Source organism: Electrophorus electricus, chromosome 9 (genome assembly GCF_041902795.1).
Source record: "Electrophorus electricus isolate QZ-2024a chromosome 9, ASM4190279v1, whole genome shotgun sequence".
NCBI lineage: Eukaryota > Metazoa > Chordata > Actinopteri > Gymnotiformes > Gymnotidae > Electrophorus > Electrophorus electricus.
Genome location: NC_137505.1, coordinates 2,243,076 through 2,315,164, shown reverse-complemented (window position 1 = coordinate 2,315,164; position 72,089 = coordinate 2,243,076).

The following is a 72,089-nucleotide window of genomic DNA, read 5'->3' as shown; positions in this document are numbered from 1 at the left end:
GGTAGCCTGCAAATTTAAAACCGACGTGCATTTTATTCTTTTCCCCTTTTATCCTTTCATATCTCTCCGCTACCTTGGAGAAGAGAGACGCACGCGGGTAAATAAAATGTAAATATCTGTATAATATGTAAATAAAAGGAAGAAGTGGTTGTGTAGTGTAGTCGTTTGATTATAAATAATCTCATAATAATTTTATCCACAAATTCTTATACATTTATACATGTTTATCTCTCTGTGTGTGTGTGTGTGTGTGTGTGTGTGTGTGTCTGTGTGTGTGTGTGGTTCTGTGTCACTAGTGGGGCCTGTGACCCGATTGGAGTGTTTGCGGTGTGATAAGGAGGAGTTGGAGAACAATTTGTTGGAGCAGCTGAAGGAGTTGAGGTTGCAGAAGCAGAAGGAGCTGCAGGTTCTTCAGGAGATGCTGAAACACAAGCAGCAGGAGGAGACAGAGCTCCTGCAGAAACAGCAGGAGGAGGAGGAGCATAACAGGTCCATCAAGAGTAAGTACTATGGAAATGCAATAATACTAACATAACTAATAATGAATGTTAGCCTTTAGGCTCCAATAAAAGTGATACTAATATATGTATAGTACTATATATATTATATTTTATATATTCAGTAGTAATTATGTAGTATATACAATCTATGTTATATCCAGCAGTAATGATACTTGCTCTGGCAGATATGAAAATGGCCTGTGAACAGGAGAAGAAATCTCTGGAGGAAGAACTTGAGAAGCTCAGACTGTCACTGCAGGTAGAGATCCCTTATAGTGTCAGTACACATCCACCAGTACCTCCACCTTTCACTTATAACATCAGTACACATTCAGTACACATTCCCACCTTTCCATTGTACTGGCTGTAGTGATGATTCGTGTGTGTGGGTTATACCAGCCCATAGAGGAGGACATTATGAGTCTGAAAGTGGCGCTGGAGATGAAGAACCAGGAGATCAAAGATCAGCACGATCTTTTGGTCAAACTATATACTCTGTATGTATACTATATCGAACCCACGGTTTTCACGCTACGATTTTTTTAAATGTGGTGAGCTGCGGAGAAAATGCGCGTAATATCTCTTGTCTCCTTGGGAGTAGGAAGTCTGTTCATGGCTCTTTGGAAAGGGCTGCATCTCCCCTCTAATCGCCTTCGAGCTTCAAGCGGATTGGACCCACGGTTATCACGCTACGATTTTTTAAAGCCGCCAGGGACGGGCCGAAAGCGTGGCAGGTGGCGTTCGTTAGGGACAGTCATGGAGGTGATGCGCACCGAGTTGCACGCCATTTGGACTTGGCCAGACCTAGATGAGAGCGTTCAAAGTCAGCGCGTTTGTTTAAACTTTCTCCTCCAATTCGTTGCAACTGCTCAAGCGTTTCTCGCTCATCCGACTGGAGCGTAACGCTTTATATGTTAATATCTCTTGTCTCCTTGGGAGTAGGAAGTCTGTTCATGGATCTTTGGAAAGGGCTGCATCTCCCCTGTAATCGCCTTCGCGCGGCACGTGCATCGGAACCATCGTTATCACGCTACGATTTTTTAATGCCGCCAGGGACGGGCCGAAAGCGTGGCAGGTGGCGTTCGTTAGGGACCGTCATGGAGGTGATGCGCACCGAGTTGCAGGCCATTTGGACCTGGCCCGGCCTAGATGTGAGCGTTCAAAGTCAGCGCGTTTGTTTAAACTTTCTCCTCCAATTCGTTGCAATTGTACAAGCGTTTCTCGCTCATCCGACTGGAGCGTAACGCTTTATCTGTTAATATCTCTGGTCTCCTTGGGAGTAGAAAGTCTGTTCATGGCTCTTTGGAAAGGGCTGCATCTCCCCTGTAATCGCCTTCGAGCGGCACGAGGATCGAACCCACGGTTTTCACGCTATGATTTTTTTAAATGTGGTGCGCGGCGGAGAAAATGCGCGCGTCGGACGTCATTGCGGCTTAATATCTCTTGTCTCCTTGGGAGTAGAAAGTCTGTTCATGGCTCTTTGGAAAGGGCTGCATCTCCCCTGTAATCGCCTTCGAGCGGCACGCGGATGGAACCCACGGTTTTCACGCTATAATTTTTTTAAATGTGGTGCGCGACGGAGAAAATGCGCGCGTCGGACGTCATTGCGGCTTAATATCTCTTGTCTCCTTGGGAGTAGAAAGTCTGTTCATGGCTCTTTGGAAAGGGCTGCATCTCCCCTGTAATCGCCTTTAAGCGGCACGCGGATCGGACCCACCGTTCTCACGCTACGATTTTTTAAATGTGGTGCGCGGCGCAATAAATGCGCGCGTCGGACGTCATTGCGGCTTAATATCTCTTGTCTCGTTGGGAGTAGGAAGTCTGTTCATGGCTCTTTGGAAAGGGCTGCATCTCCCCTGTAATCGCCTTCGAGCGGCACGCGGATCGAACCCACGGTTTTCACGCTATGATTTTTTAAAATGTGTTGCGCGGCGGAGAAAATGCGCGCGTCGGACGTCATTGCGGCTTAATATCTCTTGTCTCCTTGGGAGTAGAAAGTCTGTTCATGGCTCTTTGGAAAGGGCTGCATCTCCCCTGTAATCGCCTTTAAGCGGCACGCGGATCGGACCCACCGTTCTCACGCTACGATTTTTTAAATGTGGTGCGCGGCGCAATAAATGCGCGCGTCGGACGTCATTGCGGCTTAATATCTCTTGTCTCGTTGGGAGTAGAAAGTCTTTTCATGGCTCTTTGGAAAGGGCTGCATCTCCCCTGTAATCGCCTTCGCGCGGCACGCAGATCGGAACCATCGTTATCACGCTACGATTTTTTAATGCCGACAGGGACGGGCCGAAAGCGTGGCAGGTGGCGTTCGTTAGGAAAAGTCATGGAGGTGATGCGCGCCGAGTTGCAGGCCATTTGGACCTGGCCCGGCCTAGATGTGAGCGTTCAAAGTCAGCGCGTTTGTTTAAACTTTCTCCTCCAATTCGTTGCAATTGTACAAGCGTTTCTCGCTCATCCGACTGGAGCGTAACGCTTTATCTGTTAATATCTCTGGTCTCCTTGGGAGCAGAAAGTCTGTTCATGGCTCTTTGGAAAGGGATGCATCTCCCCTGTAATCGCCTTTAAGCGGCACGCGGATCGGACCCACCGTTCTCACGCTACGATTTTTTAAACGTGGTGCGCGTCGGAGAAAATGCGCGCGTCGGACGTCATTGCGGCTTAATATCTATTGTCTCCTTGGGAGTAGAAAGTCTTTTCATGGCTCCTTGGAAAGGGTTGCATCTCCCTTGTAATCGCCTTTAAGCGGCACGCGGATTGGACCCACCGTTCTTACGATACGATTTTTTAAATGTGGTGCGCGTCGTAGAAAATACGCGCGTAGGACGTATTTGCGGCTTAATATCTTTGGGCTCCTTGGGAGTAGGAAGTCTGTTCATGCCTCTTTGGAAAGGGCTGCATCTCCCCTGTAATCGCCTTCGAGCGGCACGCGGATCGAACCCACGGTTTTCACGCTACGATTTTTTTTAAATGTGTTGCGCGGCGGAGAATAGACGCGCGCCGGACGTATTTGCGGCTTAATATCTCTTGTCTCATTGGGAGTAGAAAGTCTGTTCATGGCTCTTTGGAAAGGGCTGTATCTCCCCTGTAATCGCCTTCGAGCGGCACGCGCATCGGAACCATCGTTATCACGCTACGATTTTTTAATGCCGCCAGGGATAGGCCGAAAGCGTGGCAGGTGGCGTTCGTTAGGGACAGTCATGGAGGTGATGCGCACCGAGTTGCACGCCATTTGGAGTTGGCCCGGCCTAGATGTGAGCGTTCAAAGTCAGCGCGTTTGTTTAAACTTTCTCCTCCAATTCGTTGCAATTGTACAAGCGTTTCTCGTTCATCCGACTGGAGCGTAACGCTTTATATGTTAATATTTCTGGTCTCCTTGGGAGTAGAAAGTCTGTTCATGGCTCTTTTGAAAGGGATGCATCTCCCCTGTAATCGCCTTCGAGCGGCACGCGGATCGAACCCACGTTTTTCACGCTACGATTTTTTTTAAATGTGTTGCGCGGCGGAGAAAAGACGCGCGCCGGACGTATTTGCGGCTTAATATCTCTTGTCTCATTGGGTGTAGAAAGTCTGTTCATGGCTCTTTGGAAAGGGCTGCATCTCCCCTGTAATCGCCTTCGAGCGGCACGCGGATCGAACCCACGGTTTTCACGCTATGATTTTTTTAAATGTGGTGCGCGGCGGAGGAAATGCGCGCGTCGGACGTCATTTCGGCTTAATATCTCTTGTCTCCTTGGGAGTAGAAAGTCTTTTCATGGCTCTTTGGAAAGGGCTGCATCTCCGCTGTAATCGACTTCGAGCGGCACGCGGATCGAACCCACGGTTTTCACGCTATGATTTTTTTAAATGTGGTGCGCGGCGGAGAAAATGCGCGCGTCGGACGTCATTTCGACTTAATATCTATTGTCTCCTTGGGAGTAGAAAGTCTTTTCATGGCTCTTTGGAAAGGTTTGCATCTCCCTTGTAATCGCCTTTAAGCGGCACGCGGATTGGACCCACCGTTCTTCCGATACGATTTTTTAAATGTGGTGCGCGGCGTAGAAAAGACGCGCGTAGGACGTATTTGCGGCTTAATATCTTTGGGCTCCTTGGGAGTAGAAAGTCTGTTCATGGCTCTTTGGAAAGGGCTGCATCTCCCCTGTAATCGCCTTCGCGCGGCACGCGGATCGGAACCATCGTTATCACGCTACGATTTTTTAATGCCGACAGGGACGGGCCGAAAGCGTGGCAGGTGGCGTTCGTTAGGGACAGTCATGGAGGTGATGCGCGCCGAGTTGCAGGCCATTTGGACCTGGCCCGGCCTAGATGTGAGCGTTCAAAGTCAGCGCGTTTGTTTAAACTTTCTCCTCCAATTCGTTGCAATTGTACAAGCGTTTCTCGCTCATCCGACTGGAGCGTAACGCTTTATCTGTTAATATTTCTGGTCTCCTTGGGAGTAGAAAGTCTGTTCATGGCTCTTTTGAAAGGGCTGCATCTCCCCTGTAATCGCCTTTAAGCGGCACGCGGATCGGACCCACCGTTCTCACGCTACGATTTTTTAAACGTGGTGCGCGTCGGAGAAAATGCGCGTAATATCTCTTGTCTCCTTGGGAGTAGAAAGTCTGTTCATGGCTCTTTTGAAAGGGATGCATCTCCCCTGTAATCGCCTTCGAGCGGCACGCGGATCGAACCCACGTTTTTCACGCTACGATTTTTTTTAAATGTGTTGCGCGGCGGAGAAAAGACGCGAGCCGGACGTATTTGCGGCTTAATATCTCTTGTCTCATTGGGTGTAGAAAGTCTGTTCATGGCTCTTTGGAAAGGTTTGCATCTCCCTTGTAATCGCCTTTAAGCGGCACGCGGATTGGACCCACCGTTCTTCCGATACGATTTTTTTAATGTGGTGCGCGGCGTAGGAAAGACGCGCGTAGGACGTATTTGCGGCTTAATATCTTTGGGCTCCTTGGGAGTAGGAAGTCTATTCATGCCTCTTTGGAAAGGGCTGCATCTCCCCTGTAATCGCCTTCGAGCGGCACGCGGATCGAACCCACGGTTTTCACGCTATGATTTTTTTAAATGTGGTGCGCGGCGGAGGAAATGCGCGCGTCGGACGTCATTTCGGTTTAATATCTCTTGTCTCCTTGGGAGTAGAAAGTCTTTTCATGGCTCTTTGGAAAGGGCTGCATCTCCCCTGTAATCGCCTTTAAGCGGCACGCGGATCGAACCCCCGGTTTTCACGCTACGATTTTTTTTAAATGTGTTGCGCGGCGGAGAATAGACGCGCGCCGGACGTATTTGCGGCTTGATATCTCTTGTCTCATTGGGAGTAGAAAGTCTGTTCATGGCTCTTTGGAAAGGGCTGCATCTCCCCTGTAATCGCCTTCGAGCGGTACGCGGATCGAACCCACGGTTTTCACGCCATGATTTTTTTAAATGTGTTGCGCGTCGGAGAAAATGCGCGCGTCGGACGTCATTGCGGCGTAATATCTCTTGTCTCCTTGGGAGTAGAAAGTCTTTTCATGGCTCTTTGGAAAGGTTTGCATCTCCCCTGTAATCGCCTTTAAGCGGCACGCGGATCGGACCCACCGTTCTTACGCTACGATTTTTTTAAATGTGGTGCGCGGCGTAGAAAAGACTCGCGTAGGACGTATTTGCGGCTTAATATCTTTGGGCTCCTTGGGAGTAGGAAGTCTGTTCATGCCTCTTTGGAAAGGGCTGCATCTCCCCTGTAATCGCCTTCGAGCGGCACGCGGATCGAACCCACGGTTTTCACGCTATGATTTTTTTAAATGTGCTGCGCGGCGGAGAAAATGAGCGCGTCGGACGTCATTGCGGCTTAATATCTCTTGTCTCCTTGGGAGTAGTAAGTCTTTTCATGGCTCTTTGGAAAGGTTTGCATCTCCCTTGTAATCGCCTTTAAGCGGCACGCGGATTGGACCCACCGTTCTTCCGATACGATTTTTTTTAATGTGGTGCGCGGCGTAGGAAAGACGCGCGTAGGACGTATTTGCGGCTTAATATCTTTGGGCTCCTTGGGAGTAGGAAGTCTGTTCATGCCTCTTTGGAAAGGGCTGCATCTCCCCTGTAATCGCCTTCGAGCGGCACGCGGATCGAACCCACGGTTTTCACGCTATGATTTTTTTAAATGTGGTGCGCGGCGGAGGAAATGCGCGCGTCGGACGTCATTTCGGCGTAATATCTCTTGTCTCCTTGGGAGTAGAAAGTCTTTTCATGGCTCTTTGGAAAGGGCTGCATCTCCCCTGTAATCGCCTTTAAGCGGCACGCGGATCGAACCCACGGTTTTCACGCTACGATTTTTTTTTAAATGTGTTGCGCGGCGGAGAATAGACGCGCGCCGGACGTATTTGCGGCTTGATATCTCTTGTCTCATTGGGAGTAGAAAGTCTGTTCATGGCTCTTTGGAAAGGGCTGCATCTCCCCTGTAATCGCCTTCGCGCGGCACGCGGATCGGAACCATCGTTATCACGCTACGATTTTTTAATGCCGACAGGGACGGGCCGAATGCTTGGCAGGTGGCGTTCGTTAGGAAAAGTCATGGACGTGATGCGGACCGAGTTGCAGGCCATTTGGACCTGGCCCGGCCTAGATGTGAGCCTTCAAAGTCAGCGCGTTTGTTTAAACTTTCTCCTCCAATTCGTTGCAATTGTACAAGCGTTTCTCGCTCATCCGACTGGAGCGTAACGCTTTATCTGTTAATATCTCTGGTCTCCTTGGGAGTAGAAAGTCTGTTCATGGCTCTTTGGAAAGGGATGCATCTCCCCTGTAATCGCCTTTAAGCGGCACGCGGATCGGACCCACCGTTCTCACGCTATGATTTTTTTAAACGTGGTGCTCGTCGGAGAAAATGCGCGCGTCGGACGTCATTGCGGCTTAATATCTCTTGTCTCCTTGGGAGTAGAAAGTCTGTTCATGGCTCTTTTGAAAGGGATGCATCTCCCCTGTAATCGCCTTTAAGCGGCACGCGGATCGGACCCACCGTTCTCACGCTACGATTTTTTAAACGTGGTGCGCGTCGGAGAAAATGCGCGTAATATCTCTTGTCTCCTTGGGAGTAGAAAGTCTGTTCATGGCTCTTTGGAAAGGGCTGTATCTCCCCTGTAATCGCCTTCGAGCGGCACGCGCATCGGAAGCATCGTTATCACGCTACGATTTTTTAATGCCGCCAGGGACGGGCCGAAAGCGTGGCAGGTGGCGTTCGTTAGCGACAGTCATGGAGGTGATGCGCACCGAGTTGCACGCCATTTGGAGTTGGCCCGGCCTAGATGTGAGCGTTCAAAGTCAGCGCGTTTGTTTAAACTTTCTCCTCCAATTCGTTGCAATTGTACAAGCGTTTCTCGTTCATCCGACTGGAGCGTAACGATTTATATGTTAATATTTCTGGTCTCCTTGGGAGTAGAAAGTCTGTTCATGGCTCTTTTGAAAGGGATGCATCTCCCCTGTAATCGCCTTCGAGCGGCACGCGGATCGAACCCACGTTTTTCACGCTACGATTTTTTTTAAATGTGTTGCGCGGCGGAGAAAAGACGCGCGACGGACGTATTTGCGGCTTAATATCTCTTGTCTCATTGGGTGTAGAAAGTCTGTTCATGGCTCTTTGCAAAGGGCTGCATCTCCCCTGTAATCGCCTTCGAGCGGCACGCGGATCGAACCCACGGTTTTCACGCTATGATTTTTTTAAATGTGGTGCGCGGCGGAGGAAATGCGCGCGTCGGACGTCATTTCGGCTTAATATCTCTTGTCTCCTTGGGAGTAGAAAGTCTTTTCATGGCTCTTTGGAAAGGGCTGCATCTCCGCTGTAATCGCCTTTAAGCGGCACGCGGATCGAACCCACGGTTTTCACGCTACGATTTTTTTTAAATGTGTTGCGCGGCGGAGAATAGACGCGCGCCGGACGTATTTGCGGCTTGATATCTCTTGTCTCATTGGGAGTAGAAAGTCTGTTCATGGCTCTTTGGAAAGGGCTGCATCTCCCCTGTAATCGCCTTCGAGCGGCACGCGGATCGAACCCACGGTTTTCACGCTACGATTTTTTTTAAATGTGTTGCGCGGCGGAGAATAGACGCGCGCCGGACGTATTTGCGGCTTGATATCTCTTGTCTCATTGGGAGTAGGAAGTCTGTTCATGGCTCTTTGGAAACGGCTGCATCTCCCCTGTAATCGCCTTCGAGCGGCACGCGGATCGAACCCACGGTTTTCACGCTATGATTTTTTTAAATGTGCTGCGCGGCGGAGAAAATGCGCGCGTCGGACGTCATTGCGGCTTAATATCTCTTGTCTCCTTGGGAGTAGGAAGTCTGTTCATGCCTCTTTGGAAAGGGTTGCATCTCCCCTGTAATCGCCTTTAAGCGGCACGCGGATCGGACCCACCGTTCTCACGCTACGATTTTTTAAACGTGGTGCGCGTCGGAGAAAATGCGCGTAATATCTCTTGTCTCCTTGGGAGTAGAAAGTCTGTTCATGGCTCTTTGGAAAGGGCTGTATCTCCCCTGTAATCGCCTTCGAGCGGCACGCGCATCGGAACCATCGTTATCACGCTACGAGTTTTTTAATGCCGCCAGGGATAGGCCGAAAGCGTGGCAGGTGGCGTTCGTTAGGGACAGTCATGGAGGTGATGCACACCGAGTTGCACGCCATTTGGAGTTGGCCCGGCCTAGATGTGAGCGTTCAAAGTCAGCGCGTTTGTTTAAACTTTCTCCTCCAATTCGTTGCAATTGTACAAGCGTTTCTCGTTCATCCGACTGGAGCGTAACGCTTTATAAGTTAATATTTCTGGTCTCCTTGGGAGTAGAAAGTCTGTTCATGGCTCTTTGGAAAGGGCTGCATCTCCCCTGTAATCGCCTTCGAGCGGCACGCGGATCGAACCCACGGTTTTCACGCTATGATTTTTTTAAATGTGGTGCGCGGCGGAGGAAATGCGCGCGTCGGACGTCATTTCGGCTTAATATCTCTTGTCTCCTTGGGAGTAGAAAGTCTTTTCATGGCTCTTTGGAAAGGGCTGCATCTCCGCTGTAATCGCCTTTAAGCGGCACGCGGATCGAACCCACGGTTTTCACGCTACGATTTTTTTTAAATGTGTTGCGCGGCGGAGAATAGACGCGCGCCGGACGTATTTGCGGCTTGATATCTCTTGTCTCATTGGGAGTAGAAAGTCTGTTCATGGCTCTTTGGAAAGGGCTGCATCTCCCCTGTAATCGCCTTCGAGCGGCACGCGGATCGAACCCACGGTTTTCACGCTACGATTTTTTTTAAATGTGTTGCGCGGCGGAGAATAGACGCGCGCCGGACGTATTTGCGGCTTGATATCTCTTGTCTCATTGGGAGTAGAAAGTCTGTTCATGGCTCTTTGGAAACGGCTGCATCTCCCCTGTAATCGCCTTCGAGCGGCACGAGGATCGATCCCACGGTTTTCACGCTATGATTTTTTTAAATGTGTTGCGCGTCGGAGAAAATGCGCGCGTCGGACGTCATTGCGGCTTAATATCTCTTGTCTCTTTGGGAGTAGAAAGTCTTTTCATGGCTCTTTGGAAAGGTTTGCATCTCCCCTGTAATCGCCTTTAAGCGGCACGCGGATCGGACCCACCGTTCTTACGCTACGATTTTTTAAATGTGGTGCGCGGCGTAGAAAAGACGCGCGTAGGACGTATTTGCGGCTTAATATCTTTGGGCTCCTTGGGAGTAGGAAGTCTATTCATGCCTATTTGGAAAGGGCTCCATCTCCCCTGTAATCGCCTTCGAGCGGCACGCGGATCGAACCCACGGTTTTCACGCTATGATTTTTTTAAATGAGCTGCGCGGCGGAGAAAATGCGCGCGTCGGACGTCATTGCGGCTTAATATCTCTTGTCTCCTTGGGAGTAGAAAGTCTTTTCATGGTTCTTTGGAAAGGGTTGCATCTCCCCTGTAATCGCCTTTAAGCGGCACGCGGATCGGACCCACCGTTCTCACGCTACGATTTTTTAAACGTGGTGCGCGTGGGAGAAAATGCGCGTAATATCTCTTGTCTCCTTGGGAGTAGAAAGTCTGTTCATGGCTCTTTGGAAAGGGCTGTATCTCCCCTGTAATCGCCTTCGAGCGGCACGCGCATCGGAACCATCGTTATCACGCTACGATTTTTTAATGCCGCCAGGGATAGGCCGAAAGCGTGGCAGGTGGCGTTCGTTAGGGACAGTCATGGAGGTGATGCACACCGAGTTGCACGCCATTTGGAGTTGGCCCGGCCTAGATGTGAGCGTTCAAAGTCAGCGCGTTTGTTTAAACTTTCTCCTCCAATTCGTTGCAGTTGTACAAGCGTTTCTCGTTCATCCGACTGGAGCGTAACGCTTTATATGTTAATATTTCTGGTCTCCTTGGGAGTAGAAAGTCTGTTCATGGCTCTTTTGAAAGGGATGCATCTCCCCTGTAATCGCCTTCGAGCGGCACGCGGATCGAACCCACGTTTTTCACGCTACGATTTTTTTTAAATGTGTTGCGCGGCGGAGAAAAGACGCGCGCCGGACGTATTTGCGGCTTAATATCTCTTGTCTCATTGGGTGTAGAAAGTCTGTTCATGGCTCTTTGGAAAGGGCTGCATCTCCCCTGTAATCGCCTTCGAGCGGCACGCGGATCGAACCCACGGTTTTCAAGCTATGATTTTTTTAAATGTGGTGCGCGGCGGAGGAAATGCGCGCGTCGGACGTCATTTCGGCTTAATATCGCTTGTCTCCTTGGGAGTAGAAAGTCTTTTCATGGCTCTTTGGAAAGGTTTGCATCTCCCTTGTAATCGCCTTTAAGCGGCACGCGGATTGGACCCACCGTTCTTCCGATACGATTTTTTAAATGTGGTGCGCGGCGTAGAAAAGACGCGCGTAGGACGTATTTGCGGCTTAATATCTTTGGGCTCCTTGGGAGTAGGAAGTCTGTTCATGCCTCTTTGGAAAGGGCTGCATCTCCCCTGTAATCGCCTTCGAGCGGCACGTGGATCGAACCCACGGTTTTCACGCTATGATTTTTTTAAATGTGCTGCGCGGCGGAGAAAATGCGCGCGTCGGACGTCATTGCGGCTTAATATCTCTTGTCTCCTTGGGAGTAGGAAGTCTGTTCATGCCTCTTTGGAAAGGGCTGCATCTCCCCTGTAATCGCCTTCGAGCGGCACGCGGATCGAACCCACGGTTTTCACGCTATGATTTTTTTAAATGTGCTGCGCGGCGGAGAAAATGCGCGCGTCGGATGTCATTGCGGCTTAATATCTCGTTTCCTTGGGAGTAGAAAGTCTTTTCATGGTTCTTTGGAAAGGGTTGCATCTCCCCTGTAATCGCCTTTAAGCGGCACGCGGATCGGACCCATCGTTCTCACGCTACGATTTTTTAAATTCCGCCAGGGACAGAAAGAACGCTTGGCAGGTGGCGTTCGTGACGGACAGTCAAGCAGTTAATGCGCACCGAGCTGCAGGCCATTTGGACCTGGCCCAGCCTAGATGTGAGTATTCAAAGTCAGCACGTTTGTTTCAAAGTTCTCCACCAATTCGTTGTAATTGCGTGTGTGCGCGTGAACACCAGGTTTGTGGAGGAGTTCGTCCTTGGACTGTACAAGGGGAGACAGTGTGTGGCCTGGCTGCGTGAGGTTGCAGTTTGCTGGGCATGAGAGATTGGCATGTGGTGCCCTGGAGGTGTGGTTGTTCCAGGACGGGCAAGGTGGGGTAGTGTGGCTGGGTGACGGTGCGCTTCACTGGGGATGTGGTTGTGAGTTGCAGGCCCATTCCTTTGAATGACAGAAAGGATCTGATTTGTTTGCAGGTTTAAACGTACTTTGCTGGGTATGACTGTTACCTCTTGGGCCAGGAAGTCTGTTTCTAGTTTTATTTAAACGGTCAAACTGCGTGAAGTGTGCCCAGGCCCAGAGCTACTTTGCTGGGCATGGCTGTGTGACCTCTTGGGCCTGGAAGTCTGGTTGTAGTATGATTTTAAAGGGTCAAATGCTCTCCATTGTGTGTCCAGGTTTAAGGCTACTTTGCTGGGCATGTGATTTGGACCCATCGGGTACGGAAGCCTTTCCGTCACGTGCTCGTTTTCCACGCCTTCAGCGCAGGTAGCCTGCGAATTTAAAACCGACGTGCATTTTATTCTTTTCCCCTTTTATCCTTTCATATCTCTCCGCTACCTTGGAGAAGAGAGACGCACGCGGGTAAATAAAATGTAAATATCTCTAAATATCTGTATAATATGTAAATAAAAGGAAGAAGTGGTTGTGTAGTGTAGTCGTTTGATTATAAATAATCTCATAATAATTTTATCCACAAATTCTTATACATTTATACATGTTTATCTCTCTCTTTGTGTGTGTGTGTGTGTGTGTGTGTGTGTGTGTGTGTGTGGTTCTGTGTCACTAGTGGGGCCTGTGGCCCGATTGGAGTGTTTGCGGTGTGAGAAGGAGGAGTTGGAGAACAGTTTGTTGGAGCAGCTGAAGGAGTTGAGGTTGCAGGAGCAGAAGGAGCTGCAGGTTCTTCAGGAGATGCTGAAACACAAGCAGCATGAGGAGACAGAGCTCCTGCAGAAACAGCAGGAGGAGGAGGAGCATAACAGGTCCATCAAGAGTAAGTACTATGGAAATGCAATAATACTAACATAACTAATAATGAATGCTAGCCTTTAGGCTCCAATAAAAGTGATACTAGTATATGTATAGTACTATATATATTATATTTTATATATTCAGTAGTAATTATGTAGTATATACAATCTATGTTATATCCAGCAGTAATGATACTTGCTCTGGCAGATATGAAAATGGCCTGTGAACAGGAGAAGAAATCTCTGGAGGAAGAACTTGAGAAGCTCAGACTGTCACTGCAGGTAGAGATCCCTTATAGTGTCAGTACACATCCACCAGTAGCTCCACCTTTCACTTATAAAGTCAGTACACATTCAGTACACATTCCCACCTTTCCATTGTACTGGCTGTAGTGATGATTCGTGTGTGTGTTATACCAGCCCATAGAGGAGGACATTATGAGTCTGAAAGTGGCGCTGGAGATGAAGAACCAGGAGATCAAAGATCAGCACGATCTTTTGGTGAAACTATATACTCTGTATGTATACTATATCGAACCCACGGTTTTCACGCTACGATTTTTTTAAATGTGGTGAGCTGCGGAGAAAAGACGCGGTCCGGACGTATTTGTGGCTTAATATCTCTTGTCTCCTTGGGAGTAGGAAGTCTGTTCATGGCTCTTTGGAAAGGGCTGCATCTCCCCTGTAATCGCCTTCGAGCGGCACGCGGATCGAACCCACGGTTTTCACGCTATGATTTTTTTAAATGTGGTGCGCGGCGGAGGAAATGCGCGCGTCGGACGTCATTTTGGCTTAATATCTCTTGTCTCCTTGGGAGTAGAAAGTCTTTTCATGGCTCTTTGGAAAGGGCTGCATCTCCGCTGTAATCGCCTTCGAGCGGCACGCGGATCGAACCCACGGTTTTCACGCTATGATTTTTTTAAATGTGGTGCGCGGCGGAGAAAATGCGCGCGTCGGACGTCATTTCGGCTTAATATCTATTGTCTCCTTGGGAGTAGAAAGTCTTTTCATGGCTCTTTGGAAAGGGTTGCATCTCCCCTGTAATCGCCTTTAAGCGGCACGCGGATCGGACCCACCGTTCTCACGCTACGATTTTTTAAACGTGGTGCGCGTCGGAGAAAATGCGCGTAATATCTCTTGTCTCCTTGGGAGTAGAAAGTCTGTTCATGGCTCTTTGGAAAGGGCTGTATCTCCCCTGTAATCGCCTTCGAGCGGCACGCGCATCGGAACCATCGTTATCACGCTACGATTTTTTAAAGCCGCCAGGGACGGGCCGAAAGAGTGGCAGGTGGCGTTCGTTAGCGACAGTCATGGAGGTGATGCACACCGAGTTGCACGCCATTTGGAGTTGGCCCGGCCTAGATGTGAGCGTTCAAAGTCAGCGCGTTTGTTTAAACTTTCTCCTCCAATTCGTTGCAATTGTAAAAGCGTTTCTCGTTCATCCGACTGGAGCGTAACGCTTTATATGTTAATATTTCTGGTCTCCTTGGGAGTAGAAAGTCTGTTCATGGCTCTTTTGAAAGGGATGCATCTCCCCTGTAATCGCCTTCGAGCGGCACGCGGATCGAACCCACGTTTTTCACGCTACGATTTTTTTTAAATGTGTTGCGCGGCGGAGGAAATGCGCGCGTCGGACGTCATTTCGGCTTAATATCTCTTGTCTCCTTGGGAGTAGAAAGTCTTTTCATGGCTCTTTGGAAAGGGCTGCATCTCCGCTGTAATCGCCTTTAAGCGGCACGCGGATTGGACCCACCGTTCTTCCGATACGATTTTTTAAATGTGGTGCGCGGCGTAGAAAAGACGCGCGTAGGACGTATTTGCGGCTTAATATCTTTGGGCTCCTTGGGAGTAGGAAGTCTGTTCATGCCTCTTTGGAAAGGGCTGCATCTCCCCTGTAATCGCCTTCGAGCGGCACGCAGATCGAACCCACGGTTTTCACGCTATGATTTTTTTAAATGTGGTGCGCGGCGGAGGAAATGCGCGCGTCGGACGTCATTTCGGCTTAATATCTCTTGTCTCCTTGGGAGTAGAAAGTCTTTTCATGGCTCTTTGGAAAGGGCTGCATCTCCCCTGTAATCGCCTTTAAGCGGCACGCGGATCGAACCCACGGTTTTCACGCTACGATTTTTTTTAAATGTGTTGCGCGGCGGAGAATAGACGCGCGCCGGACATATTTGCGGCTTGATATCTCTTGTCTCATTGGGAGTAGAAAGTCTGTTCATGGCTCTTTGGAAAGGGCTGCATCTCCCCTGTAATCGCCTTCGAGCGGCACGCGGATCGAACCCACGGTTTTCACGCTATGATTTTTTTAAATGTGTTGCGCGTCGGAGAAAATGCGCGCGTCGGACGTCATTGCGGCTTAATATCTCTTGTCTCCTTGGGAGTAGAAAGTCTTTTCATGGCTCTTTGGAAAGGTTTGCATCTCGCTTGTAATCGCCTTTAAGCGGCACGCGGATTGGACCCACCGTTCTTCCGATACGATCTTTTAAATGTGGTGCGCGGCGTAGAAAAGACGCGCGTAGGACGTATTTGCGGCTTAATATCTTTGGGCTCCTTGGGAGTAGGAAGTCTGTTCATGCCTCTTTGGAAAGGGCTGCATCTCCCCTGTAATCGCCTTCGAGCGGCACGTGGATCGAACCCACGGTTTTCACGCTATGATTTTTTTAAATGTGCTGCGCGGCGGAGAAAATGCGCGCGTCGGACGTCATTGCGGCTTAATATCTCTTGTCTCCTTGGGAGTAGAAAGTCTTTTCATGGTTCTTTGGAAAGGGCTGCATCTCCCCTGTAATCGCCTTCGCGCGGCACGCGGATCGGAACCATCCTTATCACGCTACGATTTTTTAATGCCGACAGGGACGGGCCGAAAGCTTGGCAGGTGGCGTTCGTTAGGAAAAGTCATGGACGTGATGCGGACCGAGTTTCAGGCCATTTGGACCTGGCCCGGCCTAGATGTGAGCCTTCAAAGTCAGCGCGTTTGTTTAAACTTTCTCCTCCAATTCGTTGCAATTGTACAAGCGTTTCTCGCTCATCCGACTGGAGCGTAACGCTTTATCTGTTAATATCTCTGGTCTCCTTGGGAGTAGAAAGTCTGTTCATGGCTCTTTGGAAAGGGCTGCATCTCCCCTGTAATCGCCTTCGAGCGGCACGCGGATCGAACCCACGGTTTTCAAGCTATGATTTTTTTAAATGTGGTGCGCGGCGGAGGAAATGCGCGCGTCGGACGTCATTTCGGCTTAATATCTCTTGTCTCCTTGGGAGTAGAAAGTCTTTTCATGGCTCTTTGGAAAGGGCTGCATCTCCGCTGTAATCGCCTTCGAGCGGCACGCGGATCGAACCTACGGTTTTCACGCTATGATTTTTTTAAATGTGGTGCGCGGCGGAGAAAATGCGCGCGTCGGACGTCATTTCGGCTTAATATCTATTGTCTCCTTGGGAGTAGAAAGTCTTTTCATGGCTCTTTGGAAAGGTTTGCATCTCCCTTGTAATCGCCTTTAAGCGGCACGCGGATTGGACCCACCGTTCTTCCGATACGATTTTTTAAATGTGGTGCGCGGCGTAGAAAAGACGCGCGTAGGACGTATTTGCGGCTTAATATCTTTGGGCTCCTTGGGAGTAGGAAGTCTGTTCATGCCTCTTTGGAAAGGGCTGCATCTCCCCTGTAATCGCCTTCGAGCGGCACGCGGATCGAACCCACGGTTTTCACGCTATGATTTTTTTAAATGTGGTGCGCGGCGGAGGAAATGCGCGCGTCGGACGTCATTTCGGCTTAATATCTCTTGTCTCCTTGGGAGTAGAAAGTCTTTTCATGGCTCTTTGGAAAGGGCTGCATCTCCCCTGTAATCGCCTTTAAGCGGCACGCGGATCGAACCCACGGTTTTCACGCTACGATTTTTTTTAAATGTGTTGCGCGGGCGAGAATAGACGCGCGCCGGACGTATTTGCGGCTTGATATCTCTTGTCTCATTGGGAGTAGAAAGTCTTTTCATGGCTCTTTGGAAAGGGCTGCATCTCCCCTGTAATCGCCTTCGAGCGGCACGCGGATCGAACCCACGGTTTTCACGCTATGATTTTTTTAAATGTGTTGCGCGTCGGAGAAAATGCGCGCGTCGGACGTCATTGCGGCTTAATATCTCTTGTCTCCTTGGGAGTAGAAAGTCTTTTCATGGCTCTTTGGAAAGGGCTGCATCTCCGCTGTAATCGCCTTCGAGCGGCACGCGGATCGAACCCACGGTTTTCACGCTATGATTTTTTTAAATGTGGTGCGCGTCGGAGAAAATGCGCGCGTCGGACGTCATTTCGGCTTAATATCTATTGTCTCCTTGGGAGTAGAAAGTCTTTTCATGGCTCTTTGGAAAGGTTTGCATCTCCCTTGTAATCGCCTTTAAGCGGCACGCGGATTGGACCCACCGTTCTTCCGATACGATTTTTTAAATGTGGTGCGCGGCGTAGAAAAGACGCGCGTAGGACGTATTTGCGGCTTAATATCTTTGGGCTCCTTGGGAGTAGGAAGTCTGTTCATGCCTCTTTGGAAAGGGCTGCATCTCCCCTGTAATCGCCTTCGAGCGGCACGTGGATCGAACCCACGGTTTTCACGCTATGATTTTTTTAAATGTGCTGCGCGGCGGAGAAAATGCGCGCGTCGGACGTCATTGCGGCTTAATATCTCTTGTCTCCTTGGGAGTAGAAAGTCTTTTCATGGTTCTTTGGAAAGGGCTGCATCTCCCCTTGTAATCGCCTTCGCGCGGCACGCGGATCGGAACTATCCTTATCACGCTACGATTTTTTAATGCCGACAGGGACGGGCCGAAAGCTTGGCAGGTGGCGTTCGTTAGGAAAAGTCATGGACGTGATGCGGACCGAGTTGCAGGCCATTTGGACCTGGCCCGGCCTAGATGTGAGCGTTCAAAGTCAGCGCGTTTGTTTAAACTTTCTCCTCCAATTCGTTGCAATTGTACAAGCGTTTCTCGTTCATCCGACTGGAGCGTAACGCTTTATATGTTAATATTTCTGGTCTCCTTGGGAGTAGAAAGTCTGTTCATGGCTCTTTTGAAAGGGATGCATCTCCCCTGTAATCGCCTTCGAGCGGCACGCGGATCGAACCCACGTTTTTCACGCTACGATTTTTTTTAAATGTGTTGCGCGGCGGAGAAAAGACGCGCGCCGGACGTATTTGTGGCTTAATATCTCTTGTCTCATTGGGTGTAGAAAGTCTGTTCATGGCTCTTTGGAAAGGGCTGCATCTCCCCTGTAATCGCCTTCGAGCGGCACGCGGATCGAACCCACGGTTTTCACGCTATGATTTTTTTAAATGTGGTGCGCGGCGGAGGAAATGCGCGCGTCGGACGTCATTTCGGCTTAATATCTCTTGTCTCCTTGGGAGTAGAAAGTCTTTTCATTGCTCTTTGGAAAGGTTTGCATCTCCCTTGTAATCGCCTTTAAGCGGCACGCGGATTGGACCCACCGTTCTTCCGATACGATTTTTTAAATGTGGTGCGCGGCGTAGAAAAGACGCGCGTAGGACGTATTTGCGGCTTAATATCTTTGGGCTCCTTGGGAGTAGGAAGTCTGTTCATGCCTCTTTGGAAAGGGCTGCATCTCCCCTGTAATCGCCTTCGAGCGGCACGCGGATCGAACCCACGGTTTTCACGCTATGATTTTTTTAAATGTGCTGCGCGGCGGAGAAAATGCGCGCGTCGGACGTCATTGCGGCTTAATATCTCTTGTCTCCTTGGGAGTAGAAAGTCTTTTCATGGTTCTTTGGAAAGGGTTGCATCTCCCCTGTAATCGCCTTTAAGCGGCACGCGGATCGGACCCATCGTTCTCACGCTACGATTTTTTAAAATCCGCCAGGGACGGAACGAACGCTTGGCAGGTGGCGTTCGTGACGGACAGTCAAGCAGTTAATGCGCACCGAGCTGCAGGCCATTTGGACCTGGCCCAGCCTAGATGTGAGTATTCAAAGTCAGCACGTTTGTTTCAAAGTTCTCCACCAATTCGTTGTAATTGCGTGTGTGCGCGTGAACACCAGGTTTGTGGAGGAGTTCGTCCTTGGACTGTACAAGGGGAGACAGTGTGTGGCCTGGCTGCGTGAGGTTGCAGTTTGCTGGGCATGAGAGATTGGCATGTGGTGCCCTGGAGGTGTGGTTGTTCCAGGACGGACAAGGTGGGGTAGTGTGGCTGGGTGACGGTGCGCTTCACTGGGGATGTGGTTGTGAGTTGCAGGCCCATTCCTTTGAATGATAGAAAGGATCTGATTTGTTTCCAGGTTTAAACGTACTTTGCTGGGTATGACTGTGACCTCTTGGGCCAGGAAGTCTGTTTCTAGTTTTATTTAAACGGTCAAACTGCGTGAAGTGTGCCCAGGCCCAGAGCTACTTTGCTGGGCATGGCTGTGTGACCTCTTGGGCCTGGAAGTCTGGTTGTAGTATGATTTTAAAGGGTCAAATGCTCTCCATTGTGTGTCCAGGTTTAAGGCTACTTTGCTGGGCATGTGATTTGGACCCATCGGGTACGGAAGCCTTTCCGTCACGTGCTCGTTTTCCACGCCTTCAGCGCAGGTAGCCTGCGAATTTAAAACCGACGTGCATTTTATTCTTTTCCCCTTTTATCCTTTCATATCTCTCCGCTACCTTGGAGAAGAGAGACGCACGCGGGTAAATAAAATGTAAATATCTCTAAATATCTGTATAATATGTAAATAAAAGGAAGATGTGGTTGTGTAGTGTAGTCGTTTGATTATAAATAATCTCATAATAATTTTATCCACAAATTCTTATACATTTATACATGTTTATCTCTCTCTTTGTGTGTGTGTGTGTGTGTGTGGTTCTGTGTCACTAGTGGGGCCTGTGGCCCGATTGGAGTGTTTGCGGTGTGAGAATGAGGAATGAGGAGTTGGAGAACAGTTTGTTGGAGCAGCTGAAGGAGTTGAGGTTGCAGAAGCAGAAGGAGCTGCAGGTTCTTCAGGAGATGCTGAAACACAAGCAGCAGGAGGAGACAGAGCTCCTGCAGAAACAGCAGGAGGAGGAGGAGCATAACAGGTCCATCAAGAGTAAGTACTATGGAAATGCAATAATACTAACATAACTAATAATGAATGCTAGCCTTTAGGCTCCAATAAAAGTGATACTAATATATGTATAGTACTATATATATTATATTTTATATATTCAGTAGTAATTATGTAGTATATACAATCTATGTTATATCCAGCAGTAATGATACTTGCTCTGGCAGATATGAAAATGGCCTGTGAACAGGAGAAGAAATCTCTGGAGGAAGAACTTGAGAAGCTCAGACTGTCACTGCAGGTAGAGATCCCTTATAGTGTCAGTACACATCCACCAGTACCTCCACCTTTCACTTATAACGTCAGTACACATTCAGTACACATTCCCACCTTTCCATTGTACTGGCTGTAGTGATGATTCGTGTGTGTGGGTTATACCAGCCCATAGAGGAGGACATTATGAGTCTGAAAGTGGCGCTGGAGATGAAGAACCAGGAGATCAAAGATCAGCACGATCTTTTGGTCAAACTATATACTCTGTATGTATACTATATACTCTGTATGTAGTACCTGGTTTAACACTATATCCTCTGTATATATACTATATACTGTTTATGTAGTTCCTGGTTTAACACTATACCCTCAGCTTACTCTAGTCTGCAGATGTGAAGAAATTTAAACAGAATGTGTATCTGTGTATATGTGCGCACCTGTATGTGTCTGGTTGTAGTATTATTTAAAGGGTCAAATGGTCTCCATTGTGTGTCCAGGTTTAAGGCTACTTTGCTGGGCATGTGATTTGGACCCATCGGGTACGGAAGCCTTTCCGTCACGTGCTCGTTTTCCACGCCTTCAGCGCAGGTAGCCTGCGAATTTAAAACCGACGTGCATTTTATTCTTTTCCCCTTTTATCCTTTCATATCTCTCCGCTACCTTGGAGAAGAGAGACGCACGCTGGGAAATAAAATGTAAATATCTGTAAATATCTGTATAATATGTAAATAAAAGGAAGAAGTGGTTGTGTAGTGTAGTCGTTTCATTATAAATAATCTCATAATAATTTTATCCACAAATTCTTATACATTTATACATGTTTATCTCTCTCTTTGTGTGTGTGTGTGTGTGTGTGTGTGTGTCTGTGTGTGCGTGTTTGTGGTTCTGTGTCACTAGTGGGGCCTGTGGCCCGATTGGAGTGTTTGCGGTGTGAGAAGGAGGAGTTGGAGAACAGTTTGTTGGAGCAGCTGAAGGAGTTGAGGTTGCAGAAGCAGAAGGAGCTGCAGGTTCTTCAGGAGATGCTGAAACACAAGCAGCAGGAGGAGACAGAGCTCCTGCAGAAACAGCAGGAGGAGGAGGAGCATAACAGGTCCCTCAAGGGTAAGTACTATGGAAATGCAATAATACTAACATAACTAATAATGAATGTTAGCCTTTAGGCTCCAATAAAAGTGATACTAATATATGTATAGTACTATATATATTATATTTTATATATTCAGTAGTAATTATGTAGTATATACAATCTGTGTTATATCCAGCAGTAATGATACTTGCTCTGGCAGATATGAAAATGGCCTGTGAACAGGAGAAGAAATCTCTGGAGGAAGAACTTGAGAAGCTCAGACTGTCACTGCAGGTAGAGATCCCTTATAGTGTCAGTACACATCCACCAGTAGCTCCACCTTTCACTTATAACGTCAGTACACATTCAGTACACATTCCCACCTTTCCATTGTACTGGCTGTAGTGATGATTCGAGTGTGTGTTATACCAGCCCATAGAGGAGGACATTATGAGTCTGAAAGTGGCGCTGGAGATGAAGAACCAGGAGATCAAAGATCAGCACGATCTTTTGGTCAAACTATATACTCTGTATGTATACTATATACTCTGTATGTAGTACCTGGTTTAACACTATATCCTCTGTATATATACTATATACTGTTTATGTAGTACCTGGTTTAACACTATACCCTCAGCTTACTCTAGTCTGCAGATGTGAAGAAATTAAACAGAATGTGTATCTGTGTATATGTGCGCACCTGTATGTGTCTGGTTGTAGTATTATTTAAAGGGTCAAACTGCGTGAAGTGTGCCCAGACCCAGGCATGACTGTGTGACCTCTTGGGCCAGGAAGTCTGTTTCTAGTTTTATTTAAACGGTCAAACTGCGTGAAGTGTGCCCAGGCCCAGAGCTACTTTGCTGGGCATGACTGTGTGACCTCTTGGGCCTGGAAGTCTGGTTGTAGTATGATTTTAAAGGGTCAAATGGTCTCCATTGTGTGTCCAGGTTTAAGGCTACTTTGCTGGGCATGTGATTTGGACCCATCGGGTACGGAAGCCTTTCCGTCACGTGCTCGTTTTCCACGCCTTCAGCGCAGGTAGCCTGCGAATTTAAAACCGACGTGCATTTTATTCTTTTCCCCTTTTATCCTTTCATATCTCTCCGCTACCTTGGAGAAGAGAGACGCACGCGGGTAAATAAAATGTAAATATCTCTAAATATCTGTATAATATGTAAATAAAAGGAAGATGTGGTTGTGTAGTGTAGTCGTTTGATTATAAATAATCTCATAATAATTTTATCCACAAATTCTTATACATTTATACATGTTTATCTCTCTCTCTGTGTGTGTGTGTGTGGTTCTGTGTCACTAGTGGGGCCTGTGGCCCGATTGGAGTGTTTGCGGTGTGAGAAGGAGGAGTTGGAGAACAATTTGTTGGAGCAGCTGAAGGAGTTGAGGTTGCAGAAGCAGAAGGAGCTGCAGGTTCTTCAGGAGATGCTGAAACACAAGCAGCAGGAGGAGACAGAGCTCCTGCAGAAACAGCAGGAGGAGGAGGAGCATAACAGGTCCATCAAGAGTAAGTACTATGGAAATGCAATAATACTAACATAACTAATAATGAATGTTAGCCTTTAGGCTCCAATAAAAGTGATACTAATATATGTATAGTACTATATATATTATATTTTATATATTCAGTAGTAATTATGTAGTATATACAATCTGTGTTATATCCAGCAGTAATGATACTTGCTCTGGCAGATATGAAAATGGCCTGTGAACAGGAGAAGAAATCTCTGGAGGAAGAACTTGAGAAGCTCAGACTGTCACTGCAGGTAGAGATCCCTTATAGTGTCAGTACACATCCACCAGTACCTCCACCTTTCACTTATAACGTCAGTACACATTCAGTACACATTCCCACCTTTCCATTGTACTGGCTGTAGTGATGATTCGTGTGTGTGGGTTATACCAGCCCATAGAGGAGGACATTATGAGTCTGAAAGTGGCGCTGGAGATGAAGAACCAGGAGATCAAAGATCAGCACGATCTTTTGGTCAAACTATATACTCTGTATGTATACTATATACTCTGTATGTAGTACCTGGTTTAACACTATATCCTCTGTATATATACTATATACTGTTTATGTAGTACCTGGTTTAACACTATACCCTCAGCTTACTCTAGTCTGCAGATGTGAAGAAATTAAACAGAATGTGTATCTGTGTATATGTGCGCACCTGTATGTGTCTGGTTGTAGTATTATTTAAAGGGTCAAACTGCGTGAAGTGTGCCCAGGCCCAGAGCTACTTTGATGGGCATGATTCTGTGACCTCTTGGGCCTTGAAATGTGGTGCTTTGAATGATTTAAAGAGTGAAACGGTCTGAAGTGTGCCCACGTTTAAAGCAACCTTGCTGGGCATGACTGTGTGACCTCTTGGGCCAGGAAGTCTGTTTCTAGTTTTATTTAAACGGTCAAACTGCGTGAAGTGTGCCCAGGCCCAGAGGTACTTTGCTGGGCATGACTGTGTGACCTCTTGGGCCTGGAAGTCTGCTTGTAGTATGATTTTAAAGGGTCAAATGGTCTCCATTGTGTGTCCAGGTTTAAGGCTACTTTGCTGGGCATGTGATTTGGACCCATCGGGTACGGAAGCCTTTCCGTCACGTGCTCGTTTTCCACGCCTTCAGCGCAGGTAGCCTGCGAATTTAAAACCGACGTGCATTTTATTCTTTTCCCCTTTTATCCTTTCATATCTCTCCGCTACCTTGGAGAAGAGAGACGCACGCGGGTAAATAAAATGTAAATATCTGTAAATATCTGTATAATATGTAAATAAAAGGAAGATGTGGTTGTGTAGTGTAGTCGTTTGATTATAAATAATCTCATAATAATTTTATCCACAAATTCTTATACATTTATACATGTTTATCTCTCTCTTTGTGTGTGTGTGTGTGTGTGTGTGTGTGTGTGTGTGTGTGTGTGTGTGTGTGTGTGTGTGTGTGTGTGTGTGTGTGTGGTTCTGTGTCACTAGTGGGGCCTGTGGCCCGATTGGAGTGTTTGCGGTGTGAGAATGAGGAATGAGGAGTTGGAGAACAGTTTGTTGGAGCAGCTGAAGGAGTTGAGGTTGCAGAAGCAGAAGGAGCTGCAGGTTCTTCAGGAGATGCTGAAACACAAGCAGCAGGAGGAGACAGAGCTCCTGCAGAAACAGCAGGAGGAGGAGGAGCATAACAGGTCCATCAAGAGTAAGTACTATGGAAATGCAATAATACTAACATAACTAATAATGAATGTTAGCCTTTAGGCTCCAATAAAAGTGATACTAATATATGTATAGTACTATATATATTATATTTTATATATTCAGTAGTAATTATGTAGTATATACAATCTGTGTTATATCCAGCAGTAATGATACTTGCTCTGGCAGATATGAAAATGGCCTGTGAACAGGAGAAGAAATCTTTGGAGGAAGAACTTGAGAAGCTCAGACTGTCACTGCAGGTAGAGATCCCTTATAGTGTCAGTACACATCCACCAGTACCTCCACCTCTCACTTATAACGTCAGTACACATTCAGTACACATTCCCACCTTTCCATTGTACTGGCTGTAGTGATGATTCGTGTGTGTGTTATACCAGCCCATAGAGGAGGACTTTATGAGTCTGAAAGTGGCGCTGGAGATGAAGAACCAGGAGATCAAAGATCAGCACGATCTTTTGGTCAAACTATATACTCTGTATGTATACTATATACTCTGTATGTAGTACCTGGTTTAACACTATATCCTCTGTATATATACTATATACTGTTTATGTAGTACCTGGTTTAACACTATACCCTCAGCTTACTCTAGTCTTCAGATGTGAAGAAATTTAAACAGAATGTGTATCTGTGTATATGTGCGCACCTGTATGTGTCTGGTTGTAGTATTATTTAAAGGGTCAAACTGCGTGAAGTGTGCCCAGGCCCAGAGCTACTTTGATGGGCATGATTCTGTGACCTCTTGGGCCTTGAAATGTGGTGCTTTGAATGATTTAAAGAGTGAAACGGTCTGAAGTGTGCCCACGTTTAAAGCAACCTTGCTGGGCATGACTGTGTGACCTCTTGGGCCAGGAAGTCTGTTTCTAGTTTTATTTAAACGGTCAAACTGCGTGAAGTGTGCCCAGGCCCAGAGGTACTTTGCTGGGCATGACTGTGTGACCTCTTGGGCCTGGAAGTCTGCTTGTAGTATGATTTTAAAGGGTCAAATGGTCTCCATTGTGTGTCCAGGTTTAAGGCTACTTTGCTGGGCATGTGATTTGGACCCATCGGGTACGGAAGCCTTTCCGTCACGTGCTCGTTTTCCACGCCTTCAGCGCAGGTAGCCTGCGAATTTAAAACCGACGTGCATTTTATTCTTTTCCCCTTTTATCCTTTCATATCTCTCCGCTACCTTGGAGAAAAGAGACGCACGCGGGTAAATAAAATGTAAATATCTGTAAATATCTGTATAATATGTAAATAAAAGGAAGAAGTGGTTGTTTAGTGTAGTCGTTTGATTATAAATAATCTCATAATAATTTTATCCACAAATTATTACACATTTATACATGTTTATCTCTCTCTGTGTGTGTGTGTGTGTGTGTGTGTGTGTGTGTGTGTGTGTGTGTGTGTCACTAGTGGGGCCTGTGGCCCGATTGGAGTGTTTGCGGTGTGAGAAGGAGGAGTTGGAGAACAGTTTGTTGGAGCAGCTGAAGGAGTTGAGGTTGCAGAAGCAGAAGGAGCTGCAGGTTCTTCAGGAGATGCTGAAACACAAGCAGCAGGAGGAGACAGAGCTCCTGCAGAAACAGCAGGAGGAGGAGGAGCATAACAGGTCCATCAAGAGTAAGTACTATGGAAATGCAATAATACTAACATAACTAATAATGAATGTTAGCCTTTAGGCTCCAATAAAAGTGATACTAATATATGTATAGTACTATATATATTATATTTTATATATTCAGTAGTAATTATGTAGTATATACAATCTGTGTTATATCCAGCAGTAATGATACATGCTCTGGCAGATATGAAAATGGCCTGTGAACAGGAGAAGAAATCTCTGGAGGAAGAACTTGAGAAGCTCAGACTGTCACTGCAGGTAGAGATCCCTTATAGTGTCAGTACACATCCACCAGTAGCTCCACCTTTCACTTATAACGTCAGTACACATTCAGTACACATTCCCACCTTTCCATTGTACTGGCTGTAGTGATGATTCGTGTGTGTGTTATACCAGCCCATAGAGGAGGACATTATGAGTCTGAAAGTGGCGCTGGAGATGAAGAACCAGGAGATCAAAGATCAGCACGATCTTTTGGTCAAACTATATACTCTGTATGTAGTACCTGGTTTAACATTATATCCTCTGTATATATACTATATACTGTTTATGTAGTACCTGGTTTAACACTATACCCTCAGCTTACTCTAGTCTGCAGATGTGAAGAAATTAAACAGAATGTGTATCTGTGTATATGTGCGCACCTGTATGTGTCTGGTTGTAGTATTATTTAAAGGGTCAAACTGCGTGAAGTGTGCCCAGGCGCAGAGCTACTTTGATGGGCATGATTCTGTGACCTCTTGGGTCTTGAAATGTGGTGCTTTGAATGATTTAAAGAGTGAAACGGTCTGATGTGTGCCCACGTTTAAAGCATCCTTGCTGGGCATGACTGTGTGACCTCTTGGGCCTGGAAGTCTGCTTGTAGTATGATTTTAAAGGGTCAAATGGTCTCCATTGTGTGTCCAGGTTTAAGGCTACTTTGCTGGGCATGTGATTTGGACCCATCGGGTACGGAAGCCTTTCCGTCACGTGCTCGTTTTCCACGCCTTCAGTGCAGGTAGCCTGCGAATTTAAAACCGACATGCATTTTATTCTTTTCCCCTTTTATCCTTTCATATCTCTCCGCTACCTTGGAGAAGAGAGACGCATGCGGGTAAATAAAATGTAAATATCTCTAAATATCTGTATAATATGTAAATAAAAGGAAGAAGTGGTTGTGTAGTGTAGTCGTTTGATTATGAATAATCTCATAATAATTTTATCCACAAATTCTTATACATTTATACATGTTTATCTCTCTCTTTGTGTGTGTGTGTGTGTGTGTTTGTGGTTCTGTGTCACTAGTGGGGCCTGTGGCCCGATTGGAGTGTTTGCGGTGTGAGAAGGAGGAGTTGGAGAACAGTTTGTTGGAGCAGCTGAAGGAGTTGAGGTTGCAGAAGCAGAAGGAGCTGCAGGTTCTTCACGAGATGCTGAAACACAAGCAGCAGGAGGAGACAGAGCTCCTGCAGAAACAGCAGGAGGAGGAGGAGCATAACAGGTCCATCAAGAGTAAGTACTATGGAAATGCAATAATACTAACATAATTAATAATGAATGTTAGCCTTTAGGCTCCAATAAAACTGATACTAATAGATGTATAGTACTATATATATTATATTTTATATATTCAGTAGTAATTATGTAGTATATACAATCTGTGTTATATCCAGCAGTAATGATACTTGCTCTGGCAGATATGAAAATGGCCTGTGAACAGGAGAAGAAATCTCTGGAGGAAGAACTTGAGAAGCTCAGACTGTCACTGCAGGTAGAGATCCCTTATAGTGTCAATAGACATCCACCAGTACCTCCACCTTTCACTTATAACGTCAGTACACATTCAGTACACATTCCCACCTTTCCATTGTACTGGCTGTAGTGATGATTCGTGTGTGTGTTATACCAGCCCATAGAGGAGGAAATTATGAGTCTGAAAGTGGCGCTGGAGATGAAGAACCAGGAGATCAAAGATCAGCACGATCTTTTGGTCAAACTATATACTCTGTATGTAGTACCTGGTTTAACACTATATCCTCTGTATATATACTATATACTGTTTATGTAGTACCTGGTTTAACACTATACCCTCAGCTTACTCTAGTCTGCAGATGTGAAGAAATTAAACAGAATGTGTATCTGTGTATATGTGCGCACCTGTATGTGTCTGGTTGTAGTATTATTTAAAGGGTCAAACTGCGTGAAGTGTGCCCAGGCGCAGAGCTACTTTGATGGGCATGATTCTGTGACCTCTTGGGCCTTGAAATGTGGTGCTTTGAATGATTTAAAGAGTGAAACGGTCTGAAGTGTGCCCACGTTTAAAGCATCCTTGCTGCGCATGACTGTGTGACCTCTTGGGCCAGGAAGTCTGTTTCTACTTTTATTTAAACGGTCAAACTGCGTGAAGTGTGCCCAGGCCCAGAGCTACTTTGCTGTGCATGACTGTGTGACCTCTTGGGCCTGGAAGTCTGGTTGTAGTATGATTTTAAAGGGTCAAATGGTCTCCATTGTGTGTCCAGGTTTAAGGCTACTTTGCTGGGCATGTGATTTGGACCCATCGGGTACGGAAGCCTTTCCGTCACGTGCTCGTTTTCCACGCCTTCAGCGCAGGTAGCCTGCGAAATTAAAACCGACGTGCATTTTATTCTTTTCCCCTTTTATCCTTTCATATCTCTCCGCTACCTTGGAGAAGAGAGACGCACGCGGGTAAATAAAATGTAAATATCTGTAAATATCTGTATAACATGTAAATAAAAGGAAGAAGTGGTTGTGTAGTGTAGTCGTTTGATTATGAATAATCTCATAATAATTTTATCCACAAATTCTTATACATTTATACATGTTTATCTCTCTCTTTGTGTGTGTCTGTGTGTGTGTCTGTGTGTGTGTCTGTGTGTGTGTGTGTGGTTCTGTGTCACTAGTGGGGCCTGTGGCCCGATTGGAGTGTTTGCGGTGTGAGAATGAGGAATGAGGAGTTGGAGAACAGTTTGTTGGAGCAGCTGAAGGAGTTGAGGTTGCAGAAGCAGAAGGAGCTGCAGGTTCTTCAGGAGATGCTGAAACACAAGCAGCAGGAGGAGACAGAGCTCCTGCAGAAACAGCAGGAGGAGGAGGAGCATAACAGGTCCATCAAGAGTAAGTACTATGGAAATGCAATAATACTAACATAACTAATAATGAATGTTAGCCTTTAGGCTCCAATAAAAGTGATACTAATATATGTATAGTACTATATATATTATATTTTATATATTCAGTAGTAATTATGTAGTATATACAATCTGTGTTATATCCAGCAGTAATGATACTTGCTCTGGCAGATATGAAAATGGCCTGTGAACAGGAGAAGAAATCTTTGGAGGAAGAACTTGAGAAGCTCAGACTGTCACTGCAGGTAGAGATCCCTTATAGTGTCAGTACACATCCACCAGTACCTCCACCTCTCACTTATAACGTCAGTACACATTCAGTACACATTCCCACCTTTCCATTGTACTGGCTGTAGTGATGATTCGTGTGTGTGTTATACCAGCCCATAGAGGAGGACTTTATGAGTCTGAAAGTGGCGCTGGAGATGAAGAACCAGGAGATCAAAGATCAGCACGATCTTTTGGTCAAACTATATACTCTGTATGTATACTATATACTCTGTATGTAGTACCTGGTTTAACACTATATCCTCTGTATATATACTATATACTGTTTATGTAGTACCTGGTTTAACACTATACCCTCAGCTTACTCTAGTCTTCAGATGTGAAGAAATTTAAACAGAATGTGTATCTGTGTATATGTGCGCACCTGTATGTGTCTGGTTGTAGTATTATTTAAAGGGTCAAACTGCGTGAAGTGTGCCCAGGCCCAGAGCTACTTTGATGGGCATGATTCTGTGACCTCTTGGGCCTTGAAATGTGGTGCTTTGAATGATTTAAAGAGTGAAACGGTCTGAAGTGTGCCCACGTTTAAAGCAACCTTGCTGGGCATGACTGTGTGACCTCTTGGGCCAGGAAGTCTGTTTCTAGTTTTATTTAAACGGTCAAACTGCGTGAAGTGTGCCCAGGCCCAGAGGTACTTTGCTGGGCATGACTGTGTGACCTCTTGGGCCTGGAAGTCTGCTTGTAGTATGATTTTAAAGGGTCAAATGGTCTCCATTGTGTGTCCAGGTTTAAGGCTACTTTGCTGGGCATGTGATTTGGACCCATCGGGTACGGAAGCCTTTCCGTCACGTGCTCGTTTTCCACGCCTTCAGCGCAGGTAGCCTGCGAATTTAAAACCGACGTGCATTTTATTCTTTTCCCCTTTTATCCTTTCATATCTCTCCGCTACCTTGGAGAAAAGAGACGCACGCGGGTAAATAAAATGTAAATATCTGTAAATATCTGTATAATATGTAAATAAAAGGAAGAAGTGGTTGTTTAGTGTAGTCGTTTGATTATAAATAATCTCATAATAATTTTATCCACAAATTATTACACATTTATACATGTTTATCTCTCTCTGTGTGTGTGTGTGTGTGTGTGTGTGTGTGTGTGTGTGTGTGTGTCACTAGTGGGGCCTGTGGCCCGATTGGAGTGTTTGCGGTGTGAGAAGGAGGAGTTGGAGAACAGTTTGTTGGAGCAGCTGAAGGAGTTGAGGTTGCAGAAGCAGAAGGAGCTGCAGGTTCTTCAGGAGATGCTGAAACACAAGCAGCAGGAGGAGACAGAGCTCCTGCAGAAACAGCAGGAGGAGGAGGAGCATAACAGGTCCATCAAGAGTAAGTACTATGGAAATGCAATAATACTAACATAACTAATAATGAATGTTAGCCTTTAGGCTCCAATAAAAGTGATACTAATATATGTATAGTACTATATATATTATATTTTATATATTCAGTAGTAATTATGTAGTATATACAATCTGTGTTATATCCAGCAGTAATGATACATGCTCTGGCAGATATGAAAATGGCCTGTGAACAGGAGAAGAAATCTCTGGAGGAAGAACTTGAGAAGCTCAGACTGTCACTGCAGGTAGAGATCCCTTATAGTGTCAGTACACATCCACCAGTAGCTCCACCTTTCACTTATAACGTCAGTACACATTCAGTACACATTCCCACCTTTCCATTGTACTGGCTGTAGTGATGATTCGTGTGTGTGTTATACCAGCCCATAGAGGAGGACATTATGAGTCTGAAAGTGGCGCTGGAGATGAAGAACCAGGAGATCAAAGATCAGCACGATCTTTTGGTCAAACTATATACTCTGTATGTAGTACCTGGTTTAACATTATATCCTCTGTATATATACTATATACTGTTTATGTAGTACCTGGTTTAACACTATACCCTCAGCTTACTCTAGTCTGCAGATGTGAAGAAATTAAACAGAATGTGTATCTGTGTATATGTGCGCACCTGTATGTGTCTGGTTGTAGTATTATTTAAAGGGTCAAACTGCGTGAAGTGTGCCCAGGCGCAGAGCTACTTTGATGGGCATGATTCTGTGACCTCTTGGGTCTTGAAATGTGGTGCTTTGAATGATTTAAAGAGTGAAACGGTCTGATGTGTGCCCACGTTTAAAGCATCCTTGCTGGGCATGACTGTGTGACCTCTTGGGCCTGGAAGTCTGCTTGTAGTATGATTTTAAAGGGTCAAATGGTCTCCATTGTGTGTCCAGGTTTAAGGCTACTTTGCTGGGCATGTGATTTGGACCCATCGGGTACGGAAGCCTTTCCGTCACGTGCTCGTTTTCCACGCCTTCAGTGCAGGTAGCCTGCGAATTTAAAACCGACATGCATTTTATTCTTTTCCCCTTTTATCCTTTCATATCTCTCCGCTACCTTGGAGAAGAGAGACGCATGCGGGTAAATAAAATGTAAATATCTCTAAATATCTGTATAATATGTAAATAAAAGGAAGAAGTGGTTGTGTAGTGTAGTCGTTTGATTATGAATAATCTCATAATAATTTTATCCACAAATTCTTATACATTTATACATGTTTATCTCTCTCTTTGTGTGTGTGTGTGTGTGTTTGTGGTTCTGTGTCACTAGTGGGGCCTGTGGCCCGATTGGAGTGTTTGCGGTGTGAGAAGGAGGAGTTGGAGAACAGTTTGTTGGAGCAGCTGAAGGAGTTGAGGTTGCAGAAGCAGAAGGAGCTGCAGGTTCTTCACGAGATGCTGAAACACAAGCAGCAGGAGGAGACAGAGCTCCTGCAGAAACAGCAGGAGGAGGAGGAGCATAACAGGTCCATCAAGAGTAAGTACTATGGAAATGCAATAATACTAACATAATTAATAATGAATGTTAGCCTTTAGGCTCCAATAAAAGTGATACTAATAGATGTATAGTACTATATATATTATATTTTATATATTCAGTAGTAATTATGTAGTATATACAATCTGTGTTATATCCAGCAGTAATGATACTTGCTCTGGCAGATATGAAAATGGCCTGTGAACAGGAGAAGAAATCTCTGGAGGAAGAACTTGAGAAGCTCAGACTGTCACTGCAGGTAGAGATCCCTTATAGTGTCAATAGACATCCACCAGTACCTCCACCTTTCACTTATAACGTCAGTACACATTCAGTACACATTCCCACCTTTCCATTGTACTGGCTGTAGTGATGATTCGTGTGTGTGTTATACCAGCCCATAGAGGAGGAAATTATGAGTCTGAAAGTGGCGCTGGAGATGAAGAACCAGGAGATCAAAGATCAGCACGATCTTTTGGTCAAACTATATACTCTGTATGTAGTACCTGGTTTAACACTATATCCTCTGTATATATACTATATACTGTTTATGTAGTACCTGGTTTAACACTATACCCTCAGCTTACTCTAGTCTGCAGATGTGAAGAAATTAAACAGAATGTGTATCTGTGTATATGTGCGCACCTGTATGTGTCTGGTTGTAGTATTATTTAAAGGGTCAAACTGCGTGAAGTGTGCCCAGGCGCAGAGCTACTTTGATGGGCATGATTCTGTGACCTCTTGGGCCTTGAAATGTGGTGCTTTGAATGATTTAAAGAGTGAAACGGTCTGAAGTGTGCCCACGTTTAAAGCATCCTTGCTGCGCATGACTGTGTGACCTCTTGGGCCAGGAAGTCTGTTTCTACTTTTATTTAAACGGTCAAACTGCGTGAAGTGTGCCCAGGCCCAGAGCTACTTTGCTGTGCATGACTGTGTGACCTCTTGGGCCTGGAAGTCTGGTTGTAGTATGATTTTAAAGGGTCAAATGGTCTCCATTGTGTGTCCAGGTTTAAGGCTACTTTGCTGGGCATGTGATTTGGACCCATCGGGTACGGAAGCCTTTCCGTCACGTGCTCGTTTTCCACGCCTTCAGCGCAGGTAGCCTGCGAAATTAAAACCGACGTGCATTTTATTCTTTTCCCCTTTTATCCTTTCATATCTCTCCGCTACCTTGGAGAAGAGAGACGCACGCGGGTAAATAAAATGTAAATATCTGTAAATATCTGTATAACATGTAAATAAAAGGAAGAAGTGGTTGTGTAGTGTAGTCGTTTGATTATGAATAATCTCATAATAATTTTATCCACAAATTCTTATACATTTATACATGTTTATCTCTCTCTTTGTGTGTGTCTGTGTGTGTGTCTGTGTGTGTGTCTGTGTGTGTGTGTGTGGTTCTGTGTCACTAGTGGGGCCTGTGGCCCGATTGGAGTGTTTGCGGTGTGAGAAGGAGGAGTTGGAGAACAGTTTGTTGGAGCAGCTGAAGGAGTTGAGGTTGCAGAAGCAGAAGGAGCTGCAGGTTCTTCAGGAGATGCTGAAACACAAGCAGCAGGAGGAGACAGAGCTCCTGCAGAAACAGCAGGAGGAGGAGGAGCATAACAGGTCCCTCAAGGGTAAGTACTATGGAAATGCAATAATACTAACATAACTAATAATGAATGTTAGCCTTTAGGCTCCAATAAAAGTGATACTAATATATGTATAGTACTATTTATATTATATTTTATATATTCAGTAGTAATTATGTAGTATATACAATCTGTGTTATATCCAGCAGTAATGATACTTGCTCTGGCAGATATGAAAATGGCCTGTGAACAGGAGAAGAAATCTCTGGAGGAAGAACTTGAGAAGCTCAGACTGTCACTGCAGGTAGAGATCCCTTATAGTGTCAGTACACATCCACCAGTAGCTCCACCTTTCACTTATAACGTCAGTACACATTCAGTACACATTCCCACCTTTCCATTGTACTGGCTGTAGTGATGATTCGTGTGTGTGTTATACCAGCCCATAGAGGAGGACATTATGAGTCTGAAAGTGGCGCTGGAGATGAAGAACCAGGAGATCAAAGATCAGCACGATCTTTTGGTCAAACTATATACTCTGTATGTATACTATATACTCTGTATGTAGTACCTGGTTTAACACTATATCCTCTGTATATATACTATATACTGTTTATGTAGTACCTGGTTTAACACTATAACCTCAGCTTACTCTAGTCTGCAGATGTGAAGAAATTAAACAGAATGTGTATCTGTGTATATGTGCGCACCTGTATGCGTCTGGTTGTAGTATTATTTAAAGGGTCAAACTGCGTGAAGTGTGCCCAGGCCCAGAGCTACTTTGATGGGCATGATTCTGTGACCTCTTGGGCCTTGAAATGTGGTGCTTTGAATGATTTAAAGAGTGAAACGGTCTGAAGTGTGCCCACGTTTAAAGTAACCTTGCTGGGCATGACTGTGTGACCTCTTGTGCCTGGAAGTCTGGTTGTAGTATTATTTAAACGGTCAAACTGCGTGAAGTGTGCCCAGGCCCAGAGCTACTTTGCTGTGCATGACTGTGTGACCTCTTGGGCCTGGAAGTCTGGTTGTAGAATGATTTTAAAGGGTCAAATGGTCTCCATTGTGTGTCCAGGTTTAAGGCTACTTTGCTGGGCATGTGATTTGGACCCATCGGGTACGGAAGCCTTTCCATCATGTGCTAGTTTTCCACGCCTTCAGCGCAGGTAGCCTGCGAATTTAAAACCGACGTGCATTTTATTCTTTTCCCCTTTTATCCCTTCATATCTCTCCGCTACCTTGGAGAAGAGAGACGTACGTGGGTAAATAAAATGTAAATATCTGTATAATATGTAAATAAAAGGAAGAAGTGGTTGTGTAGTGTAGTCGTTTGATTATAAATAATCTCATAATAATTTTATCCACAAATTCTTATACATTTATACATGTTTATCTCTCTCTGTGTGTGTGTTTGTGTGTGTGTGTGTGTGTGTGTGTGGTTCTGTGTCACTAGTGGGGCCTGTGGCCCGATTGGAGTGTTTGCGGTGTGAGAAGGAGGAGTTGGAGAACAATTTGTTGGAGCAGCTGAAGGAGTTGAGGTTGCAGAAGCAGAAGGAGCTGCAGGTTCTTCAGGAGATGCTGAAACACAAGCAGCAGGAGGAGACAGAGCTCCTGCAGAAACAGCAGGAGGAGGAGGAGCATAACAGGTCCATCAAGAGTAAGTACTATGGAAATGCAATAATACTAACATAATTAATAATGAATGTTAGCCTTTAGGCTCCAATAAAAGTGATACTAATAGATGTATAGTACTATATATATTATATTTTATATATTCAGTAGTAATTATGTAGTATATACAATCTGTGTTATATCCAGCAGTAATGATACTTGCTCTGGCAGATATGAAAATGGCCTGTGAACAGGAGAAGAAATCTCTGGAGGAAGAACTTGAGAAGCTCAGACTGTCACTGCAGGTAGAGATCCCTTATAGTGTCAATAGACATCCACCAGTACCTCCACCTTTCACTTATAACGTCAGTACACATTCAGTACACATTCCCACCTTTCCATTGTACTGGCTGTAGTGATGATTCGTGTGTGTGTTATACCAGCCCATAGAGGAGGACATTATGAGTCTGAAAGTGGCGCTGGAGATGAAGAACCAGGAGATCACAGATCAGCACGATCTTTTGGTCAAACTATATACTCTGTATGTAGTACCTGGTTTAACACTATATCCTCTGTATATATACTATATACTGTTTATGTAGTACCTGGTTTAACACTATACCCTCATCTTACTCTAGTCTGCAGATGTGAAGAAATTAAACAGAATGTGTATCTGTGTATATGTGCGCACCTGTATGTGTCTGGTTGTAGTATTATTTAAAGGGTCAAACTGCGTGAAGTGTGCCCAGGCGCAGAGCTACTTTGATGGGCATGATTCTGTGACCTCTTGGGCCTTGAAATGTGGTGCTTTGAATGATTTAAAGAGTGAAACGGTCTGAAGTGTGCCCACGTTTAAAGCATCCTTGCTGGGCATGACTGTGTGACCTCTTGGGCCAGGAAGTCTGTTTCTACTTTTATTTAAACGGTCAAACTGCGTGAAGTGTGCCCAGGCCCAGAGCTACTTTGCTGTGCATGACTGTGTGACCTCTTGGGCCTGGAAGTCTGGTTGTAGTATGATTTTAAAGGGTCAAATGGTCTCCATTGTGTGTCCAGGTTTAAGGCTACTTTGCTGGGCATGTGATTTGGACCCATCGGGTACGGAAGCCTTTCCGTCACGTGCTCGTTTTCCACGCCTTCAGCGCAGGTAGCCTGGGAATTTAAAACCGACGTGCATTTTATTCTTTTCCCCTTTTATCCTTTCATATCTCTCCGCTACCTTGGAGAAGAGAGACGCAAGCGGGTAAATAAAATGTAAATATCTGTAAATATCTGTATAATATGTAAATAAAAGGAAGAAGTGGTTGTGTAGTGTAGTCGTTTGATTATGAATAATCTCATAATAATTTTATCCACAAATTCTTATACATTTATACATGTTTATCTCTCTCTTTGTGTGTGTGTGTGTGTGTGTGTGTGTGTGTGTGTGTGTGTGTGTGTTTGTGTGTGTGTGTGTGTGGTTCTGTGTCACTAGTGGGGCCTGTGGCCCGATTGGATTGTTTGCGGTGTGAGAAGGAGGAGTTGGAGAACAGTTTGTTGGAGCAGCTGAAGGAGTTGAGGTTGCAGAAGCAGAAGGAGCTGCAGGTTCTTCAGGAGATGCTGAAACACAAGCAGCAGGAGGAGACAGAGCTCCTGCAGAAACAGCAGGAGGAGGAGGAGCATAACAGGTCCATCAAGAGTAAGTACTATGGAAATGCAATAATACTAACATAATAATGAATGCTAGCCATTAGGCTCCAATAAAAGTGATACTAATATATGTATAGTACTATATATATTATATTTTATATATTCAGTAGTAATTATGTAGTATATACAATCTATGTTATATCCAGCAGTAATGATACTTGCTCTGGCAGATATGAAAATGGCCTGTGAACAGGAGAAGAAATCTCTGGAGGAAGAACTTGAGAAGCTCAGACTGTCACTGCAGGTAGAGATCCCTTATAGTGTCAGTACACATCCACCAGTACCTCCACCTTTCACTTATAACGTCAGTACACATTCAGTACACATTCCCACCTTTCCATTGTACTGGCTGTAGTGATGATTCGTGTGTGTGTTATACCAGCCCATAGAGGAGGACATTATGAGTCTGAAAGTGGCGCTGGAGATGAAGAACCAGGAGATCAAAGATCAGCACGATCTTTTGGTCAAACTATATACTCTGTATGTAGTACCTGGTTTAACATTATATCCTCTGTATATATACTATATACTGTTTATGTGGTACCTGGTTTAACACTATACCCTCAGCTTACTCTAGTCTGCAGATGTGAAGAAATTAAACAGAATGTGTATCTGTGTATATGTGCGCACCTGTATGTGTCTGGTTGTAGTATTATTTAGAGGGTCAAACTGCGTGAAGTGTGCCCAGGCGCAGAGCTACTTTGATGGGCATGATTCTGTGACCTCTTGGGTCTTGAAATGTGGTGCTTTGAATGATTTAAAGAGTGAAACGGTCTGAAGTGTGCCCACGTTTAAAGCATCCTTGCTGGGCATGACTGTGTGACCTCTTGGGCCTGGAAGTCTGGTTGTAGTATGATTTTAAAGGGTCAAATGGTCTCCATTGTGTGTCCAGGTTTAAGGCTACTTTGCTGGGCATGTGATTTGGACCCATCGGGTACGGAAGCCTTTCCGTCACGTGCTCGTTTTCCACGCCTTCAGTGCAGGTAGCCTGCGAATTTAAAACCGACGTGCATTTTATTCTTTTCCCCTTTTATCCTTTCATATCTCTCCGCTACATTGGAGAAGAGAGACGCACACGAGTAAATAAAATGTAAATATCTGTATAATATGTAAATAAAAGGAAGAAGTGGTTGTGTAGTGTAGTCATTTGATTATAAATAATCTCATAATAATTTTATCCACAAATTCTCTGTTTTATCGTTTTTTCCTGATCAATAATAGAAGAAAAGAAAAAAAAAGATGAACAGCACCCTCTAGCGATGAACCTCAATTATTTCAAGATAACTGTAAAACATGGCTAGGTTAAGTCGGCGTTAGAACAAAAAATGCTCAGATTAACTTGTGTCTCATGGCACGCAGCTGAGTTTAAAATTAAACACAATTAAATCAAATTAAACTGACCCAGCTGCAACAGGCTCAGCAACCACATTTAATTTCACTGATTGGTCAGTTAGCCAGGCTATACAAAACAGGCTATTGTTAGAAATTCTGCACATGTGCTTCGCTTAGCTTCACATCTCACACTGCTTATAATTATAAGATAACGTATCCACGTTCGTAATAACGTGGTGAAATCTGCCAAAAATGGTGAGACTGAGCATAATACGTAATAAGACAATCTGAGCACTTAGTCCACATATTTCTAAATGAGAAGAAAAAGTTCCTCCAAACAATACACACAGACACCCCCATACCAACATAAGCATAGTGCAACTCTTTGTTTACGCACCAGAGACTGAGTGGGCAAGTGCGTGTATATGCGAGTTTAAATTATTATACACAAATGTAAGTAGTAGGCTATTTATGTGAAAATGTTTCATATGTATGTACAAGTAGTGTTTCCCTGATTTCTCCCTAAATGGCCCCTCATAGTTCAGCAGTAATGAGGCTAGTTAGATTTTGCTCAGAATTAAGTACACTTTGGGATGTTATACGTATCACAGTCTCCGGTGAGCCGTACATGGTTGATCAATCCAGGTTGAGGTAGAGTCACTGCATTAATGACACGTCTGTTTGCATTGCCAGTTGTTGCTATGGCAGCAATGAAATTAGGAAATTCAAAGAAAAACAACTCATCTACGCTCTTGGAACTTTAGAACCCCATATGTCCTGTGGCCCGATGTCACACGTGAGGGGAATCCCATGAACACCTTTACAGATCAGTCTGTGGAAAGACACTGAAGAAGACAGAGGAAAAATGAGGCGTTTCTGGAGATGGTGTGCTGGACGCATCGAGGACGAATACACAGACACAAAGGATGTGGAGGGTAAATGTAAATATAATGCCACTCACACCTGCGGTTGCTGGTGCTGCCACTCATACCTGTGGTTAAAATTCCTTTTTTGTCTTTAGCGCTGCATTGTCGCCTCTATCTCCCAACAATTCATACTCGAGGCTTTAGAAATCTAAGTTTTTGGGGGGTATATGCCATTTCCTGTTATTTGTGCAGAATACACACACTTTCACTTTGGAATCCACAAAGTTTTATAAATGAGGTCCCTGAATAACATCAATCTATTTCTACACTATATGGCTTGCTAATTTCATATGTCTGTGTGTCTTTCTGTTTGTCTCTGTGTGTGTGTGTGTGTGTGTGTGTGTGTGTGTGTGTGTGTGTGTGTGTGTGTGTGTGTGTGTGTGTGTGTTATACCAGCCCATAGAGGAGGACATGAGTCTGAAAGTGGCTGGAGATAAAGAACCAGGAGATCAAAGATCAGCACGATCTTTTGGTAAAACTATATACTGTTTACATAGTACCTGGTTTAACATTATACCCTCAGCTTACTCTAGTCTGCAGATGTGAAGAAATTAAACAGAATGTGTATCTGTGTATATGTGCGCACCTGTATGTGTCTGGTTGTAGTATTATTTAAAGGGTCAAACTGCGTGAAGTGTGCCCAGGCCCAGAGCTACTTTGATGGGCATGACTGTGTGACCTCTTGGGCCAGGAAGTCTGTTTCTAGTTTTATTTAAACGGTCAAACTGCGTGAAGTGTGCCCAGGCCCAGAGCTACTTTGCTGGGCATGACTGTGTGACCTCTTGGGCCTGGAAGTCTGGTTGTAGTATGATTTTAAAGGGTCAAATGGTCTCCATTGTGTGTCCAGGTTTAAGGCTACTTTGCTGGGCATGACTGTGTGACCTCTTGGGCCAGGAAGTCTGTTTCTAGTTTTATTTAAACGGTCAAACTGCGTGAAGTGTGCCCAGGCCCAGAGCTACTTTGCTGGGCATGACTGTGTGACCTCTTGGGCCTGGAAGTCTGGTTGTAGTATGATTTTAAAGGGTCAAATGGTCTCCATTGTGTGTCCAGGTTTAAGGCTACTTTGCTGGGCATGACTGTGTGACCTCTTGGGCCAGGAAGTCTGTTTCTAGTTTTATTTAAACGGTCAAACTGCGTGAAGTGTGTATAGGCCCAGAGTTACTTTTCTGGGCATGACTGTGTGACCTCTTGGGCCTGGAGGTCTGGTGTTTCCATTATATAAAAGGTGAAATGGCCTGAAGTGTACACAGGCCCAGAGCTACTTTGATGGGCATGATTCTGTGACCTCCTGGGCTTTGAGTTCTGTTTCTAGTTTTGGTTAAAGGGTCAAATTGCATGGTCTGCCCAGGCCCATAGCGACTTTGCTGGGCATGACTCTGTGACCTCTTCGGCTTGGAAGTCTGGTTGTAGTATTATTTAAAGGCACAAAGTACATGAAGTGTGCCCTGGCCCAGCACTACTTTGCTGTGCATGACTGTGTGACCTCTTGTGCCTGGAAGTCTGGTTGTAGTATTATTTAAAGGGTCAAACTGCATGAAGTGTGCCCAGGCCCAGAGCTACTTTGCTGGGCATGACTGTGTGACCTCTTGTGCCTGGAAGTCTGGTTGTAGTATTATTTAAAGGGTCAAACTGCATGAAGTGTGCCCAGGCCCAGAGCTACTTTGCTGGGCATGATTCTGTGACCTCTTGGGCCTTGAAATCTGGTGCTTTGAACGATTTAAAGAGTGAAACGGTCTGAAGTGTGCCCACGTTTAAAGCAACCTTGCTGGGCATGACTGTGTGACCTCTTGTGCCTGGAAGTCTGGTTGTAGTATTATTTAAAGGGTCAAACTGTGCCCTGTAAACCGCACTGTGCCCTTCTGCTAAGAGCAAAGATGGTAAGGAAATCTCACAATTAATATCGTGATATGTCATCAGCTTGGCAAACGTCACATCCGGGTCAACCCAACACCATCTCAGCCTGCAGATGGCGTAAGTTTACACGACGGATTCTTTTATTCTCTTCAACGACAAAACTCAGGTCTATACACCAAAAATATGGCTGATTAAAATGCACGTAAATTAAATTTTGAGTCAATAAAATGCATATGAATTGACGTTTTGACTGATAAGTAGTTTTATTTGACTCAAGTTTAATCAACTTATCTTTCAACTTTATCCATTTTTATTACTTGCCTTATTTATCGTTTATTTGAAGTTTGCGGGCGCAACGTTCTGATTGACATTTTTGCCTCGAGAGGCGGAAGTAACGAAAATTGCTTGGGTTAAACCATGGATTGATTAATTAATGAATGTTATTGGATAAACAAGGCAACTAAAACAGTTACTAATGTTAAGTGATAAAAGAGTCCGGTAACACAAACGGCTTGAGTTAAACGTTAAATGACGTGACACAAAGTTATTCCAATTATTTAATTATATACCACTGTAGTATTTAGTTCACATGCATTTGTTGTTTACACCCTCATAGAAACTCCCTTGGTCATGAATGATCAAACTTGATATTTGATTTTTAAAAATATATCAAATCAAGACTGTTTTAATCCTATCACTTACATTTTCAATTCACAAGCATTTTTTCATGACCAGTTTATATTTTCATGGATTTTTATCAGCTTCGATTTCATCATTTAGAATTTGCTAGTTCCTCCACTCATGTGCCTGAAATGTTACTAAATTAGTAGATTCATTCCTGTTTGAGGAATTCTGGCTTGTGTTTATTGTCTGTGGGCAGAAAGGCTTTCCTAGATGCCAACTGGCAAAATGTTCCAAGATTTCTAAGAAATTATTAAACTTCCCTGAAAAAAACACACACACAAAAAAACCAAATAAGTAAGCTGAGAGAACTAAAACGAAAGCTATAAATACAACTTGACAGTTTTCAGCAGCAGGCGAATTTGTACGGTTACTGAGCTGCTAGCTAGCTAGCGAGCTACCGGCTGCAAGGTTAACAGTGCAAAGTCAGTAGCTAGCTAGCTAGCTACAGTAGCTACTACTAGCTAGCTACTGACTTTGCACTGTTAAAAGTGCTTCCGGTAGCTAGCTAGCTACAGTAGCTACTACTAGCTAGCTACTGACTTTGCACTGTTAAAAGTGCTTCCGGTAGCTAGCTAGCTACAGTAGCTACTACTAGCTAGCTACTGACTTTGCACTGTTAAAAGTGCTTCCGGTAGCTAGCTAGCTAGCTAGGTAGCTTGGTAATGGCTTTGCACTGTTAACCGTGCAGCCGGTAACTAGCGGTATCTAGTGGTTTAAATGCTTGCGGTTTAAATGCTTGGTGGACATTTGATTGTATGGTTTACTGAGCTGATAGCTAGCTAGCTAGCTACGGTTACTGAGCTGAAAGCTAGCTAGCTACTTTACTGGGTATGATTCTGTGAGCTCCTGGGCTTGCAGGTCTGTTTCTAGTTTTGGTTAAAGGGTCAAACTGCGTGAAGTGTGCCCAGGCCCAGAGCTACTTTGCTGGGCATGACTGTGTGACCTCTTGGGCCTCGAAATGTGGTGCTTTGAATGATTTAAAGAGTGAAACGGTCTGAAGTGTGCCCACGTTTAAAGCAACCTTGCTGGGCATGACTGTGTGACCTCTTGGGCCAGGAAGTCTGTTTCTAGTTTTATTTAAACGGTCAAACTGCGTGAAGTGTGCCCAGGCCCAGAGCTACTTTGCTGGGCATGACTGTGTGACCTCTTGGGCCTGGAAGTCTGGTTGTAGTATGATTTTAAAGGGTCAAATGGTCTCCATTGTGTGTCCAGGTTTAAGGCTACTTTGCTGGGCATGTGATTTGGACCCATCGGGTACGGAAGCCTTTCCGTCACGTGCTCGTTTTCCACGCCTTCAGCGCAGGTAGCCTGCGAATTTAAAACCGACGTGCATTTTATTCTTTTCCCCTTTTATCCTTTCATATCTCTCCACTACCTTGGAGAAGAGAGACGCACGCGGGTAAATAAAATGTAAATATCTCTAAATATCTGTATAATATGTAAATAAAAGGAAGGTGTGGTTGTGTAGTGTAGTCGTTTGATTATAAATAATCTCATAATAATTTTATCCACAAATTCTTATACATTTATACATGTTTATCTCTCTCTTTGTGTGTGTGTGTGTGGTTCTGTGTCACTCGTGGGGCCTGTGGCCCGATTGGAGTGTTTGCGGTGTGAGAAGGAGGAGTTGGAGAACAATTTGTTGGAGCAGCTGAAGGAGTTGAGGTTGCAGAAGCAGAAAGAGCTGCAGGTTCTTCAGGAGATGCTGAAACACAAGCAGCAAGAGGAGACAGAGCTCCTGCAGAAACAGCAGGAGGAGGAGGAGCATAACAGGTCCATCAAGAGTAAGTACTATGGAAATGCAATAATACTAACATAACTAATAATGAATGTTAGCCTTTAGGCTCCAATAAAAGTGATACTAATATATGTATAGTACTATATATATTATATTTTATATATTCAGTAGTAATTATGTAGTATATACAATCTGTGTTATATCCAGCAGTAATGATACTTGCTCTGGCAGATATGAAAATGGCCTGTGAACAGGAGAAGAAATCTCTGGAGGAAGAACTTGAGAAGCTCAGACTGTCACTGCAGGTAGAGATCCCTTATAGTGTCAGTACACATCCACCAGTAGCTCCACCTTTCACTTATAACGTCAGTACACATTCAGTACACATTCCCACCTTTCCATTGTACTGGCTGTAGTGATGATTCGTGTGTGTGTTATACCAGCCCATAGAGGAGGACATTATGAGTCTGAAAGTAGCGCTGGAGATGAAGAACCAGGAGATCAAAGATCAGCACGATCTTTTGGTCAAACTATATACTCTGTATGTATACTATATACTCTGTATGTAGTACCTGGTTTAACACTATATCCTCTGTATATATACTATATACTGTTTATGTAGTACCTGGTTTAACACTATACCCTCAGCTTACTCTAGTCTGCAGATGTGAAGAAATTAAACAGAATGTGTATCTGTGTATATGTGCGCACCTGTATGTGTCTGCTTGTAGTATTATTTAAAGGGTCAAATGGTCTCCATTGTGTGTCCAGGTTTAAGGCTACTTTGCTGGGCATGTGATTTGGACCCATCGGGTACGGAAGCCTTTCCGTCACGTGCTCGTTTTCCACGCCTTCAGCGCAGGTAGCCTGCGAATTTAAAACCGACGTGCATTTTATTGTTTTCCCCTTTTATCCTTTCATATCTCTCCGCTACCTTGGAGAAGAGAGACGCACGCGGGTAAATAAAATGTAAATATCTGTAAATATCTGTATAATATGTAAATAAAAGGAAGAAGTGGTTGTGTAGTGTAGTCGTTTCATTATAAATAATCTCATAATAATTTTATCCACAAATTCTTATACATTTATACATGTTTATCTCTCTCTTTGTGTGTGTGTGTGTGTGTGTGTGTCTGTGTGTGTGTGTGTGTGGTTCTGTGTCACTATTGGGGCCTGTGGCCCGATTGGAGTGTTTGCGGTGTGAGAAGGAGGAGTTGGAGAACAGTTTGTTGGAGCAGCTGAATGAGTTGAGGTTGCAGAAGCAGAAGGAGCTGCAGGTTCTTCAGGAGATGCTGAAACACAAGCAGCAGGAGGAGACAGAGCTCCTGCAGAAACAGCAGGAGGAGGAGGAGCATAACAGGTCCCTCAAGGGTAAGTACTATGGAAATGCAATAATACTAACATAACTAATAATGAATGTTAGCCTTTAGGCTCCAATAAAAGTGATACTAATATATGTATAGTACTATATATATTATATTTTATATATTCAGTAGTAATTATGTAGTATATACAATCTGTGTTATATCCAGCAGTAATGATACTTGCTCTGGCAGATATGAAAATGGCCTGTGAACAGGAGAAGAAATCTCTGGAGGAAGAACTTGAGAAGCTGAGACTGTCACTGCAGGTAGAGATCCCTTATAGTGTCAGTACACATCCACCAGTAGCTCCACCTTTCACTTATAACGTCAGTACACATTCAGTACACATTCCCACCTTTCCATTGTACTCGCTGTAGTGATGATTCGTGTGTGTGTTATACCAGCCCATAGAGGAGGACATTATGAGTCTGAAAGTGGCGCTGGAGATGAAGAACCAGGAGATCAAAGATCAGCACGATCTTTTGGTCAAACTATATACTCTGTATGTATACTATATACTCTGTATGTAGTACCTGGTTTAACACTATATCCTCTGTATATATACTATATACTGTTTATGTAGCACCTGGTTTAACACTATACCCTCAGCTTACTCTAGTCTGCAGATGTGAAGAAATTAAACAGAATGTGTATCTGTGTATATGTGCGCACCTGTATGTGTCTGGTTGTAGTATTATTTAAAGGGTCAAACTCCGTAAAGTGTGCCCAGGCCCAGAGCTACTTTGATGGGCATGATTCTGTGACCTCTTGGGCCTTGAAATGTGGTGCATTGAATGATTTAAAGAGTGAAACGGTCTGAAGTGTGCCCACGTTTAAAGCAACCTTGCTGGGCATGACTGTGTGACCTCTTGGGCCAGGAAGTCTGTTTCTAGTTTTATTTAAACGGTCAAACTGCGTGAAGTGTGCCCAGGCCCAGAGCTACTTTGCTGGGCATGACTGTGTGACCTCTTGGGCCTGGAAGTCTGGTTGTAGTATGATTTTAAAGGGTCAAATGGTCTCCATTGTGTGTCCAGGTTTAAGGCTACTTTGCTGGGCATGTGATTTGGACCCATCGGGTACGGAAGCCTTTCCGTCACGTGCTCGTTTTCCACGCCTTCAGCGCAGGTAGCCTGCGAATTTAAAACCGACGTGCATTTTATTCTTTTCCCCTTTTATCCTTTCATATCTCTCCGCTACCTTGGAGAAGAGAGACGCACGCGGGTAAATAAAATGTAAATATCTGTACATATCTGTATAATATCTAAATAAAAGGAAGAAGTGGTTGTATAGTGTAGTCGTTTGATTATAAATAATCTCATAATAATTTTATCCTCATATTCTTATACATTTATACATGTTTATCTCTCTCTCTGTGTGTGTGTGTGTGTGTGTGTGTGTGTGTGTGTGTGTGTGGTTCTGTGTCACTAGTGGGGCCTGTGGCCCGATTGGAGTGTTTGCGTTGTGAGAAGGAGGAGTTGGAGAAAAGTTTGTTGGAGCAGCTGAAGGAGTTGAGGTTGCAGAAGCAGAAGGAGCTGCAGGTTCTTCAGGAGATGCTGAAACACAAGCAGCAGGAGGAGACAGAGCTCCTGCAGAAACAGCAGGAGGAGGAGGAGCATAACAGGTCCATCAAGAGTAAGTACTATGGAAATGCAATAATACTAACATAACTAATAATGAATGTTAGCCTTTAGGCTCCAATAAAAGTGACACTAATATATGTATAGTACTATATATATTATATTTTATATATTCAGTAGTAATTATGTAGTATATACAATCTGTGTTATATCCAGCAGTAATGATACTTGCTCTGGCAGATATGAAAATGGCCTGTGAACAGGAGAAGAAATCTCTGGAGGAAGAACTTGAGAAGCTCAAATTGTCACTGCAGGTAGAGATCCCTTATAGTGTCAGTACACATCCACCAGTACCACCACCTCTCACTTATAACGTCAGTACACATTCAGTACACATTCCCACCTTTCCATTGTACTGGCTGTAGTGATGATTCGTGTCTGTGTTATACCAGCCCATAGAGGAGGACATTGAGTCTGAAAGTGGCGCTGGAGATGAAGAACCAGGAGATCAAAGATCAGCACGATCTTTTGGTCAAACTATATACTCTGTATGTATACTATATCGAACCCACGGTTTTCACGCTTCGATTTTTTTAAATGTGGTGAGCTGCGGAGAAAAGACGCGCGTCGGACGTCATTGCGGCTTAATATCTCTTGTCTCCTTGGGAGTAGGAAGTCTGTTCATGGCTCTTTGGAAAGGGATGCATCTCCCCTGTAATCGCCTTCGAGCGGCACGCGGATCGAACCCACTGTTTTCACGCTACGATTTTTTATATGTGGTGCGCGGCGGAGAAAATGCGCGCGTCGGACGTCATTGCGGCTTAATATCTCTTGTGTCCTTGGGAGTAGAAAGTATGTTCATGGCTCTTTGGAGAGGGTTGCATCTCCCCTGTAATCGCCTTCGAGCGGCACGCGGATCGGAACCATCGTTATCACGCTACGATTTTTTAATGCCGCCAGGGACGGGCCGAAAGCGTGGCAGGTGGCGTTCGTTAGGGACAGTCATGGAGGTGATGGGCACCGAGCTGCAGGCCGTTTGGACCTGGCCCAGCCTAGATGTGAGTATTCAAAGTCAGCACGTTTGTTTCAAAGTTCTCCACCAATTCGTTGTAATTGCGTGTGTGTGCGTGAACACCAGGTTTGTGGAGGAGTTCGTCCCTGGACGGTACAAGGGGAGACAGTGTGTGGCCTGGCTGCGTGAGGTTGCAGTTTGCTGGGCATGAGAGATTGGCATGTGGTGCCCTGGAGGTGTGGTTGTTCCAGGACGGGCAAGGTGGCGTAGTGTGGCTGGGTGACGGTGCGCTTCACTGGGGATGTGGTTGTGAGTTGCAGGCCCATTCCTTTGAATGACAGAAAGGATCTGATTTGTTTCCAGGTTTAAACGTACTTTGCTGGGTATGACTGTGACCTCTTGGGCCAGGAAGTCTGTTTCTAGTTTTATTTAAACGGTCAAACTGCGTGAAGTGTGCCCAGGCCCAGAGCTACTTTGCTGGGCATGACTGTGTGACCTCTTGGGCCTGGAAGTCTGGTTGTAGTATGATTTTAAAGGGTCAAATGGTCTCCATTGTGTGTCCAGGTTTAAGGCTACTTTGCTGGGCATGTGATTTGGACCCATCGGGTACGGAAGCCTTTCCGTCACGTGCTCGTTTTCCACGCCTTCAGCGCAGGTAGCCTGCGAATTTAAAACGGACGTGCATTTTATTCTTTTCCCCTTTTATCCTTTCATATCTCTCCGCTACCTTGGAGAAGAGAGACGCACGCGGGTAAATAAAATGTAAATATCTGTACATATCTGTATAATATCTAAATAAAAGGAAGAAGTGGTTGTATAGTGTAGTCGTTTGATTATAAATAATCTCATAATAATTTTATCCACAAATTCTTATACATTTATACATGTTTATCTCTCTCTTTGTGTGTGTGTGTGTGTGTGTGTGGTTCTGTGTCACTAGTGGGGCCTGTGGCCCGATTGGAGTGTTTGCGGTGTGAGAAGGAGGAGTTGGAGAACAGTTTGTTGGAGCAGCTGAAGGAGTTGAGGTTGCAGAAGCAGAAGGAGCTGCAGGTTCTTCAGGAGATGCTGAAACACAAGCAGCAGGAGGAGACAGAGCTCCTGCAGAAACAGCAGGAGGAGGAGGAGCATAACAGGTCCATCAAGAGTAAGTACTCTGGAAATGCAATAATACTAACATAATAATGAATGCTAGCCATTAGGCTCCAATAAAAGTGATACTAATATATGTATAGTACTATATATATTATATTTTATATATTCAGTAGTAATTATGTAGTATATACAATCTATGTTATATCCAGCAGTAATGATACTTGCTCTGGCAGATATGAAAATGGCCTGTGAACAGGAGAAGAAATCTCTGGAGGAAGAACTTGAGAAGCTCAGACTGTCACTGCAGGTAGAGATCCCTTATAGTGTCAGTACACATCCACCAGTATCTCCACCTTTCACTTATAACGTCAGTACACATTCAGTACACATTCCCACCTTTCCATTGTACTGGCTGTAGTGATGATTCGTGTGTGTGTTATACCAGCCCATAGAGGAGGACATTATGAGTCTGAAAGTGGCGCTGGAGATGAAGATCCAGGAGATCAAAGATCAGCACGATCTTTTGGTCAAACTATATACTCTGTATGTATACTATATACTCTGTATGTAGTACCTGGTTTAACACTATATCCTCTGTATCTATACTATATACTGTTTATGTAGTACCTGGTTGAATACTATACCCTCAGCTTACTCTAGTCTGCAGATGTGAAGAAATTAAACAGAATGTGTATCTGTGTATATGTGCGCACCTGTATGTGTCTGCTTGTAGTATTATTTAAAGGGTCAAATGGTCTCCATTGTGTGTCCAGGTTTAAGGCTACTTTGCTGGGCATGTGATTTGGACCCATCGGGTACGGAAGCCTTTCCGTCACGTGCTCGTTTTCCACGCCTTCAGCGCAGGTAGCCTGCGAATTTAAAACCGACGTGCATTTTATTGTTTTCCCCTTTTATCCTTTCATATCTCTCCGCTACCTTGGAGAAGAGAGACGCACGCGGGTAAATAAAATGTAAATATCTGTAAATATCTGTATAATATGTAAATAAAAGGAAGAAGTGGTTGTGTAGTGTAGTCGTTTCATTATAAATAATCTCATAATAATTTTATCCACAAATTCTTATACATTTATACATGTTTATCTCTCTCTTTGTGTGTGTGTGTGTGTGTGTGTGTCTGTGTGTGTGTGTGTGTGGTTCTGTGTCACTATTGGGGCCTGTGGCCCGATTGGAGTGTTTGCGGTGTGAGAAGGAGGAGTTGGAGAACAGTTTGTTGGAGCAGCTGAATGAGTTGAGGTTGCAGAAGCAGAAGGAGCTGCAGGTTCTTCAGGAGATGCTGAAACACAAGCAGCAGGAGGAGACAGAGCTCCTGCAGAAACAGCAGGAGGAGGAGGAGCATAACAGGTCCCTCAAGGGTAAGTACTATGGAAATGCAATAATACTAACATAACTAATAATGAATGTTAGCCTTTAGGCTCCAATAAAAGTGATACTAATATATGTATAGTACTATATATATTATATTTTATATATTCAGTAGTAATTATGTAGTATATACAATCTGTGTTATATCCAGCAGTAATGATACTTGCTCTGGCAGATATGAAAATGGCCTGTGAACAGGAGAAGAAATCTCTGGAGGAAGAACTTGAGAAGCTGAGACTGTCACTGCAGGTAGAGATCCCTTATAGTGTCAGTACACATCCACCAGTAGCTCCACCTTTCACTTATAACGTCAGTACACATTCAGTACACATTCCCACCTTTCCATTGTACTCGCTGTAGTGATGATTCGTGTGTGTGTTATACCAGCCCATAGAGGAGGACATTATGAGTCTGAAAGTGGCGCTGGAGATGAAGAACCAGGAGATCAAAGATCAGCACGATCTTTTGGTCAAACTATATACTCTGTATGTATACTATATACTCTGTATGTAGTACCTGGTTTAACACTATATCCTCTGTATATATACTATATACTGTTTATGTAGCACCTGGTTTAACACTATACCCTCAGCTTACTCTAGTCTGCAGATGTGAAGAAATTAAACAGAATGTGTATCTGTGTATATGTGCGCACCTGTATGTGTCTGGTTGTAGTATTATTTAAAGGGTCAAACTCCGTAAAGTGTGCCCAGGCCCAGAGCTACTTTGATGGGCATGATTCTGTGACCTCTTGGGCCTTGAAATGTGGTGCATTGAATGATTTAAAGAGTGAAACGGTCTGAAGTGTGCCCACGTTTAAAGCAACCTTGCTGGGCATGACTGTGTGACCTCTTGGGCCAGGAAGTCTGTTTCTAGTTTTATTTAAACGGTCAAACTGCGTGAAGTGTGCCCAGGCCCAGAGCTACTTTGCTGGGCATGACTGTGTGACCTCTTGGGCCTGGAAGTCTGGTTGTAGTATGATTTTAAAGGGTCAAATGGTCTCCATTGTGTGTCCAGGTTTAAGGCTACTTTGCTGGGCATGTGATTTGGACCCATCGGGTACGGAAGCCTTTCCGTCACGTGCTCGTTTTCCACGCCTTCAGCGCAGGTAGCCTGCGAATTTAAAACCGACGTGCATTTTATTCTTTTCCCCTTTTATCCTTTCATATCTCTCCGCTACCTTGGAGAAGAGAGACGCACGCGGGTAAATAAAATGTAAATATCTGTACATATCTGTATAATATCTAAATAAAAGGAAGAAGTGGTTGTATAGTGTAGTCGTTTGATTATAAATAATCTCATAATAATTTTATCCTCATATTCTTATACATTTATACATGTTTATCTCTCTCTCTGTGTGTGTGTGTGTGTGTGTGTGTGTGTGTGTGTGTGTGTGGTTCTGTGTCACTAGTGGGGCCTGTGGCCCGATTGGAGTGTTTGCGTTGTGAGAAGGAGGAGTTGGAGAAAAGTTTGTTGGAGCAGCTGAAGGAGTTGAGGTTGCAGAAGCAGAAGGAGCTGCAGGTTCTTCAGGAGATGCTGAAACACAAGCAGCAGGAGGAGACAGAGCTCCTGCAGAAACAGCAGGAGGAGGAGGAGCATAACAGGTCCATCAAGAGTAAGTACTATGGAAATGCAATAATACTAACATAACTAATAATGAATGTTAGCCTTTAGGCTCCAATAAAAGTGACACTAATATATGTATAGTACTATATATATTATATTTTATATATTCAGTAGTAATTATGTAGTATATACAATCTGTGTTATATCCAGCAGTAATGATACTTGCTCTGGCAGATATGAAAATGGCCTGTGAACAGGAGAAGAAATCTCTGGAGGAAGAACTTGAGAAGCTCAAATTGTCACTGCAGGTAGAGATCCCTTATAGTGTCAGTACACATCCACCAGTACCACCACCTCTCACTTATAACGTCAGTACACATTCAGTACACATTCCCACCTTTCCATTGTACTGGCTGTAGTGATGATTCGTGTCTGTGTTATACCAGCCCATAGAGGAGGACATTGAGTCTGAAAGTGGCGCTGGAGATGAAGAACCAGGAGATCAAAGATCAGCACGATCTTTTGGTCAAACTATATACTCTGTATGTATACTATATCGAACCCACGGTTTTCACGCTTCGATTTTTTTAAATGTGGTGAGCTGCGGAGAAAAGACGCGCGTCGGACGTCATTGCGGCTTAATATCTCTTGTCTCCTTGGGAGTAGGAAGTCTGTTCATGGCTCTTTGGAAAGGGATGCATCTCCCCTGTAATCGCCTTCGAGCGGCACGCGGATCGAACCCACTGTTTTCACGCTACGATTTTTTATATGTGGTGCGCGGCGGAGAAAATGCGCGCGTCGGACGTCATTGCGGCTTAATATCTCTTGTGTCCTTGGGAGTAGAAAGTATGTTCATGGCTCTTTGGAGAGGGTTGCATCTCCCCTGTAATCGCCTTCGAGCGGCACGCGGATCGGAACCATCGTTATCACGCTACGATTTTTTAATGCCGCCAGGGACGGGCCGAAAGCGTGGCAGGTGGCGTTCGTTAGGGACAGTCATGGAGGTGATGGGCACCGAGCTGCAGGCCGTTTGGACCTGGCCCAGCCTAGATGTGAGTATTCAAAGTCAGCACGTTTGTTTCAAAGTTCTCCACCAATTCGTTGTAATTGCGTGTGTGTGCGTGAACACCAGGTTTGTGGAGGAGTTCGTCCCTGGACGGTACAAGGGGAGACAGTGTGTGGCCTGGCTGCGTGAGGTTGCAGTTTGCTGGGCATGAGAGATTGGCATGTGGTGCCCTGGAGGTGTGGTTGTTCCAGGACGGGCAAGGTGGCGTAGTGTGGCTGGGTGACGGTGCGCTTCACTGGGGATGTGGTTGTGAGTTGCAGGCCCATTCCTTTGAATGACAGAAAGGATCTGATTTGTTTCCAGGTTTAAACGTACTTTGCTGGGTATGACTGTGACCTCTTGGGCCAGGAAGTCTGTTTCTAGTTTTATTTAAACGGTCAAACTGCGTGAAGTGTGCCCAGGCCCAGAGCTACTTTGCTGGGCATGACTGTGTGACCTCTTGGGCCTGGAAGTCTGGTTGTAGTATGATTTTAAAGGGTCAAATGGTCTCCATTGTGTGTCCAGGTTTAAGGCTACTTTGCTGGGCATGTGATTTGGACCCATCGGGTACGGAAGCCTTTCCGTCACGTGCTCGTTTTCCACGCCTTCAGCGCAGGTAGCCTGCGAATTTAAAACGGACGTGCATTTTATTCTTTTCCCCTTTTATCCTTTCATATCTCTCCGCTACCTTGGAGAAGAGAGACGCACGCGGGTAAATAAAATGTAAATATCTGTACATATCTGTATAATATCTAAATAAAAGGAAGAAGTGGTTGTATAGTGTAGTCGTTTGATTATAAATAATCTCATAATAATTTTATCCACAAATTCTTATACATTTATACATGTTTATCTCTCTCTTTGTGTGTGTGTGTGTGTGTGTGTGGTTCTGTGTCACTAGTGGGGCCTGTGGCCCGATTGGAGTGTTTGCGGTGTGAGAAGGAGGAGTTGGAGAACAGTTTGTTGGAGCAGCTGAAGGAGTTGAGGTTGCAGAAGCAGAAGGAGCTGCAGGTTCTTCAGGAGATGCTGAAACACAAGCAGCAGGAGGAGACAGAGCTCCTGCAGAAACAGCAGGAGGAGGAGGAGCATAACAGGTCCATCAAGAGTAAGTACTCTGGAAATGCAATAATACTAACATAATAATGAATGCTAGCCATTAGGCTCCAATAAAAGTGATACTAATATATGTATAGTACTATATATATTATATTTTATATATTCAGTAGTAATTATGTAGTATATACAATCTATGTTATATCCAGCAGTAATGATACTTGCTCTGGCAGATATGAAAATGGCCTGTGAACAGGAGAAGAAATCTCTGGAGGAAGAACTTGAGAAGCTCAGACTGTCACTGCAGGTAGAGATCCCTTATAGTGTCAGTACACATCCACCAGTATCTCCACCTTTCACTTATAACGTCAGTACACATTCAGTACACATTCCCACCTTTCCATTGTACTGGCTGTAGTGATGATTCGTGTGTGTGTTATACCAGCCCATAGAGGAGGACATTATGAGTCTGAAAGTGGCGCTGGAGATGAAGATCCAGGAGATCAAAGATCAGCACGATCTTTTGGTCAAACTATATACTCTGTATGTAGTACCTGGTTTAACATTATATCCTCTGTATATATACTATATACTGTTTATGTAGTACCTGGTTTAACACTATACCCTCAGCTTACTCTAGTCTGCAGATGTGAAGAAATTAAACAGAATGTGTATCTGTGTATATGTGCGCACCTGTATGCGTCTGGTTGTAGTATTATTTAAAGGGTCAAACTGCGTGAAGTGTGCCCAGGCCCAGAGCTACTTTGATGGGCATGATTCTGTGACCTCTTGGGCCTTGAAATGTGCTGCTTTGAATGATTTAAAGAGTGAAACGGTCTGAAGTGTGCCCACGTTTAAAGTAACCTTGCTGGGCATGACTGTGTGACCTCTTGTGCCTGGAAGTCTGGTTGTAGTATTATTTAAACGGTCAAACTGCGGGAAGTGTGCCCAGGCCCAGAGCTACTTTGCTGGGCATGACTGTGTGACCTCTTGGGCCTGGAAGTCTGGTTGTAGTATGATTTTAAAGGGTCAAATGGTCTCCATTGTGTGTCCAGGTTTAAGGCTACTTTGCTGGGCATGTGATTTGGACCCATCGGGTACGGAAGCCTTTCCGTCACGTGCTCGTTTTCCACGCCTTCAGCGCAGGTAGCCTGCGAATTTAAAACCGACGTGCATTTTATTCTTTTCCCCTTTTATCCCTTCATATCTCTCCGCTACCTTGGAGAAGAGAGACGCACGCGGGTAAATAAAATGTAAATATCTGTATAATATGTATATAAAAGGAAGAAGTGGTTGTGTAGTGTAGTCGTTTGATTATAAATAGTCTCATAATAATTTTATCCACAAATTCTTATACATTTATACATGTTTATCTTTCTCTGTGTGTGTGTGTGTGTGTGTGTGTGTGTGTGTGTGTGTGTGTGTGTGGTTCTGTGTCACTAGTGGGGCCTGTGGTCCGATTGGAGTGTTTGCGGTGTGAGAAGGAGGAGTTGGAGAACAGTTTGTTGGAGCAGCTGAAGGAGTTGAGGTTGCAGAAGCAGAAGGAGCTGCAGGTTCTTCAGGAGATGCTGAAACACAAGCAGCAGGAGGAGACAGAGCTCCTGCAGAAACAGCAGGAGGAGGAGGAGCATAACAGGTCCATCAAGAGTAAGTACTCTGGAAATGCAATAATACTAACATAATAATGAATGCTAGCCATTAGGCTCCAATAAAAGTGATACTAATATATGTATAGTACTATATATATTATATTTTATATATTCAGTAGTAATTATGTAGTATATACAATCTATGTTATATCCAGCAGTAATGATACTTGCTCTGGCAGATATGAAAATGGCCTGTGAACAGGAGAAGAAATCTCTGGAGGAAGAACTTGAGAAGCTCAGACTGTCACTGCAGGTAGAGATCCCTTATAGTGTCAGTACACATCCACCAGTATCTCCACCTTTCACTTATAACGTCAGTACACATTCAGTACACATTCCCACCTTTCCATTGTACTGGCTGTAGTGATGATTCGTGTGTGTGTTATACCAGCCCATAGAGGAGGACATTATGAGTCTGAAAGTGGCGCTGGAGATGAAGATCCAGGAGATCAAAGATCAGCACGATCTTTTGGTCAAACTATATACTCTGTATGTAGTACCTGGTTTAACATTATATCCTCTGTATATATACTATATACTGTTTATGTAGTACCTGGTTTAACACTATACCCTCAGCTTACTCTAGTCTGCAGATGTGAAGAAATTAAACAGAATGTGTATCTGTGTATATGTGCGCACCTGTATGCGTCTGGTTGTAGTATTATTTAAAGGGTCAAACTGCGTGAAGTGTGCCCAGGCCCAGAGCTACTTTGATGGGCATGATTCTGTGACCTCTTGGGCCTTGAAATGTGCTGCTTTGAATGATTTAAAGAGTGAAACGGTCTGAAGTGTGCCCACGTTTAAAGTAACCTTGCTGGGCATGACTGTGTGACCTCTTGTGCCTGGAAGTCTGGTTGTAGTATTATTTAAACGGTCAAACTGCGGGAAGTGTGCCCAGGCCCAGAGCTACTTTGCTGGGCATGACTGTGTGACCTCTTGGGCCTGGAAGTCTGGTTGTAGTATGATTTTAAAGGGTCAAATGGTCTCCATTGTGTGTCCAGGTTTAAGGCTACTTTGCTGGGCATGTGATTTGGACCCATCGGGTACGGAAGCCTTTCCGTCACGTGCTCGTTTTCCACGCCTTCAGCGCAGGTAGCCTGCGAATTTAAAACCGACGTGCATTTTATTCTTTTCCCCTTTTATCCCTTCATATCTCTCCGCTACCTTGGAGAAGAGAGACGCACGCGGGTAAATAAAATGTAAATATCTGTATAATATGTATATAAAAGGAAGAAGTGGTTGTGTAGTGTAGTCGTTTGATTATAAATAGTCTCATAATAATTTTATCCACAAATTCTTATACATTTATACATGTTTATCTTTCTCTGTGTGTGTGTGTGTGTGTGTGTGTGTGTGTGTGTGTGTGTGTGTGTGGTTCTGTGTCACTAGTGGGGCCTGTGGTCCGATTGGAGTGTTTGCGGTGTGAGAAGGAGGAGTTGGAGAACAGTTTGTTGGAGCAGCTGAAGGAGTTGAGGTTGCAGAAGCAGAAGGAGCTGCAGGTTCTTCAGGAGATGCTGAAACACAAGCAGCAGGAGGAGACAGAGCTCCTGCAGAAACAGCAGGAGGAGGAGGAGCATAACAGGTCCATCAAGAGTAAGTACTATGGAAATGCAATAATACTAACATAACTAATAATGAATGTTAGCCTTTAGGCTCCAATAAAAGTGATACTAATATATGTATAGTACTATATATATTATATTTTATATATTCAGTAGTAATTATGTAGTATATACAATCTGTGTTATATCCAGCAGTAATGATACTTGCTCTGGCAGATATGAAAATGGCCTGTGAACAGGAGAAGAAATCTCTGGAGGAAGAACTTGAGAAGCTCAGACTGTCACTGCAGGTAGAGATCCCTTATAGTGTCAGTACACATCCACCAGTACCTCCACCTTTCACTTATAACGTCAGTACACATGCAGTACACATTCCCACCTTTCCATTGTACTGGCTGTAGTGATGATTCGTGTGTGTGTTATACCAGCCCATAGAGGAGGACATTATGAGTCTGAAAGTGGCGCTGGAGATGAAGAACCAGGAGATCAAAGATCAGCACGATCTTTTGGTCAAACTATATACTCTGTATGTATACTATATACTGTTTATGTAGTACCTGGTTTAACACTATACCCTCAGCTTACTCTAGTCTGCAGATGTGAAGAAATTAAACAGAATGTGTATCTGTGTATATGTGCGCACCTGTATGCGTCTGGTTGTAGTATTATTTAAAGGGTCAAACTGCGTGAAGTGTGCCCAGGCCCAGAGCTACTTTGATGGGCATGATTCTGTGACCTCTTGGGCCTTGAAATGTGGTGCTTTGAATGATTTAAAGAGTGAAACGGTCTGAAGTGTGCCCACGTTTAAAGTAACCTTGATGGGCATGACTGTGTGACCTCTTGTGCCTGGAAGTCTGGTTGTAGTATTATTTAAACGGTCAAACTGCGTGAAGTGTGCCCAGGCCCAGAGCTACTTTGCTGGGCATGACTGTGTGACCTCTTGGGCCTGGAAGTCTGGTTGTAGAATGATTTTAAAGGGTCAAATGGTCTCCATTGTGTGTCCAGGTTTAAGGCTACTTTGCTGGGCATGTGATTTGGACCCATCGGGTACGGAAGCCTTTCCGTCATGTGCTCGTTTTCCACGCCTTCAGCGCAGGTAGCCTGCGAATTTAAAACCGACGTGCATTTTATTCTTTTCCCCTTTTATCCCTTCATATCTCTCCGCTACCTTGGAGAAGAGAGACGCACGCGGGTAAATAAAATGTAAATATCTGTATAATATGTAAATAAAAGGAAGAAGTGGTTGTGTAGTGTAGTCGTTTGATTATAAATAATCTCATAATAATTTTATCCACAAATACTTATACATTTATACATGTTTATCTCTCTGTGTGTGTGTGTGTGTGTGTGTGTGTGTGTGTGTGGTTCTGTGTCACTAGTGGGGCCTGTGGCCCGATTGGATTGTTTGCGGTGTGAGAAGGAGGAGTTGGAGAACAATTTGTTGGAGCAGCTGAAGGAGTTGAGGTTGCAGAAGCAGAAGGAGCTGCAGGTTCTTCAGGAGATGCTGAAACACAAGCAGCAGGAGGAGACAGAGCTCCTGCAGAAACAGCAGGAGGAGGAGGAGCATAACAGGTCCATCAAGAGTAAGTACTATGGAAATGCAATAATACTAACATAATAATGAATGCTAGCCATTAGGCTCCAATAAAAGTGATACTAATATATGTATAGTACTATATATATTATATTTTATATATTCAGTAGTAATTATGTAGTATATACAATCTATGTTATATCCAGCAGTAATGATACTTGCTCTGGCAGATATGAAAATGGCCTGTGAACAGGAGAAGAAATCTCTGGAGGAAGAACTTGAGAAGCTCAGACTGTCACTGCAGGTAGAGATCCCTTATAGTGTCAGTACACATCCACCAGTACCTCCACCTTTCACTTATAACGTCAGTACACATTCAGTACACATTCCCACCTTTCCATTGTACTGGCTGTAGTGATGATTCGTGTGTGTGTTATACCAGCCCATAGAGGAGGACATTATGAGTCTGAAAGTGGCGCTGGAGATGAAGAACCAGGAAATCAAAGATCAGCACGATCTTTTGGTCAAACTATATACTCTGTATGTATACTATATACTCTGTATGTAGTACCTGGTTTAACACTATATCCTCTGTATATATACTATATACTGTTTATGTAGTTCCTGGTTTAACACTATACCCTCAGCTTACTCTAGTCTGCAGATGTGAAGAAATTTAAACAGAATGTGTATCTGTGTATATGTGCGCACCTGTATGTGTCTGGTTGTAGTATTATTTAAAGGGTCAAATGGTCTCCATTGTGTGTCCAGGTTTAAGGCTACTTTGCTGGGCATGTGATTTGGACCCATCGGGTACGGAAGCCTTTCCGTCACGTGCTCGTTTTCCACGCCTTCAGCGCAGGTAGCCTGCGAATTTAAAACCGACGTGCATTTTATTCTTTTCCCCTTTTATCCTTTCATATCTCTCCGCTACCTTGGAGAAGAGAGACGCACGCTGGGAAATAAAATGTAAATATCTGTAAATATCTGTATAATATGTAAATAAAAGGAAGAAGTGGTTGTGTAGTGTAGTCGTTTCATTATAAATAATCTCATAATAATTTTATCCACAAATTCTTATACATTTATACATGTTTATCTCTCTCTTTGTGTGTGTGTGTGTGTGTGTCTGTGTGTGCGTGTGTGTGGTTCTGTGTCACTAGTGGGGCCTGTGGCCCGATTGGAGTGTTTGCGGTGTGAGAAGGAGGAGTTGGAGAACAGTTTGTTGGAGCAGCTGAAGGAGTTGAGGTTGCAGAAGCAGAAGGAGCTGCAGGTTCTTCAGGAGATGCTGAAACACAAGCAGCAGGAGGAGACAGAGCTCCTGCAGAAACAGCAGGAGGAGGAGGAGCATAACAGGTCCCTCAAGGGTAAGTACTATGGAAATGCAATAATACTAACATAACTAATAATGAATGTTAGCCTTTAGGCTCCAATAAAAGTGATACTAATATATGTATAGTACTATATATATTATATTTTATATATTCAGTAGTAATTATGTAGTATATACAATCTGTGTTATATCCAGCAGTAATGATACTTGCTCTGGCAGATATGAAAATGGCCTGTGAACAGCAGAAGAAATCTCTGGAGGAAGAACTTGAGAAGCTCAGACTGTCACTGCAGGTAGAGATCCCTTATAGTGTCAGTACACATCCACCAGTAGCTCCACCTTTCACTTATAACGTCAGTACACATTCAGTACACATTCCCACCTTTCCATTGTACTGGCTGTAGTGATGATTCGAGTGTGTGTTATACCAGCCCATAGAGGAGGACATTATGAGTCTGAAAGTGGCGCTGGAGATGAAGAACCAGGAGATCAAAGATCAGCACGATCTTTTGGTCAAACTATATAGTCTGTATGTAGTACCTGGTTTAACATTATATCCTCTGTATATATACTATATACTGTTTATGTAGTACCTGGTTTAACACTATACCCTCAGCTTACTCTAGTCTGCAGATGTGAAGAAATTAAACAGAATGTGTATCTGTGTATATGTGCGCACCTGTATGTGTCTGGTTGTAGTATTATTTAAAGGGTCAAACTGCATGAAGTGTGCCCAGGCCCAGAGCTACTTTGATGGGCATGATTCTGTGACCTCTTGGGCCTTGAAATGTGGTGCTTTGAATGATTTAAAGAGTGAAACGGTCTGAAGTGTGCCCACGTTTAAAGCATCCTTGCTGGGCATGACTGTGTGACCTCTTGGGCCAGGAAGTCTGTTTCTACTTTTATTTAAACGGTCAAACTGCGTGAAGTGTGCCCAGGCCCAGAGCTACTTTGCTGGGCATGACTGTGTGACCTCTTGGGCCTGGCAGTCTGGTTGTAGTATGATTTTAAAGGGTCAAATGGTCTCCATTGTGTGTCCAGGTTTAAGGCTACTTTGCTTGGCATGTGATTTGGACCCATCGGGTACGGAAGCCTTTCCGTCCCGTGCTCATTTTCCACGCCTTCAGCGCAGGTAGCCTGCGAATTTTAAACCGACGTGCATTTTATTCTTTTCCCCTTTTATCCTTTCATATCTCTCCGCTACCTTGGAGAAGAGAGACGCACGCGGGTAAATAAAATGTAAATATCTGTAAATATCTGTATAATATGTAAATAAAAGGAAGAAGTGAATTATGTAGTATATACTATCTGTGTTATATCCAGCAGTAATGATACTTGCTCTGGCAGATATGAAAATGGCCTGTGAACAGGAGAAGAAATCTCTGGAGGAAGAACTTGAGAAGCTCAGACTGTCACTGCAGGTAGAGATCCCTTATAGTGTCAGTACACATCCACCAGTACCTCCACCTTTCACTTATAACGTCAGTACACATTCAGTACACATTCCCACCTTTCCATTGTACTGGCTGTAGTGATGATTCGTGTGTGTGTGTTATACCAGCCCATAGAGGAGGACATTATGAGTCTGAAAGTGGCGCTGGAGATGAAGATCCAGGAGATCAAAGATCAGCACGATCTTTTGGTCAAACTATATACTCTGTATGTATACTATATACTCTGTATGTAGTACCTGGTTTAACACTATATCCTCTGTATATATACTATATACTGTTTATGTAGTACCTGGTTTAACACTATACCCTCAGCTTACTCTAGTCTGCAGATGTGAAGAATTTAAACAGAATGTGTGTCTGTGTATATGTGCGCACCTGTATGTGTCTGCTTGTAGTATTATTTAAAGGGTCAAATGGTCTCCATTGTGTGTCCAGGTTTAAGGCTACTTTGCTGGGCATGTGATTTGGACCCATCGGGTACGGAAGCCTTTCCGTCACGTGCTTGTTTTCCACACCTTCAGCGCAGGTAGCCTGCGAATTTAAAACCGACGTGCATTTTATTCTTTTCCCCTTTTATCCTTTCATATCTCTCTGCTACCTTGGAGAAGAGAGACGCACGCCGGTAAATAAAATGTAAATATCTCTAAATGTCTGTATAATATGTAAATAAAAGGAAGATGTGGTTGTATAGTGTAGTCGTTTGATTATAAATAATCTCATAATAATTTTATCCACAAATTCTTATACATTTATACATGTTTATCTCTCTCTCTGTGTGTGTGTGTGTGTCTGTGTGTGTGTGTGTGTGGTTCTGTGTCACTAGTGGGGCCTGTGGCCCGATTGGAGTGTTTGCGGTGTGAGAAGGAGGAGTTGGAGAACAATTTGTTGGAGCAGCTGAAGGAGTTGAGGTTGCAGAAGCAGAAAGAGCTGCAGGTTCTTCAGGAGATGCTGAAACACAAGCAGGAAGAGGAGACAGAGCTCCTGCAGAAACAGCAGGAGGAGGAGGAGCATAACAGGTCCATCAAGAGTAAGTACTATGGAAATGCAATAATACTAACATAACTAATAATGAATGTTAGCCTTTAGGCTCCAATAAAAGTGATACTAATATATGTATAGTACTATATATATATTATATTTTATATATTCAGTAGTAATTATGTAGTATATACAATCTGTGTTATATCCAGCAGTAATGATACTTGCTCTGGCAGATATGAAAATGGCTTGTGAACAGGAGAAGAAATCTCTGGAGGAAGAACTTGAGAAGCTCAGACTGTCACTGCAGGTAGAGATCCCTTATAGTGTCAGTACACATCCACCAGTAGCTCCACCTTTCACTTATAACGTCACTACACATTCAGTACACATTCCCACCTTTCCATTGTACTGGCTGTAGTGATGATTCGTGTGTGTGTTATACCAGCCCATAGAGGAGGACTTTGAGTCTGAAAGTGGCGCTGGAGATGAAGAACCAGGAGATCAAAGATCAGCACGATCTTTTGGTCAAACTATATACTCTGTATGTAGTACCTGGTTTAACATTATATCCTCTGTATATATACTATATACTGTTTATGCAGTACCTGGTTTAACACTATACCCTCAGCTTACTCTAGTCTGCAGATGTGAAGAAATTAAACAGAATGTGTATCTGTGTATATGTGCGCACCTGTATGTGTCTGTTTCTAGTTTTATTTAAACGGTAAAACTGCGTGAAGTGTGCCCAGGCCCAGAGCTACTTTGCTGGGCATGACTGTGTGACCTCTTGGGCCTGGAAGTCTGGTTGTAGTATGATTTTAAAGGGTCAAATGGTCTCCATTGTGTGTCCAGGTTTAAGGCTACTTTGCTGGGCATGTGATTTGGACCCATCGGGTACGGAAGCCTTTCCGTCACGTGCTCGTTTTCCACGCCTTCAGCGCAAGTAGCCTGCGAATTTAAAACCGACGTGCATTTTATTCTTTTCACCTTTTATCCTTTCAAATCTCTCCGCTACCTTGGAGAAGAGAGACGCACGCGGGTAAATAAAATGTAAATATCTGTAAATATCTGTATAATATGTAAATAAAAGGAAGAAGTGGTTGTGTAGTGTAGTCGTTTGATTATAAATAATCTCATAATAATTTTATCCACAAATTCTTATACATTTATACATTTTTATCTCTCTCTTTGTGTGTGTGTGTGTGTGTGTGTGTGTGTGTGTGTGTGTGTGTGTGTGCGTGGTTCTGTGTCACTAGTGGGGCCTGTGGCCCGATTGGAGTGTTTGTGGTGTGAGAAGGAGGAGTTGGAGAACAGTTTGTTGGAGCAGCTGAAGGAGTTGAGGTTGCAGAAGCAGAAGGAGCTGCAGGTTCTTCAGGAGATGCTGAAACACAAGCAGCAGGAGGAGACAGAGCTCCTGCAGAAACAGCAGGAGGAGGAGGAGCATAACAGGTCCATCAAGAGTAAGTACTATGTAAATGCAATAATACTAACATAACTAATAATGAATGTTAGCCTTTAGGCTCCAATAAAAGTGATACTAATATATGTATAGTACTATATATATTATATTTTATATATTCAGTAGTAATTATGTAGTATATACAATCTGTGTTATATCCAGCAGTAATGATACATGCTCTGGCAGATATGAAAATGGCCTGTGAACAGGAGAAGAAATCTCTGGAGGAAGAACTTGAGAAGCTCAGACTGTCACTGCAGGTAGAGATCCCTTATAGTGTCAGTACACATCCACCAGTAGCTCCACCTTTCACTTATAACGTCAGTACACATTCAGTACACATTCCCACCTTTCCATTGTACTGGCTGAAGTGATGATTCGTGTGTGTGTCATACCAGCCCATAGAGGAGGACATTGAGTCTGAAAGTGGCGCTGGAGATGAAGAACCAGGAGATCAAAGATCAGCACGATCTTTTGGTCAAACTATATAGTCTGTATGTAGTACCTGGTTTAACATTATATCCTCTGTATATATACTATATACTGTTTATGTAGTACCTGGTTTAACACTATACCCTCAGCTTACTCTAGTCTGCAGATGTGAAGAAATTAAACAGAATGTGTATCTGTGTATATGTGCGCACCTGTATGTGTCTGGTTGTAGTATTATTTAAAGGGTCAAACTGCATGAAGTGTGCCCAGGCCCAGAGCTACTTTGATGGGCATGATTCTGTGACCTCTTGGGCCTTGAAATGTGGTGCTTTGAATGATTTAAAGAGTGAAACGGTCTGAAGTGTGCCCACGTTTAAAGCATCCTTGCTGGGCATGACTGTGTGACCTCTTGGGCCAGGAAGTCTGTTTCTACTTTTATTTAAACGGTCAAACTGCGTGAAGTGTGCCCATGCCCAGAGCTACTTTGCTGGGCATGACTGTGTGACCTCTTGGGCCTGGAAGTCTGGTTGTAGTATGATTTTAAAGGGTCAAATGGTCTCCATTGTGTGTCCAGGTTTAAGGCTACTTTGCTGGGCATGTGATTTGGACCCATCGGGTACGGAAGCCTTTCCGTCACGTGCTCCTTTTCCACGCCTTCAGCGCAGGTAGCCTGCGAATTTAAAACCGACGTGCATTTTATTCTTTTCCCCTTTTATCCTTTCATATCTCTCCGCTACCTTGGAGAAGAGAGACGCACGCGGGTAAATAAAATGTAAATATCTGTAAATATCTGTATAATATGTAAATAAAAGGAAGAAGTGATTGTGTAGTGTAGTCGTTTGATTATGAATAATCTCATAATAATTTTATCCACAAATTCTTATACATTTATACATGTTTATCTCTCTCTTTGTGTGTGTGTGTGTGTGTGTGTGTGTGTGTGTGTGTGTGTGTGTGTGTGTGTGTGTTTGTGTGTGTGTGTGTGTGGTTCTGTGTCACTAGTGGGGCCTGTGGCCCGATTGGAGTGTTTGCGGTGTGAGAAGGAGGAGTTGGAGAACAGTTTGTTGGAGCAGCTGAAGGAGTTGAGGTTGCAGAAGCAGAAGGAGCTGCAGGTTCTTCAGGAGATGCTGAAACACAAGCAGCAGGAGGAGACAGAGCTCCTGCAGAAACAGCAGGAGGAGGAGGAGCATAACAGGTCCATCAAGAGTAAGTACTATGGAAATGCAATAATACTAACATAACTAATAATGAATGTTAGCCTTTAGGCTCCAATAAAAGTGATACTAATATATGTATAGTACTATATATATTATATTTTATATATTCAGTAGTAATTATGTAGTATATACAATCTGTGTTATATCCAGCAGTAATGATACTTGCTCTGGCAGATATGAAAATGGCCTGTGAACAGGAGAAGAAATCTCTGGAGGAAGAACTTGAGAAGCTCAGACTGTCACTGCAGGTAGAGATCCCTTATAGTGTCAGTACACATCCACCAGTACCTCCACCTTTCACTTATAACGTCAGTACACATGCAGTACACATTCCCACCTTTCCATTGTACTGGCTGTAGTGATGATTCGTGTGTGTGTTATACCAGCCCATAGAGGAGGACATTATGAGTCTGAAAGTGGCGCTGGAGATGAAGAACCAGGAGATCAAAGATCAGCACGATCTTTTGGTCAAACTATATACTCTGTATGTATACTATATACTCTGTATGTAGTACCTGGTTTAACACTATATCCTCTGTATATATACTATATACTGTTTATGTAGTACCTGGTTTAACACTATACCCTCAGCTTACTCTAGTCTGCAGATGTGAAGAAATTAAACAGAATGTGTATCTGTGTATATGTGCGCACCTGTATGCGTCTGGTTGTAGTATTATTTAAAGGGTCAAACTGCGTGAAGTGTGCCCAGGCCCAGAGCTACTTTGATGGGCATGATTCTGTGACCTCTTGGGCCTTGAAATGTGGTGCTTTGAATGATTTAAAGAGTGAAACGGTCTGAAGTGTGCCCACGTTTAAAGTAACCTTGCTGGGCATGACTGTGTGACCTCTTGTGCCTGGAAGTCTGGTTGTAGTATTATTTAAACGGTCAAACTGCGTGAAGTGTGCCCAGGCCCAGAGCTACTTTGCTGGGCATGACTGTGTGACCTCTTGGGCCTGGAAGTCTGGTAGTAGAATGATTTTAAAGGGTCAAATGGTCTCCATTGTGTGTCCAGGTTTAAGGCTACTTTGCTGGGCATGTGATTTGGACCCATCGGGTACGGAAGCCTTTCCGTCATGTGCTCGTTTTCCACGCCTTCAGCGCAGGTAGCCTGCGAATTTAAACCGACGTGCATTTTATTCTTTTCCCCTTTTATCCCTTCATATCTCTCCGCTACCTTGGAGAAGAGAGACGCACGCGGGTAAATAAAATGTAAATATCTGTATAATATGTAAATAAAAGGAAGAAGTGGTTGTGTAGTGTAGTCGTTTGATTATAAATAATCTCATAATAATTTTATCCACAAATACTTATACATTTATACATGTTTATCTCTCTGTGTGTGTGTGTGTGTGTGTGTGTGTGTGTGGTTCTGTGTCACTAGTGGGGCCTGTGGCCCGATTGGATTGTTTGCAGTGTGAGAAGGAGGAGTTGGAGAACAATTTGTTGGAGCAGCTGAACGAGTTGAGGTTGCAGAAGCAGAAGGAGCTGCAGGTTCTTCAGGAGATGCTGAAACACAAGCAGCAGGAGGAGACAGAGCTCCTGCAGAAACAGCAGGAGGAGGAGGAGCATAACAGGTCCATCAAGAGTAAGTACTATGGAAATGCAATAATACTAACATAATAATGAATGTTAGCCTTTAGGCTCCAATAAAAGTGATACTAATATATGTATAGTACTCTATTTATATTATATTTTATATATTCAGTAGTAATTATGTAGTATATACAATCTGTGTTATATCCAGCAGTAATGATACTTGTTCTGGCAGATATGAAAATGGCCTGTGAACAGGAGAAGAAATCTCTGGAGGAAGAACTTGAGAAGCTCAGACTGTCACTGCAGGTAGAGATCCCTTATAGTGTCAGTACACATCCACCAGTACCTCCACCTTTCACTTATAACGTCAGTACACATTCAGTACACATTCCCACCTTTCCATTGTACTGGCTGTAGTGATGATTCGTGTGCGTGGGTTATACCAGCCCATAGAGGAGGACATTATGAGTCTGAAAGTGGCGCTGGAGATGAAGAACCAGGAGATCAAAGATCAGCACGATCTTTTGGTCAAACTATATACTCTGTATGTATACTATATACTCTGTATGTAGTACCTGGTTTAACACTATATCCTCTGTATATATACTATATACTGTTTATGTAGTACCTGGTTTAACACTATACCCTCAGCTTACTCTAGTCTGCAGATGTGAAGAAATTAAACAGAATGTGTATCTGTGTATATGTGCGCACCTGTATGTTTCTGGTTGTAGTATTATTTAAAGGGTCAAACTGCGTGAAGTGTGCCCAGGCGCAGAGCTACTTTGATGGGCATGATTCTGTGACCTCTTGGGTCTTGAAATGTGGTGCTTTGAATGATTTAAAGAGTGAAACGGTCTGAAGTGTGCCCACGTTTAAAGCATCCTTGCTGGGCATGACTGTGTGACCTCTTGGGCCTGGAAGTCTGGTTGTAGTATGATTTTAAAGGGTCAAATGGTCTCCATTGTGTGTCCAGGTTTAAGGCTACTTTGCTGGGCATGTGATTTGGACCCATCGGGTACGGAAGCCTTTCCGTCACGTGCTCGTTTTCCACGCCTTCAGCGCAGGTAGCCTGCGAATTTAAAACCGACGTGCATTTTATTCTTTTCCCCTTTTATCCTTTCATATCTCTCCGCTACCTTGGAGAAGAGAGACGCATGCGGGTAAATAAAATGTAAATATCTGTAAATATCTGTATAATATGTAAATAAAAGGAAGAAGTGGTTGTGTAGTGTAGTCGTTTGATTATGAATAATCTCATAATAATTTTATCCACAAATTCTTATACATTTATACATGTTTATCTCTCTCTTTGTGTGTGTGTGTGTGTGTGTGTGTGTGTGTGTGTGTGTGTGTGTGTGTGTGTGTTTGTGTGTGTGTGTGTGGTTCTGTGTCACTAGTGGGGCCTGTGGCCCGATTGGAGTGTTTGCGGTGTGAGAAGGACTAGTTGGAGAACAGTTTGTTGGAGCAGCTGAAGGAGTTGAGGTTGCAGAAGCAGAAGGAGCTGCAGGTTCTTCAGGAGATGCTGAAACACAAGCAGCAGGAGGAGACAGAGCTCCTGCAGAAACAGCAGGAGGAGGAGGAGCATAACAGGTCCATCAAGAGTAAGTACTATGGAAATGCAATAATACTAACATAATAATGAATGCTAGCCATTAGGCTCCAATAAAAGTGATACTAATATATGTATAGTACTATATATATTATATTTTATATATTCAGTAGTAATTATGTAGTATATACAATCTATGTTATATCCAGCAGTAATGATACTTGCTCTGGCAGATATGAAAATGGCCTGTGAACAGGAGAAGAAATCTCTGGAGGAAGAACTTGAGAAGCTCAGACTGTCACTGCAGGTAGAGATCCCTTATAGTGTCAGTACACATCCACCAGTACCTCCACCTTTCACTTATAACGTCAGTACACATTCAGTACACATTCCCACCTTTCCATTGTACTGGCTGTAGTGATGATTCGTGTGTGTGGGTTATACCAGCCCATAGAGGAGGACATTATGAGTCTGAAAGTGGCGCTGGAGATGAAGAACCAGGAGATCAAAGATCAGCACGATCTTTTGGTCAAACTATATACTCTGTATGTATACTATACACTCTGTATGTAGTACCTGGTTTAACACTATATCCTCTGTATATATACTATATACTGTTTATGTAGTTCCTGGTTTAACACTATACCCTCAGCTTACTCTAGTCTGCAGATGTGAAGAAATTTAAACAGAATGTGTATCTGTGTATATGTGCGCACCTGTATGTGTCTGGTTGTAGTATTATTTAAAGGGTCAAATGGTCTCCATTGTGTGTCCAGGTTTAAGGCTACTTTGCTGGGCATGTGATTTGGACCCATCGGGTACGGAAGCCTTTCCGTCACGTGCTCGTTTTCCACGCCTTCAGCGCAGGTAGCCTGCGAATTTAAAACCGACGTGCATTTTATTCTTTTCCCCTTTTATCCTTTCATATCTCTCCGCTACCTTGGAGAAGAGAGACGCACGCGGGTAAATAAAATGTAAATATCTCTAAATATCTGTATAATATGTAAATAAAAGGAAGATGTGGTTGTGTAGTGTAGTCGTTTGATTATAAATAATCTCATAATAATTTTATCCACAAATTCTTATACATTTATACATGTTTATCTCTCTCTTTGTGTGTGTGTGTGTGTGTGTGTGTGTGTGGTTCTGTGTCACTAGTGGGGCCTGTGGCCCGATTGGAGTGTTTGCGGTGTGAGAATGAGGAATGAGGAGTTGGAGAACAGTTTGTTGGAGCAGCTGAAGGAGTTGAGGTTGCAGAAGCAGAAGGAGCTGCAGGTTCTTCAGGAGATGCTGAAACACAAGCAGCAGGAGGAGACAGAGCTCCTGCAGAAACAGCAGGAGGAGGAGGAGCATAACAGGTCCATCAAGAGTAAGTACTATGGAAATGCAATAATACTAACATAACTAATAATGAATGTTAGCCTTTAGGCTCCAATAAAAGTGATACTAATATATGTATAGTACTATATATATTATATTTTATATATTCAGTAGTAATTATGTAGTATATACAATCTGTGTTATATCCAGCAGTAATGATACTTGCTCTGGCAGATATGAAAATGGCCTGTGAACAGGAGAAGAAATCTCTGGAGGAAGAACTTGAGAAGCTCAGACTGTCACTGCAGGTAGAGATCCCTTATAGTGTCAGTACACATCCACCAGTACCTCCACCTCTCACTTATAACGTCAGTACACATTCAGTACACATTCCCACCTTTCCATTGTACTGGCTGTAGTGATGATTCGTGTGTGTGTTATAGCAGCCCATAGAGGAGGACTTTATGAGTCTGAAAGTGGCGCTGGAGATGAAGAACCAGGAGATCAAAGATCAGCACGATCTTTTGGTCAAACTATATACTCTGTATGTATACTATATCGAACCCACGGTTTTCACGCTGCGATTTTTTTAAATGTGGTGAGCTGCGGAGAAAAGACGCGGTCCGGACGTATTTGTGGCTTAATATCTCTTGTCTCGTTGGGAGTAGGAAGTCTGTTCATGGCTCTTTGGAAAGGGCTGCATCTCCCCTGTAATCGCCTTCGAGCGGCACGCGGATTGAACCCACGGTTTTCACTCTATGATTTTTTTAAATGTGTTGCGCGTCGGAGAAAATGCGCGCGTCGGACGTCATTGCGGCTTAATATCTCTTGTCTCCTTGGGAGTAGAAAGTCTTTTCATGGCTCTTTGGAAAGGGTTGCATCTCCCTTGTAATCGCCTTTAAGCGGCACGCGGATCGGACCCACCGTTCTTACGCTACGATTTTTTAAATGTGGTGCGCGGCGTAGAAAAGACGCGCGTAGGACGTATTTGCGGCTTAATATCTTTGGGCTCCTTGGGAGTAGGAAGTCTGTTCATGCCTCTTTGGAAAGGGCTGCATCTCCCCTGTAATCGCCTTCGAGCGGCACGCGGATCGAACCCACGGTTTTCACGCTGTGATTTTTTTAAATGTGTTGCGCGGCGGAGAAAATGCGCGCGTCGGACGTCATTGCGGCTTAATATCTCTTGTCTCCTTGGGAGTAGAAAGTCTTTTCATGGTTCTTTGGAAAGGGTTGCATCTCCCCTGTAATCGCCTTTAAGCGGCACGCGGATCGGACCCACCGTTCTTACGCTACGATTTTTTAAATGTGGTGCGCGGCGTAGAAAAGACGCGCGTAGGACGTATTTGCGGCTTAATATCTTTGGGCTCCTTGGGAGTAGAAAGTCTGTTCATGGCTCTTTGGAAAGGGCTGCATCTCCCCTGTAATCGCCTTCGCGCGGCACGCGGATCGGAACCATCGTTATCACGCTACGATTTTTTAATGCCGACAGGGACGGGCCGAAAGCTTGGCAGGTGGCGTTCGTTAGGAAAAGTCATGGACGTGATGCGGACCGAGTTGCAGGCCATTTGGACCTGGCCCGGCCTAGATGTGAGCCTTCAAAGTCAGCGCGTTTGTTTAAACTTTCTCCTCCAATTCGTTGCAATTGTACAAGCGTTTCTCGCTCATCCGACTGGAGCGTAACGCTTTATCTGTTAATATCTCTGGTCTCCTTGGGAGTAGAAAGTCTGTTCATGGCTCTTTGGAAAGGGATGCATCTCCCCTGTAATCGCCTTTAAGCGGCACGCGGATCGGACCCACCGTTCTCACGCTACGATTTTTTAAACGTGGTGCGCGTCGGAGAAAATGCGCGTAATATCTCTTGTCTCCTTGGGAGTAGAAAGTCTGTTCATGGCTCTTTGGAAAGGGCTGTATCTCCCCTGTAATCGCCTTCGAGCGGCACGCGCATCGGAACCATCGTTATCACTCTACGATTTTTTAATGCCGCCAGGGACGGGCCGAAAGCGTGGCAGGTGGCGTTCGTTAGGGACAGTCATGGAGGTGATGCGCACCGAGTTGCACGCCATTTGGAGTTGGCCCGGCCTAGATGTGAGCGTTCAAAGTCAGCGCGTTTGTTTAAACTTTCTCCTCCAATTCGTTGCAATTGTACAAGCG